Raw genomic sequence first — 72,089 nt, forward strand, 5'->3', positions numbered from 1 at the left:
CTACTATCATCTCATTTACTTTTTTTTGCCCCAGAACTGTAATGTTCTAACAGGTATCTCTCTTTTTAATTTTATCTTCTTCTTCTTTTCCTTCTATTTGTTTTTTCTTTCTTTGATGGTTTGTTCTCTCTCTCTCTCTCTCTCTCTCTCTCTCTCTCTCTCTCTCTCATACTGTTTTTTTCTTGATGTCATTTACTCTCTTTTTTTTCTTTGTTAGCTTATTTGGTATCAATTTGTGTATTATTTTGGGAAAAATGCCCATACACCCCCCTAAACTTTGAAGTAGTGGCCAAAACAACCCCTAAACTTTTATTTTGGCCAATTTACTCTTTCAACTTTATACACTTGCCAAATAAGTACTTCAATTAGTTTGGTGTTAAAAAACAAACGGGAAATATCAAAAAAAAAAAAAAAGGGAAACTCATGTGAGAGGCAACTAACATTACCAAGGGTGAATCGGTTTAGTTGAGAGGGTGAGAGAAAGCTTGGATGAAAAAGAGACGAACCAGAAGTTTAGAACTACCGCAGCAACCTTCTCTCCAGTGCCAGAGTCTTCTCTTCGTTGGTATGCTTTTTTTTTTTGGTAAAATACGATTTTGGTCCTCAAATTTTGTCAAATATTTGTTTTTCGTTTCTAAACTTTAAAAAGTTCTTTTTTCATCCCCAAACTTTGTAAATATTTTCTTCATTTGTTTAGAGACAAAAATAAGGATGAAAAAAGAATTTTTTTCAACAATTTAGGGATGAAAAACAAACTTTTGGTAAAGTTTAAGGACATAAATAAAACATTTTCATTAGTTTAGGGACAAAAGATGGACTTGTTAATAGTATAGGGACGAAATATGAACTTCTTAAAGTTTAAGAATGAAAAACCGAACTTTTAATTAAGTTTAGGGATCAAAATAGTATTTTACCCTTTTTTTTACTTTTTATTTTTCTACTCTGTGTTTTTCCAATCCTCCATCTACAAGTTTCTGTTGCAATGTTTTGGTTAGGTTTAATTTTCGAGCTTTTACACTTACCCAAGTGTTTCAAGGCCGGTGATGGATTGGGTTGAGTTGATTGTCATAAAATTTCCATTCCATGAAAATTGGTTTTGAGTAGCTATACAATTGTTTGGTGAAATGCCGAAGAGAGATATGGGCAGTGTTTTTGGTTGTTTGATATGGGTTTTATTTGGTTGTTTGGCAGGATTTTAGATGGGTTTGCAATTTCTTGACAACAATTTCCATGGTCAGGTTTATGTGGTTTCATGGCATATTTATCTAATTTTGAAAAAAGTGAGACGAACTTGGTGCTGGCATATTTTTAATTGATGGGTTTTGTCAATTCGTAAGTAAAATTTTTTGTTTTTGAATTGGTGGAGCTATTGTGAAGGACATGATCATGATAGTATTTGTTTCAGTCTGTGGGGTTTTTATTGATTTCGTTAATTTTTTTTGGAAGTTTGTTATTGCTTTGTAGTGGCCTAATTTGGTTTATGTCTAGAAACTCAGTTTCCATGATTGCCACTGTGAATAATTTGTATCGTTTTTTGTTTTCTATTTAGAGAATGATTAAATTGTCTAATTGATAGCTGTTAGAGATATCTTGTATATTCATGCTTGATTGCTAAAGGGTTCCAGCACCTAATGGAAGACTTCAGTGTAGAAACCTTCAAATGCTTTGCCATTTGAGTTCTTCCTGATCATCTCCTTCACAAACCCTTTGAGCGTGGCATTGCTAGGAACTATGATTCTCATTGGATTTGCTTATGGGAACCAGATTTAGCCCAGCTAGCCAAGCTTTTTCTGTTGTTTTCTTAACACCACTATTCTTTGCATGTGGCAAATGTCTAATTCATTCATTCATTGTATTTCTTTCCATCCACTTTCACAAACTTGAATTTTGAAGTTTGTGATAGTATTTGTTCTTTGAAACATATTTCTCCACTTAAAATGATTCTATTAGGCCAAATTTTGAAATCTCTAGAGCTACTGGTAGGATTGTGGTACCCTTAGCAAGATGTGGTTACTTAATCGAGCTTTAGTTTTACAATCAACTATTATGGTTTTCCTTTTTTGAGTCATAAGGTGCAAATACCAGGTTTAAGGTGTTCATTTGTTTCATTTTGGTTTCACTTATTTATATTTGGTTTCTCAGTTGTGCATGGTCTAATAATTTTGTTTTTATTTTATTTTATTTTATTTTTGGTTGTGTAGGATCGTAATGTGTGTAACTACTTTGAGTGGCATGCCATTAAATTCACACCAAGGAGCAAAAGTTTTATTAATGGACTATTCGACACTGTTGATGCCCACTTTGGCAAGGAGGCTCAATAATAGGAAGAAGCCCAACAGTATGGGAGGGAATAAAGAAGAAGAATTAGCAAATTGAGAAGAAAATCATTTAAGCCCGACTGGTAGGAATAATGGTTTGTAGGCCTGTAAAATAGCAAAAGGGTCTCAAAGAAAGCAAATCGACCCAAAGGATCCTGAAGAAAGAAGTAGTTAACCCATTGGGCATTATGGGAAATGAAAAGCAAGCAAAAATGGGCCAAAGGAGCCTAAAGGAAGGAACTAAGCAAATGGGGTTCGTGGAAAAGCCTATAAACTCCAAAAGTAAAGGATATGGTAATTTGGGCCAAGGAAGCCCAAAAGACATAGCAAATGCCCATGGGAATTAAGGATTGGAATGGGCCGGATATGCCCAAGGAAATGAAATGGGCCAAGGATGCCTAAAAGAATAAAATGGGCCAAGGAAGCCCCCAAAGCGATGGAATGGGCCAAGGAAGCCCCAAAGCAATGAAGTGGGCCAAGGAAGCCCAAAACAGCGTGAGTACAAACCTAACGATAGTATTGAGCTACTAGAACTGAGCAGAAGGTAAATGTACAGCATGCCCAAAAAAGGCCCAGCAAGCATAAATCAAAAAATAACATGGTAGAAACAACAGGGCGGCATGGCAGGAATGCCAACTGACCCGCAAAGAGGGTAAGGGTTGGATTGAAGTAGGAAAGGCCCATGCCCAAGTAAGACCCAGCCTAGGGAGGAAGCAAGATATAAAGAATGAAAGCCTAGTGACTCATCCACGCCATAAGAGTCCAAGAATGAGTGACAAAATGTACAACAAAGGCCAGACAAGCCACCAGGTCATGGCAAATGCATGAACAACAGACAAGCCATGGACACACATAGAAGTGGAGCACGCACAAGGCTCAGGCACCACCCACTTGTACCCAGCCAATACGAGAGTGGTGGGCTATGGGTCAGAGGTAAGAGAGGGAATGGTTTGGCGATGGGGAGAAGGGAAAAGCCTATTCTGGGGTTCCCACTCAAGCTCTTTTGGGGGAAATGTTCTATTGGGATGACATATCAACCAAATGAGGGAAAAATGAGCTGGAATCACTAGGTGCATTCCGTAGGGGTTAGTAAGAGAGAATGCCCACCCTTATCTGGATGAAAACTGACCTCAAAATTGCCATCCAAACCCATGTTATATGGAGGAGGAGTATTTTGATGTTGAGGAGGAGGACTACAATATCAAAAAGGAGGATGAATGCATTGAAAGAGTTTGTGTAGTAGATTGGGATTCTCCACCAATTTATGATGACTATCTTGAAGATTATAGTCAAGGAGACAAGATTGAGCTTGATGAAAATAAAGTCATAAACATACGAGGTGAGCCCATAACTCACACCATTGATAAGATTTTCAACATTAAAAAACAAGAGGTTATTGATTTTATTGATTACAATCACACGTTGGTACAATTGATTTGTTCAACAATAGATGAGTTCTCTATTGATGAACGAAGTTTCAATCTACTCAAGTTTGACCTTGATCACATTAAACACTATGATTTCATTGGGGTTGATGAGATCCTTAACAAAAAATTTCCTTATTATATATTTAATATTAATTTGGAAAACTTTATTAATCCCTTCTGGGAGGATTTTGTTGAACAAGACTTGATAGAGGTCAACAAGAGGCGTGAACAAGTGATTTTAAGTAATTTTTGTGGAGGAGGCAATATGAAGTTTATGGATGCATGCATGGATTCTTTTTTAGTACTTGCTTCATATATCCCACCACGGCAAAAGAGATCAAGAATAAAAATTTGTACATCAAGGTTTATTATGAGTGAGAAAAGATTGATAAGTAGCGTATTGATTCATCTTGTCTTGCACAGAAGAATAGGATGGAGAGGATTATTCAGGGTTCCAATTGATCGTGGAAGATTGTCACAAAACTCAAGGACGAGTTTTCCCTTACCCCAAGAGAATGATGCATATTGGTTAAGGAAGAATAAAATATTTTAATAGTTTATGTTGTTTTCTTTTTCCTAGTTGAATTAGGATTTTAATTGTTTTTCTTTTCCTAGTTAAATTGTTTTTCCTTTCTCAAGTAGAAGTAGGTTTATTATTTCTTTTCCTAAAAGGAGTAGGAGAAATTATATTCCTATAAATACTCTTTATAGAGAGGTTATTTATGTTATGTGTATTTTTTTTAATAAAAATTTTGTTAGAGAGGTTTTCTCTATTATTATGGCTACTAGCCTAGTGTTCTTGTAGAACTTAGATTTCGTGGAAGAGTTGTAGTAATTGTGTGTTATAAATTCTTCTTCTACACGTCTATGCTACATCAATAATGCATAACCATTATATAAAGTATATGCTCCATCTGCATTATGCACCACCTTATTCAACAAATTTTCATCACTATTTTCAAGTCATACATCAAACATGCAATCCTCTTCAATTTCTTCAGTATCACTTGGTTTGCAAATAACTACAATAAATTTTATGACAGATATAGATATTAGAAACAAAATACTAAGGAAATTACAATATGTTAATTACATCATGTCAAGATTTTTTTTTTCTCAATATGTAGCATGTTTACAATTTTGTATTTGTTCTTAAAGGCCTATGGCACACTTGCTCACAAAACTCTTATGTTTAGGCACAACAACAACGACAACAACAAAGTTTTAATACCAATTTTATTTATTTATTTTGGATTGGCTATGGATAACAACAACGTACAACAACATTATAGTCTTAAATTTTTTGGGTTGATTATGGATACGCAATGAAAAAAATATTACAATAACAAAAAATGAACAATATATATTGTAAAGAGAGAAAAAAAAAATAAAGCATATATATATATATGAAAAAAAATAAAGCAAAATCTTTATGATATTTTTCTTTGGCTAGACTATAAGATTCATATCATGTAAATACAACAAATTCAATACATTTTTATATGGTTTTATTAGAGAGCAAGTACATCATCACAAATTATTAATCATTGTTTCAAAAGCATAAAATTAAATCACAAAAAAAAAAAAAACAAACAAACAAAATATACCTTTATCAACTTCCAAGTCCATTTCTCCCATGCTCTTACAGTCTTACTTGGAACCAAAAAGATAGTATTCTTGTTCGTTCCACCGCTTGTCTTTTGTTTTTTCACACTAAACACTAACCGGAGAGCATTTGTTTTGTTGTCTATAAGGCTTTAAGCTGAGAACCCTAGGATAACTTTAGAATTATCTCACTTATTTTATTTCCCAGTTTTCTTGCTCGTCTTTTGTCCTCTTCCACCTATATGTATAAGGACTAAGGCTGTCCCTCATTAGCTCCTATTCAATCAAAACATGGAAGTGTGGTTCATCATCGTCATCTCTCTCTGTATCTCAGCCCTACTCAAATCCCTCCTTTTCAACAAAGTTTCTGAAAATCAAAATAAGCTACCTCCTGGACCCATATACATCCCAATACTCAGCAACTTCCAATGGATCAACAGACCCTTCTTCTAAACGGTACAAGCCCTCCACAAACTCCACGCCAAGTACGGACCCATCATCACCATTTACATAGGCTTCAGCCCAGTTATCTTCGTTGCCAACCACTCTCTCGCACACAAAGCTCTTATTCAAAACAGTACAGTTTTCGCTGACCACCCAGCTCCTCCACCTACAGCTGTGATCGTATCTAGTAACAAACATAACATCAACTCTGCTTCTTATGGTCCCACATGGCGACTCCTCCATCGTAATCTCACTTCAGAGATTCTCCACCCTTCGCGCATGAAATCTTACTCTCACGCTCGCAAGTGGGTCTTGGATATTCTCCTCAATCGCCTTCGTTCCAAAACTAATTCCGTTGTCATGTTAGAAATTGGGCTGGTTTTGACCCAACTCATAAACCATGGCCCATGAATCGTCCACATGGGTTATCTGATAAGTAAGTTTAAATTTAAACTAACTGATATTAATATGAATTATCAATATCAATAGTGTGTAATTTAAATTTAACAAATATTGATATGAGTTATCAATATCAGTAGTGGGGTAATTTAAATTTAACAGATGAGATCTTTTAGGGATCACATATTTCTGATAGTAAGTGAATCTCTACTAATATTTAAAATACTCCTACATTAGTCAGATTAAAGAGAAAGACACAGTGAGTGAATATATGTGTAGTTTTGAGTGCTCTCTCAAAATAAGCCATCTCTCTGGGACACCATCAATTGTTCCCTAGAATTTGGAGTGTGGAAATTAGGAGAGACTCTAGTAGCCTCTCCTGCGACTTGGAGGTGTTCCATAAAGGAGATCGTGAGGAGTTCGTAAAGCAAGCAAAGGACAAGATCCGAGAATTTGGTAATCTATTCCACCAAAGGTATGTGTCTATATGACCTCTAGTAAAATTTTTTTTTTTTCAACATTAGTATCAGAGCTATTTTATGCTTGTTTTCACTCTTGAATGATGTCATGATCTCTGATATATTTAATCTTATATGCATGCTACAAAAATTAAAAGTTTAAGTAATTTTTTTAATTTTCAAATCGGTAATTTTAGAAGCATGTTATGGCATGTAGAGAGAAAAATAAAAAGTTGTAATTTTTTTTTTTTTTGATTGTTTACATGCTTAATTTAGACTTTGAATGATAAAGTTATGATTAAAATGGAACACCATAAGATTTGTAAGCCACATACTGTTGCTTAATTTGGCTACACAGAGGACCAAGTGAATAACTATGTATTCACTGTTCAAGGGCCAAAAGTTGTTTTGGCTATGAGTCCTGGAGAGCCCCACGTAACCACTAATTGTTTGAGTGGTCATAAAATAAAAATAATAATAAATAATAGAGCCCCCACGTTGATGTAGTGTATTAGGTACACTTGAACACATCTTTTTTCCTTGTTTTTAGTTACACACAAATAAAAGGGCCCACGTTAGTGTATTAGTTCCACTTATGATAAGGATATTGTGCCCCACTTGCATGTGCAAGTGATAAGCCACACGCAAGTGGCTGCGTGGATTTGTAATATTGTTAACAAATGTTGTGTGATTTTGCAACACAGTTTACAATGGAATTGGGTTATAACAATATAGAAAATTAGGGTAATTCTAGCGTACCTTCCTTTTTTCTGGGGTATGGTACTCACTAGTAATTAACCTGCTATATCATATTACCAAAATATCACATTTGATAGTACCATCTTTATATTGTGTAGTACTAATATCACATGTAACTGTACTTTTGTCACATTCGGTAGTTTCCTTATTTTTTCTCACATTTGATAGTACCATCCTCACATTGTGCAGTACCAACATCACATGTGACTGTACTTTTGTCACATTCGATAGTTCCATTTTTTTTCATCTCACATTTGATGGTACTATCCTCACATTGCGCAGTACCATCATCGCATGTGATTATACTTTTGTCACATTCGATGGTTCCTTTATTTTTTCTCACATTTGATGGTACCATTCTCACATTGTGTAGTACCAATATCACATGTGACTGTATTTTTGTTACAATCGATAGTTCCTTTATTTTTTTCTCACATTTGATGGTACTATCTTTAAATTGTGCAGTACCAACATCACATATGACTGTACTTTTGTCACATTCGATGGTTCCCTTATTTTTTTTCTCACATTTTATAGTACCATCCTCACATTGCGCAGTACCAACATTACATGTAACTGTACTTTTGTTACATTCAGTAGTTCCCTTATTTTTTTCCTCACGTTTTATGGTATCATCCTCACATTATGCAGTACCAACATCATATTTGAGTGTACTTTTGTCACATTCGATGGTTCTCTTTTTTTTTTTCTCACATTTTATAGTAACATCCTCACATTATGCAATACTAACATCACATGTGACTGTACTTTTGTCACATTCGTTAGTTCCCTTTTTTTTTCACATTTGATGGTACCATCCTCACATTATGCAGTACCAACATCACATGTGACTATACTTTTGTCACATTTGGTAGTTCCCTTTTTTTTTTTCCCACATTTGATGACTCTATTATCATATTAGGCAATATTAACATCACATTTGACCATACTTTTCTAACATTTGGTAGTACTTTAATTTTTTGTCACATTTGACGATTCCGTTATCACATTAGTCAGTACTAACATCACATATGACTGTACTTTTACCTCATTCAATTATACCCTTATTTCTTTTCTTACAAGTGATAGTTTCATCGTTACATTAGGCAGTGTCAACATCACATGTAACCATACTTTTATCACATTCAATAGTTCCTTCCCCCTCCCCCCCGGTCCCTCACATTTGATGGTCCATTGGGTGATACCAACATCACATGCGACCAAAATACCCTGAAACTCTCACAAATTACTAGGATACCCTTAAAACCAAAAACATGACCAAAATACCCTTAGAACCTATAAAATGACTAAAATGGCCCTAAAACCTAAAAAATGTCCAAGATACCCTTAAAACCTAAAAAATGACCTTAAAACCTAAAAAATGATCGAAATGACTTTGTAACCTAAAAAGTTATTAAAATTCCCTTAGAACCTAAAAAATGACCGTAATACATGTAAAAATGACAGAATTACCCATAGAACCTTAAAAATGACTAAAATACCCTTAGAACCTAGAAAAATGACTGAAATACCCTTAGAATCTTAAAAATGACTGCAATGACCCTAAAACTCAAAAAATGACCAAAATACCATTAGAACCTAAAAAATTACCAAAATGACCAAAATACCCCCTAAAACCCTCTAAAATTACCGAAATATCCTTAAAACCTAGAAAATTATCAAAATACCTTTGGAACCAAAAAATTTACCGAAATACCTTTGAAACCAAAAAAATGACCGAAATACTACTAAAATCTAAAAAATTACCGAAATAACTCTAAAACCTAAAAAGATGGTTGAAAACTGCAAAGTGTGACCTAGATCACACTAACATGCATAATGAAATAGATCACACTAAGTCATATTGATATCCCTGCAAACACTTATTTTCTATTATTAAGGTTGAACATTTGAAATAGATCACATTGACATATATAAAGAAAAGATAGTTGAAAACTACGAAGTGTGACCTACTTTGCAAACATGAATCCCAAATTTCTCATGTACATTCATGCATAAGATTATCCTAAGTTAATTTTGATTGGTGATTAATAAAATATTAATTCAAATTTAATTGTGAGATCTATATATCTTAACTTAGTGGTAAGCATAAGATAATTAACATTCATGCATAGAATTATCTTCATGTATATGTATTTTTAAACATCTTAGAGGCAATAACTTAGTGGTAAAACAAGCGAGTTTTAACAAAGATACCCTGGTTTGAGCCTTCACGTTGATCCCATACCATTAATTTAATTTTTTAAAAAAATAATTAACACTTTAAAACATAACCCTTGCTGGTATCTTTTTCTATTTACCCTAGATTATTTATTTGTATATGATGCAATTTGTTTACTAAGAAGTCACTTTTCCATATTCACATATGAATAGATATAGAATTCACTAGTTTTGTTTGTATATACCATAGATGATCCAAAGAAATCAGACCAACTACTTGCACTTGGAGCTATAAATGAAAATTTTTATCTCATAATATCTATAACTTGATTTGATATGTAACTCACTTTCATGTACTACAAGCAGGTCTCTTGTTGCAAAGTATCGAAGCAAAACAACTACAAAGAAATCCATTTAAAAAGGAAATTTCATTTTAAAAAAAATATCTGCTACAATGTGTTTCATTCACATCTATATCTAAATACCATCATGGTAACAATTGGAAAAGAGACAATCAAAAGCATCTCCATGTCTGGATTTCATTCTTAAATTCTCAAGAGGGCAACTTCTAACTTGTAGGAATTTCTTATTGTCCATTCTGCAACTCCAATGCCAACTGAAATATCTGCATTTAAATGGTATAACTATTAGTGCTTAAAAAAAATTAAAAAAAAAAAAAGATGTTAGTAAGAGCATATCTCTTTGCATAGAGCCTTAGATATTTAGTTATTATTTAAATAACTATAATTACTCAAGAACTTTAGCTTATCTAGCTCAAACTGACAATATCAAGTTCAAAATCATATGTAACAAGTTTATTATAAAAAGAATCAAGCAAACAACAACATGCTAAAAAAAGGGATATAATTAACCTTTGAGAGGTTTCTTACCATCTGAAAGTTGAGTAATAATGTAAATGATTGGGGTGCATATCACTGTTTTAGCTCTGTTTTAGAGCTTGATCTTGTTACATGGACTTCAATTGTACGTGCATATGCATTCTAGATGTTATAAGTGTTTGGACTCATTTACAGAAGCAATACACAACATAATAAGTAAAAAATTTAACTTAATTAATAAACCCATCCATAAATTACATCAAATGTTCCCTAACAGCTTCCAAGAATAATACTTTGCGCAACATAAACATACACAGTGACTCCATTGACACATTTGGCAGTTGGTTCTTTACATGGTCAATTGCTTCGAGCTCCAGAACTGGAGTTTCCATGATTTACAAGATCCATTAAAGGAGGAAGTACATCTTGGAAAACACTGTGATAAAAAATTTCACACTTTTAACCATATTTTGCAGCTAGTTGTTAGCACATCTAACCATATCCTGTATATAAAAGCAATTCAAATTATGAAAGGAAATATCTAAAGTAGTAAAAACCTTAACTTCAACTAAATTAACAATGGATATCAATTTATTTCAATTTTTGGGGGTTGAACTGGATTCTGACTAATATCCAGTGAAAACATTATGTGGAGTTGGTAGTCTTGGGATTCAATTTTTACACATATGGACATGCTTGCACATGGTTGCTTTTAAGTAAACATAGTCCTAAATCCCACCAATTATAGTTTTTATTTTTCTTTATCCAGTGCAATTCCAAAAGTGCAGAGAATAAAGCTACAATAATACACAAAAATAAAGCAAACGGATGGAAATATGCTCAGTAAACATAATTAGAGTACATATACGAAAAAATCCAGAAAATCCTTAATTCCAATGTCAAATAAACCCTCTAATCAAGAGCTCTAATCTGTCTATGAACAAGAGTAGCATCATGATTTAATTTCTCTGGGTCGAGATGGAGAATATTATTCTCTATTGAAACTACGATGTGGCAGCTCCTCTAAGAAGTCAACTAGAGCAACTATGAAACCTTATAAACATTCATAACTACCTAAAAAAGTTGAGAAACAAAGGGTGACACCCATAAATGATAAAGGACATGAACATGTAATGCAATCTACTCTTTCTCCAAGCTTACCTTGTGCCAGATCTCTTACAAACAAACAATTTCATGCACAATACTCTTATTACTAGTAATAAAATGACAAAACAAAACATGTTGTACTAGAAGTATAAACCTGAAATCGATGGAATACACAAAATGCCTCTCTTCGGTGGAGAACACAATCAAAGAAACCTTGATTATGAAGGCAGAGTGTTGAATAAGTAGCATTTGCCACATTTTGAAGTTGGTGACTTCCAAACATGCACATTTTCACATCTAAATAACTCAATGAACTGTGTCATTAACATAATTATAAATTATCCAAAACTTCCAAATGACCAATACTTAAAACTTGAATAATAATAATAATTATTCTTTTATGAATCAATGAAGATATTTTTTTTGGATAATACAGTAAAGAATTTTATTCAAAGTAAGATAAGTATACAGTAGGAGCCCCAAAGACTCTAAACCAACAGTTGAAGTAGTAGAACTCTGCATTACATACCACAATAACAACACAAACACACCATCCAAAGTAGGCAAATTCAACCCTCCTAGGCACGATTATCATGGTAACGGGAAAAGATGACATTACAAAATGCTTAATCATGCATGAAAAAAGTTTCAAATGGTCAATATTTTTGTATTCGTAATTATACATTTTGTTAATTTTGTTTTAATTTTACTTATTAATTTGAGAAGACTTTGGGGGACATCCTGTTTTGGCTGATATAATTTCCGAGCTTGGATCTTTGCCCCCAAATCATCACAGATAACTAGCAATCATATAACCCAAAATACCCAAACCAAATCAAGCTGAAATACCCAAAAAAATTAACCCAAAATCAGCAAGAAAAAGAAAACAATTCTTACACAAGATCTATCTTCTCAATACTAAAATACCTAAATCAAATCTAACCTAAAAGTAATAACCAAATCATATATATATATATATATATATATATATATACATATATACACACACATAAAGCTTCTCCCACAAAAATTCACACCGGTGGCAGTAGCGGATGATCTGACGTTGACAGATGGTGCGCGGCAACTACAGCCGTGGTGGTGGAGGCGGCAGTGGCAATGACACAGAACTTGCCAAGTCTCTCTCTCTCGTTCAGCCTCTTTCGTTCTCTGTTTTCTTTTTCTTTTGGTTATCTTTTTCTTTATATACACTACCTATTCTACCGGTAACAAGTTTAGCAAATAATTTAAATAAATGTTCAGGATTGAAATTTTTAAAATGTACGGCTAAGATTTGAGTGGGTACCATACCCACTGAAAAAAGAGGAGGGTATAGTAGAATGATCCAGAAAATTATATCAAAATCAAATGTATAACATGTACAGTGGGTATTTTTATTATTTATTTTAATTTATAGTAAAACACTATATATTCTCAATTTTGTTTAGACCGCATTTTTTCTAATATGACATATATGTAAATTGTAGTGGCATTTTTGCTGTGATGTTAAAATAGAATTGTGGTAGTATGAGAAAATTGTGAGATTAGTTTTCTAATTTTCCCTATAATTATGGATGGTTTTAATTTTTGAATTAATTTATGATGTCTTTTTAACATATTGTGATATGATTGAATTGATATTATATGAATGCATTGATGAATATGTGTCCAAAGGGTTTATGAGACTTTTTGGCTCATCTCTATAGTTAGAGATTATATTGGTAATTTATGCAACATGTATATTTTTATTTATTGTTATTGTGGACGGATAAGACAATTTTTTGAAATTATTTGGTAACGTGGCATCTCCAATTTTTTAATTACAAATAGAATCTTTGTAGTAGGGTACTTAAATATGTAATTTTTTGGGCCAATGTTTTTTGGCAATTTTTTGGGCCATTGTTTTTGGCAATGTAATTTAAGGCTAAGTAATTTAATTTTGGAAGCCATGTAAGGGAATGTGTTTCACGGTTTACCTATAATTTTCAAATTTTGTCTTAGCATGTTGTCTGAAATTACCAATAGGGCCTATAGTGGAGCTCATGCACAATGTGTTGTGCACAAAAATGTATGGACACATGTTATATGTATAATTTAATATGTGGATGGTGTGGTGTTTTATTCTTCACAAAAATTTATTTAAAAAAAATCAATTAGATGTGTTATTCCAATTTACATAGTGAGAGATGACTATGAGCTTAGCGAAATTTTCGTTGTCACTATGTGGAAAGGAATATCATGGTCTAGTTGGATTTTTGGAAATAAAATTTAAAAATGTATGTGCTAATGTCAACTTGTGTAATGAATGTAGTGAACATGGCCACTAAGAATGTAGTTGCTGATCTAACTAAGGGAGAGAAACTAGATTGAACCAACTATGTGGCATAGAAAAAATCAATACATGCTTAATGAACAAGAGGTCCTTGAAACCCGAACCAATGTGATGATGCGACCTGAAAATGGGAATACTGCCCAACATTACCGTGACTTAGAGGCCTATGAGTCTTGGGTTAAGAAAGATCGTTGTGCAAGCTTCACTATGTTGAGTAGCATGCACAATGATCTTATTGGGGAGTTTGAGGACTACCCAAATGCCCAAGAGATGTGGAACCAGCTTAAAATTGCCTGTGGAGGGACTTCAGCAACTAGGTTGCGAGCTCTTACTTTGAAGTTTGAGAAATATGTTATGGATTCAAAGCATAGCATGGCTAAACATCTAAGGACAATGCCAGCATTGATCCGTGACCTAAAGGCTGCCGGTAATAATCTCTCTGATGAACAATAGGTCACAGCGGTGATACGTTCATTGCCTAAACCTACTTGGGGGCAAATGAAGCTTGTTTTGACACATAGTGAGAATATCAAGACTTTTGCTGATATTTCTCATCATCTCGAGCTTAAGGCAAAGCGCATAGGGGCGCACCAAAACACCCTCCTTGTCGCCTAATTTGGGCAGCAGAAGGCATTCAGGCCTAGACGCAAAGGACAAGGGAGGAATGCCAAAGGAGCTGGTAACCTTAAGCCTAAAGAAGGCAAGATAGCAAAGCGCCAAAAGGGAAAGCGTGCTAAGAAGGACAAGGCAAAGATCAAGTGCTACAACTGTGGTAAGAAAGGTCACTTTGCTCATGAGTGCATTGAGCCAAAGAAGGTATCCTTTCTTAACAACTCTGCTACTACTTATGTTTGTATACATGTTTTTGTTGCTCATACTATTCCTGGGTGGATTGTAGATTCAGAAGCAACCAAACATATAGCCAGAGATAGAGTTGGGTGTGTGGATTACAAAAATATACCAACAGGCACACAATATGTTATTTTGGGTAACGGAGCTCAAGAAGAAGTCCTAGGAGTTGGAACCTACCAGCTCAAATTGCATTTGGGACGTACGTTACTTCTTCATGATGTACTTCATGCACCTGGTGTCCAATGTAATCTACTTTCAGTACTTACTATGCTTAGACTTGGATTTAGTTATCGTTTTGATGGTCCTTAGTTGGAATTTTATTTAAATAAAACCTTGTATGGACATGGTTATTTATCTAATAATTTATTTATGTTGGATTTAATCATTCCTTTTTTCTTTTATTGTTCATAATGATGATGTTTCTGACTCTGTAATGTGGCATGCTAGACTTGGACACATAGGAAAAGATAGATTGGCTAGACTAGCTAAAGAAGGCCTATTGGGGTCTATCACTAATGTAAGCCTACCTATGTGTGAACCTTGTCTAGTTGGAAAGGCATGTAGGAAGCCTTTTGGTAAGGCTCCAAGGGCAACTCATCCTTTGGAATTAGTTCATTCGGACATATGTGGACCTATGAATGTTAAGGCACACCATGGTGCCTCTTATTTTCTCACATTTATAAATGACTATTCACGTTTTAGTTATGTCTATCTGATCTCCCATCGCTTTGAAGCATTAGATTGCTTTAAGCGCTTTGTGGCAGAGGTTGAGAATCAGAAAGAAAGGAACCTAAAGGTTTTTCAAATTGATAGGGGTCATGAAAATTTGTCTAAACAGTTTCAGGAACTGTGTGAGGAAAAAGGGATACGCAGGCAATTGACGATTCCTGGCACTCCACAACAAAATGGTGTTGCAGAGAGAAGGAATCGTACTCTATTAGAGATGGTTAGATCAATGATGGCACAAGCTAACCTTCCAATTTCATTTTGGGGGATGCATTGTTGACTGCTGCCTACATCCTTAACCGTGTGCCTTCTAAGTCAGTTCCCACAACACCATATGAGTTATGGACTAGTGCAAAACCCAATTTAGAAAACTTGCGGCCTTGGGTTTGTGCAGGTTTTGTTCACAGTACTTCCCATAAGTATGGGAAATTAGGCCCTAGAGCAAGTAAGAAAATCTTTATAAGATATTCTGAAAGCTCAAAGGGGTATGTAATGTATGGTGAACATTCTGATAGTGGAATGACTGAGATAGAGTCTCATGATGTCAACTTTATTAAAGATGATTTTCCAAGCATCGGTGAAGCAAAACTAGATCTTCAGCTTTATAAGCTGCAAGAACTTGAAGGTGTCATACCATCTTTGGGCGAGGGTGGGGAATCACAACTTCATCCTGAAATCGCCAAAGATAGTGGGGGTGATTTGGCTCCTAGTGGGAGCAAATCACTAGATAGTGGCACACAAGGATCCAAGGTACGTAGAAGTGAACGTGGAACTATTCCTCGTTGTCATTTTGAGATTGAGGGGGAATTTTCTATATGTGATTCACTGGACCTTGATGAGCCTGCTTCCTACGAGGAAGCATTAGCTTCACCCGCTTCACATGAATGGATAGTTGCTATGAGGGATGAGATGGATTCTATAGCAAAGAATCAAGTATGGGAGTTGGTTGACCTTCCGCCTGGGCACAAGACCATTGGAAACAAGTGGGTCTTAAAAATAAAGCGCAAGGTAGATGGATCAATTGACAAATATAAGCTCATCTCGTGGCAAAAGGTTATACCCAAAGAGAAGGGATAGACTATGAAGAGAGATTTGTCTCTATTTGCCTTATTCTAGCTATTGTTGCACATTTGGATTTGGACCTCTTCCAAATGGATCTGAAGACTACATTTCTCAATGGAGTACTAGACGAGGAGATCTATATGGATCAACCTATTGGTTTTGAGGTCAAGGAACAAGGGCGCAAAGTGTGCCGCCTTAAGCGTTCCATTTATGGCCTAAAGCAAGCTTCTAGACAACGGTATTTCAAATTTCATAAGGCTATTATTTCGATTGGTTTCGAAATTATGGAAGAAGACCATTGTGTGTATGTCAAACGATCTAGAAAGAGTTTACTTATCCTGTCTTTGTATGTGGACGACATTTTGTTGGCTAGAAATGATATGAAGATGATTGTCACCACCAAAAGGTGGTTGTCCTCTATTTTTGAAATGAAGGACATGGGTGAGGCTAATTATGTGCTTGGAGTTAAGATCTTTAGGGATCGCTCAAAGAAGCTTCTTGGTTTTGTGGACACGGCCACGTGACGCCTCTCAGGAAGGGTTTTTAAGAAAAAGAAAGGTTTGATTTTGGGAGTATTTTTTTACTAGAAAAACCATGAGTCTGAAAAAAGTTAAGGAGTCGCCACTTATTTTATTTTATTTTTTTAAGGGAAAAAAAACAAAAAATAAAAACCCTTTCTTTTTTATTTTATTGACTCAATGGTTAAGGAAAACGGTCTACGTCCACCAAGGACAAGTTCGGGGGTCAAATTACGCTATGGGAAGATATAAGGCACCCATGCATGCCCAATATGTCTACCAATCTCTACTAAATAAGTAAGGACTATTTTATATTCAATTAATCATTCAAATGGGCACAATATTATTAATCGAATTCATTACACCAAATCAAGCAAGTAGTTGATTTTATGGCATGGTGGCCTAAAGCTAGATCATAAGAAAAGATAACAACAATAAAAAGAAGCGGCAAGTTAATAACAAAACAAAATGATGACCAAGAAATTAACAAGCATGTTAAGAAATTGATATAACAACTACTATGAAAAACATGTGTAAGCTTAAACTCTTCCAAGATATGATCTGAGTAATATGAGTACATTTCATTTTAAGGAACTAGAGGGATTATAATTTTTTTTTTAAAAGAGGGATTATTACCTTGTGGCTTAGTTTTGATTTGAAGTAAAAGAATAAATTTTATTTTTATTTCTGTTTGTGGAAACCGAAAACATAGACTTATTAAAAAAAATAAAGTGTATTTTTATTCTTATTTGTAGAAACCGAAATCAAGGACTTGCTTTTGACTTGAAGTAAGAAATAAAGTATGTTTTTTTTTTTTTTGTTTGTGAAGACCGAAATTATAGATTTGCTTTTGACTTGAAGTAAAACATAAAGTATATATTTTTTATTTGGTTTGTGGAAGCTGAAATCATGGAAGTTGTTGGGAACAACATGGGTCTAGGCAACTTGATTAGCTATGGTGTTAAAAAAAAAAAGAAAAAAAGAACATGTCTTCATCACAAGCATTGGTCCACCTTTTAAGAAGTCATGATTTAACCCCACTCTTTCACTTTTAGCTTTCTTTTATTACATCCCAGTTTTATTCTTTGTTCAAGAAAGCCAAGATTCAAGCTTTAACATTCAGGCTGAAGAGGAAATACCCAGCAAAGCAACCAAGCTTCAAACAACTGAAACACACAAGGATAAAGAGTGGGAAGGTTGAAAACATACCCAGCACCCTTGGACGAGTTTGATGGTGACTCCACTGAGACGAATGGCGACGACAACGGCGTTCTCTGATGGATGGTCCTCCCACCACGTGACGCTCTACCGGCGATGGTTGACGGAGGTCGGAGAGGTGCTAAATAGCCGTGTACTATGTGGGATTTGTCCCCCCTCAGGACCGGATTTTCCCTCAAGAAATTTCAATCTCTCAATGTTTTTTTTTTTTTTTGTTGTGTTTTTTGAAAGCTTTTTTGAAGATTAGAATGCAAAGAGGTGTAATGAAAATGGTTTTTGGTGATGAGAAAAAGATGAATCCATCCTAGTTCTAGAATCCAGTGGAAAACAAAAATAGTCTTCTTGTTTTCCTTTTCTTCTCTTTTTTCTGTCCTCCCTCTCTCTCTGTTTTTTTCTTCCCCTGATTTTTTCTTTTCCAGGCCTTATATGGTCTCCCCTCTCTGTTTTTTTCCAAAATTCAAAATCCACCCCACCTACTATCCGTTTTTGTTTGCTTATACTCTACTGCCCCGCTGGAACAGTATCTGTCCACTGCCCCGAAAATGTACATCTCACCATTCTGTTTTGTTTTTGTCCTTTTTTTTCTGGACCACTAAAACTAGGCTTACCAATATATTTTAAATAAGATGCAATTTTCTTTAAGTTTCATTAACAAAAGGAGCTACAAAACTTGATTTTTTTTATATAACTTTCAAAAATTGAGGATTTTGTGTGAAAGGGAAAAAAAGACAAGCATGCATGGATTAAAAATGGTTGGTTCAAATGCACTTAAAATAAAATTTGACAGTTAAAAATATGAATAAACAAATAAAGGAGTTAAAATAAATAAATAAAGATGTGTAAAATGAGAGAGAGATTAGGGAGTTATACCTATCATTTAATCAGTTCATCATTGGGGGGGCGCATGCGCAAAAGATATGCATTATAATTGAGGAACGAAATAGGGTGTCTACTAGTTTGTCTCAAGAAACTTACATAAAGATGATCTTAGAGCGATTTTGTATGCATAATGCCAAACCCATAGACACTCTAATTGAGAAGGGACATACATTAAGCCTTGAAAATTGCCCTAAATCATAAAAGGAAAAGAAAGAAATGGCAAGAGTTCCCTATGCAAGTGCAATTGGAAGTCTAATGTATGCTATGTTGTGTACTCGACAAGACGTCTATTTTGCAGCTGGTATGGTTAGTCGTTATCAAAGTAATCCAGGACCTGTTCATTGGCAAGCAGTTAAGAGGATTTTTCGATACCTTCGTGGGACATCAGATCTCATTCTTTGCTATCAGGGTGGAGATTTGAGATTGAGAGTTTATTCTGATGCTGACTGGGCCAGTGATAGAGATGAGCACAAGTCCACTACAGGTTATGCATTTCTACTTAGTAGTGCAGCTATCTCTTGGTGTAGTAAGAAACAGTCTTGCATTTCTTTATCCACAATGGAGTCTGAGTAAGTTGCTTGTTCAGCAGCAGCACAAGAAGTTGTTTGGTTAAAGAAATTTTTTCAAAGCCTAAAGGTGACATCTCTTGCAGATGAAGCTGTAAAGATGTATTGTGATAGTATGGCAGCCTTGGCTCATGCTAAAGATCCCAAGTATCATAGTAAAAGTAAACACATACAGACGCGTTATAACTACATTCGTCTTGCTATTACACAAGGAGAGGTGATCCTCCAACATATCTCCACTAGCAAGATGGTGGCTGATCCACTTACTAAAGCCATTACTAGAGATGCCTTTCAGGCTCATGTTAGGAGTTTGGGACTTTGTAGGATTTGATATGTTTTTGGATACCTTATGGACATTTATGTTTATTCATACTTTATGCAATAATGATGTTATTCATTTTGATTCATCTTGTGATGTGATTGATATTGCATACTGAGAACACATTATTTGAGAATATGTCACCAGGCTTAGATCGGTCTACTCACATAGACGATCACCCTAATGCTTGAGTAGCGAACAGGATGAGACATAGTGATCACTTTGTTTTTCTGTAAATCAAGTCAATGATCATCTTGACGCTTATGGAGGCGTGCAAGATAATATAATGAATGTCCCCTTAGCTAGGCTAAGATGAGACTTATGGGAGCCGCACTTGAAGTGTATCCACAACTTCATGAAGCCTGAATAAAGCCAAATGTGAGATCTTGGACACGAACTTGATGTGTAACTGTGCTGAGAAACACAGGTTGGTTGCCTTTATGGCAATTGGACTAAGATTTGTACGATGATTGAGTGTGACAAGCCCAGTTGAGTGGGAGCTCCATCATAGCATACAAATTATACTGTATGTGCTATAGCCGACCAATTAAAGGAGTGATTGGATAGATCCCTACTCTGTCACTGTGTGAGCCCTAGTCGACCATTATATGGTCCATTCTGTGCCCTTTTTCGACCTTGAACTATGTCATGAAGTGAATGCTTGATGTCACTACTTTAGCATGTCATCTCAGGGTCATGATATATACAGTCTCGCGGAGCATGTCTAGGAAAGCGGTCAAGTGTGAATGAATTGACATGAGTGTCTAGGGAAGATTATTTAGAACACACCATTTATTTTATGGCTCATAGCCCGGGCGATTATGAGGAATTTTTTTTTCAACATAATCATGAGCATATTATATGGTATAGAATCAAGTGTTGCTTTGAGTTTTTTGAACTTATGAGGGATTAAAGAAATTTGATAGGGTGTGATCAAATAATCTGGGGCATAGACAAGATATTATGAGTGATGTACTATGTTAGTTTAGATGGTGACTTAATATAGTACTTCTACCCTACACCTTCTCATCAGGTCGCACACTCAATTTTTCTGTATAAAGAGAGGATTGGACAAGAGATTGAGAGGAGCCATTTTTTACTGTAGTACCCAGTGTGAACGAGGGGGAGATGTTAGAAATTGGGCTGGTTTTGACCCAACCCATAAACCATGGCCCATGGATCATCCACATGGGTTATCTGATAAGTAAGTTTAAAATTAAACGAACTGATATTGATACGAGTTATCAATATCAGTAGTGGAGTAATTTAAATTTAACAGATGAGATCTTTTAGGGATTACATATATCTGATAGTAAGTGAATCTCTACCAGTATTTAAAATACTTCTACATCGGTCAGATTAAAGAGAAAAACACAGTGAGTAAATATATGTATAGTTTTGAGTGCTCTCTCAAAATAAACTATCTCTCTGGAACACCATCAATTGTTTCCTAGAATTTGGAACATGAAAATTAGAAGAAACTCTAGTAGCCTCTCTTGCGACTTGGAAGTGTTCCACAAAGGAGATTGTAAGGAGTTTGTAAAGCAAGCAAAGGACAAGATCCGGAAATTTGGTAATCTATTCCACCATAGTTACGTGTCTATATGGAGTCCAAATCTTCTGTCCCACTTTTCCTGCTCCACTCTGTACTCCACCAATAAAAATTTGACACGTGTTCACCTAATTAATTAAATACTACTATTAATTAATAACGATAGCATTAAATAAGTCAATAATAGTAGTATTTAATTAATTAGGTGAACACGTGATAAGTTTTTATTGGTGGAGTATAGAGTGGAGCAGGAAAAATAGGACAGAAGATTTGGACTAGTCTATATGACCTCTAGTAAAGTTTTTTTTTTTTTTTTTTCTCAACAAATAACATTTCCAATAGTCCATGTTTTGTTTGTTGGTTCTTCTGTGTTTCGGAGACAAACTCGGTGAAACCCAGATTAAGAAAATCGAAGAGGTTCAGCGTTGCTTGCTTTTGAGCTCTAGACGGTTTGCTATACTCAATTTTTTCCCTAGTATTGGAAGGATTTTTTTTCGTAAGCGTTGGGAAGAGTTGTTTCAACTTCGGAGAAACCAAGATGATGTTTTAATTCCTTTGATTAGAGCAAGGAGGAAAGTGAAGCAAGAAAGACAGAGTAAAATGAAAGAAGACAAAGAAATTGACGATGAGTTTGTATGTGGAGTTGTGGACACATTGTTGGATTTGGAGTAAATGGTTAATTTGTGTTCAGAGTTTCTAGACGCGGGTACGGATACTACGTCAACAGCATTGGAGTGGATTATGGCGAATATGGTGAAATACCCACAAATCCAAGAGAGGCTTTTAGTGGAGATTAAAGGGGTTGTTGGTGATGGAGAAAAGGATGTGAAAGAAGAGGATTTGAATAAGATTCCTTATTTGAAAGCAGTGGTTTAGGAGGATTTAAGGAGACACCCACCTGCCCATTTTGTGTTACCACATGCAGTGACAAAGGATGTGGTTTTGGATGGCTATTTGGTACCAAAAAATGCTATTTTGAATTTCATGGTGGCAGAAATGGGGTGGGACTCAATGGTTTGGGAAGATCCTATGGAGTTTAAGCCTGAGAGATTCTTAAGTGGTGGTGATGGTGGAGGAGAAGCGTTTGATATAACTGGAAGCAGAGAAATTAAGATGATGCCATTTGGTGCGGGGAGGAGGATCTGTCCTGCTTCTGGTTTGGCAATACTTCATTTGGAGTATTTTGTGGCCAATTTGGTTTTGAATTTTTAGTGGAAAGTTGTTGATGGTGATGAGGTTGATTTGTCAGAGAAGCATGAGTTCACCATGGTGATGAAGAATCCTCTCAAGGCCCACTTATCTCCAAGGCTTTGAATGGTTAGGTCTTCGAGACCACGACTATGATATTGTTATTTGGAAATAAAGTCTACAGCTGTATTTACTATTTAATAAATTTTCACTAAAAATGTTTCTATGGCATTTTATATATAGTTTGGTAACTAGTTACTAGTACTTCAAACGAAATAGTCGAAATGCAGAAATAGTAATGTATTTATTTATTAGTTTCAAAAAAAAAAATGTATTTATTTATTATTTTGGTGTTATTATTGAGGGGATTTTTTTTTTTTTTTCATTTGATAATCAACTGAGAAAAGACTATAATAAAGCACAAACATAATACAAAAGGAAATTCTAGGCCTTCTGCTCAATAACATTTGCAAAAAACAGAGGGGAAGCACCCAATACAAAACAACCAGAGAAATTGTTATTAGGAGACCAAGCATCAAACACATGAGCAGCTCTATTAGATTCTCTAGGGGTCCACTTAAACTGAAATTTACTGGCTGAGGAAGAAAGTTTTAAGGTATCCTGAGTTAGAACTGTTACCCTCCAAGGATCTGCAATGCTAGGCTTTGTAAGAGCATCCACACATATCATGGAATCACTCTTAATAATAGCGGCATCAGTGTTACGATTCACTACTTGATGAGTCACCCAAGCTATCGCCTCTGCTTCTGCTTGAACTGGGATGGTGGATTTTGACTGTTTAGCAAAGGAAAAATTAGTATCCCTCTCCAAACTTTAGCCACAATCGCGATATAAGACCAGTTGTTACCTATGGCTGCATCACAGTTAACTTCGATGATTCCTTGTGATGGTTTGGTCCAAAGAGTGGACTAGATGTAGCTACTTAGAGCATCTCCAATAGGCTCTCTAAAGCCTTATTTGGAGAGCAAACACAGCAAAATCAAGCTCCAACAAGCTCTCTATCTCTTTTTTTTTTTTTTTTAGAGTTGCTACTCTACCTCCCTTGATGTAGAGAGTACTGTAGCTTTTACTGTAGCAACTCTAAACAATATTTTCGCTTAAAATAATATTCGGTTGAATGAAAAATGACTTTTTTCTATATCCTCCCTTTCTCTTTCTTCATCCCTCTCTCTCTGGCTTCTCATCAGAAAACTCTCTCTCTTCTCATCAGAAAACAAAGGGGAATCAGCTCTCAATCACGAGATCTGCGTAACTCTATCTCACAAAACCGTGGCTTACATCTTTCAACCCCCAAAACAAGGCTTTCAGTCGGAGTTTGGTTCAACCACCTAAGGAAGAACAGAGAATTGATAACATCGGCTCAATCACGGAAATTGGTACCTAAAATTTGATTTAATTGGTTTTGCATCATGTTTGAATTTGTTGGTTTATTCTACAAGTTGATGATTTAGTAGTTTTGCGTGATTTGCAATAGCTACTGTCTAAGATTAGGTCTTGGGTTTTTGGGTTCTTTTTTTTCTATCTTTATAATTTACATTGATGTCTTTCACTTTGTTTTTTTGGGTTCTATTCCAAACCATAGGTTCATCCAACGTGATCATGAGCAAGGCCACCAAAGTCTTTTTCAAGACTATTTTGCGGAATCACCAATATATCCTCCTTAAATATTTCGCAAGAGATTTCAAATGAGTCGTTCTCTTTTTCTACGTATTAAATCTAATCTAGAAGAGAAAGATGAATATTTTGTTCAAAAAAGAAATGCTACCGGAGTGCTTGGTTTGTCTTCCCTTCAGAATATGACTGCCACACTAAGAATGCTTGCGTATGGAGTAGCAGTTGATTTTACAGATGAATATGTAAGAATTGGAGAAAGCACTGCAATAGAGAGTCTCAAAAAAATTGTTGAAGCCATAGTTGATATTTATTCTACAGAGTGCTTGAGGTCACCAAATAGCAATGACATTGCTAGGTTGCTAAGAGTTGGTGAAAGGTGCGGATTTCCAGGGATGCTAGGGAGCATTGATTGCATGCACTGGAAATGGAAGAATTGCCCATCTGGGTGGAAAGGTCAATACACTGGTCATAGTCATGAGCCAACAATTATTTTGGAAGCAATAGCATCATATGATCTTTGGATATGGCATGCATTTTTTGGGTTACCTGGGTCTCATAATGACATCAACGTGCTAGACCATTCTTTTATATTTACCAAGCTCGCTCAAGGTCATGCACCTTCGGTGAATTACTCAATCAATGGTCATAATTATACAATGGGATATTATCTTGCTGATGGTATATATCCTCCATGGTCCACTTTTTAAAGACAATCCTAGTTCCACAAGGTAGAAAGAAAAGTCTTTTTGCTACAACTCAGGAGTCAACAAGGAAGGATGTAAAGCGTGCATTTAGAGTGCTTAAAGAAAAATTTGTAATTGTTCGTGGGCCTGCTCATCTTTGGAGAATAGAGGCTCTTGATTACATTATGAAGGCATGCATAATATTGCATAACATGATAATTGAAGATGAACGCGATACTAATGGAGCAGAAGACTTTAATTATGAACAAGTGCCTGAAAGCATCCCTACAACAGTGTCCCATAAGCCTACAGAAGAATTTCGTCAATTTACGGCGCTCATTGCAGCCCACTAAAAAATTAGAGATAGAGAAATTCATTTTGAACTCCAATTGGATCTCATTGAGCACCTGTGGCAACGATATAGTGATTTAGGATCATTTAATTTTAAGTTTTATGCTCGCAATAATTTTTATGTCTTTAGTCTTTATTGTAATTTGAAATTTCTCTTCATTTATGTTAGTTTTCTACAGGTAAAATTTGATTTAATTTGAAATTTATCATATCCATGTCAATCTTGAAATTTATCAAGTCTTTTTGAAAAGTATGACTAATGAAAAATATTACCATTTGAAAAATATAACCCTTAAAAAAAGGCTATTGAGAAAATATAATTGTTGGAAAATTTGAAAATGTTACCGTTGGGAAATTTAAAAATATAGATGTTAGGAATTTGAAAAATATAGTTGTTGGGAATGAATAAAAAAGATTAAAAAAGAATAAAGAAATATTAAAGAAATAATGAAGAAATAATATTTAAATGGGATAGAAAAATGATAGAGAGTCGCTTGGAAAGTATATTTCAAAAAGTAGATAAGTAAAAGATAAATGTCATTGTTCACTCTCCAAACAATACAAAAATTTAGATAAGCTGCTGGAGATGCTCTTATTAAGAGGAAATTGTTGTCAATCATTTGAAGCTCTTCATTTGATGAGCGGGGTATGTCTAAGTTGGGTCGTCTTTTTTATTTGGTTAAGGGTAAAGTGAGTTTGTGGTTTAAACTCATGTCTTTGTTTGATGATAAAGACTCAAAAGAGTAATTATACGCCATAATTTGAAACAATTTCTAAAATATATATATATATATATATATATATATATATATATATATATATATATATATATTTTATAAAAAGTATAGTTAGAACTTAGAAGATGTATATGCTACATGAGTTCACCAGAGCGATGAAGTATCCTTTGAAGGCCTAGAGGATTTGAATGGTTGGGTCCATTTTTTAGTGTGGCTGAAGACTACACCTTCAATTGATAGACTATATTCCATAATGCACGAAGATTTATTGTTGACTTCGAAATAAAGTCTATAGCAATATCTAATAAATTGATACCTATGCAATTATCTTTTTATTTTTGTGTTGTATATACAAGGATAGAACTAGAACTTGAAGTTAGGAGAATAGCTTTGCTGCTGAGTATCCTTTGAAGGCCTAGAGGATTTGAATGGTTGGGTCCATTTTTTAGAGTGGCTGAAGACTACACCTTCAATTGATTGTCTATATTTCCATAATGCACGAAGATTTATTGTTGACTTCGAAATAAAGTCTATAGCAATATCTAATAAATTGATACCTATGCAATTATCTTTTTACTTTTGTGTTGTATATATAAGGGTGGAGCTAGAACTTGAAGTTAGGGGAATAGCTTTGCTACTAGTTATGTTGGCTTAGCTGTTGAGAGTTTTTTTTTTTTTTTTTTTTTTTGATGCGTGTGTCTACTACTAGGTAAAGATGAAATTATTTTGTTAAAATTTTTTTAAGGGGCCGGATTGTTTGCATTGGGTTAAATTTTTATAGCTTCACAATTAATAATTTTTGTTGTTGGACTAATTTTTTTGAACTTTTTTTTTGAAAAAAAACTTTTTTAGACATATATTTTGTTTTAGATTTTAGATCTATGAATTTTTTTAATAGTCTTTAAAATGAGGAAAATGCTAGAAATTATTTTTTTTATTTTTATTTTTTTACAAATTGCTAATGTGATAAATGGTTATTAGTATGTAAATAAGTAGTGTTAGTGATGGATCCAAACGTGAATTAATAAGAATTTGCTACCTCAACAGTTTGTAAAAATGTTGTAGAAAAGTTTGTGGATATAACATTATTTTTAAAAGAATCAATGATATTGTTAAGGAGGCAAAGTATAATTTTATAGAACAAAATTGCTAAAATTAGTACCTATGTATATAATATATACTAATTGTAGGGACGATAAATCCAATATTACTTGTGTATGTGCTTATTGGGCCAGAAGCCCAATCCGAGGACATTAGATGGTCTGAGGATGGGGAAGTATCGACCCAAGAGGCCGTGTTGGTGAGTAAAGAGGTAAAGTTTGATCAAGATCATCACGGAAGGTGGTCCAAGGAAGAATCCTTTCTTGGCTAAATAAAGCCGAGGTAGGAGAGTGTTGTCCGCCATCCAAAAGCAATGTTCTAAGAAATCTTGTAAGTAAGGGTATGCATGGTGAACGTACAGGATAAGAAGAAGGGCTGTGAAATATCCAAGATAAAGTTGCTACCACCGCATTAAATATTCTGCAGCTGACCCCCTGGCCGCATTAATGAGGAAGTGATGTCTGTGCATCAAGATTCAACCTTACAACTACTTCCAAAGACTTGAGGGAAAGGCTGATGGGACAAGTATCCAAACCAGTGATCTGATTTATACATGGAGGATGTAGAGAGGAAGAAAGATAATATAAAAAGAGGGGGAGACATTCAGGAAGGGTGATCGGAGAGAAATAGAGAAAATACTGTAAACTGGATATTTTTGTAATCTTCCTTTAAGAAGAAAGAAATATAAGAACTAGCTTCTCGGCTTGAGTTCGAGGACAGTTTTTCATCATATAAACCAGTCCATCAATAGTGTTTTGTGATCTTGAGCCACTACCGTTGTTAACTAAGCCCATAAAAAAAACTAGATTTAGAACCCACTCTCTACAAATTTATTGTATTGGGCACTTTGGGTCTATACCCTCTCTACTATTGGGCTTAGGTACAAATTGTAACCTTACAATAATATTTTTATAATAAAAAAATTTGGGGGCAAGTCAAAGACTACCTCAATACATGTGTATGTATGTATACGTAATAAACAAACTATGAAAAATATTATACTCATCCTAACTGATAGCTTTAACAAGGATACAATTTAATTTTGTCATAATCTTTTTCATAATTTGTTAAAGTCGAAAGTGACGAGTCCATTAATTTTTTTTTTCAAAATAGTCATTAAGAAACTTAAATTAAACAATATTTAATATAAAATACTATATATATATATATATATATATATATATATAAAGATTACAAACAAGAAAAAACACATACAAATACATAAAGTTTTACGATTTCCTTCTGCAAGTTTTTATATTTTGAAATCGTTGCATGAAAATTTCATTATCAATACTATCAACTACATCACTTTCAACTTGCACAACGAGAGAATCATTTATCCATTGATCTTCCATTTGATTACCAACATCCTACCTTAGTAGGTAACAACATGGTTATGAGGATTAGTGAGAGGGGTTAGGGAATTAAATTGATGATTGTAAGATTCTACATTGTGATTAGGAAAGAAAAACATGTAATTATAATTCATAATATATGTTTAAAAAAAAGCACTGAAAAAAAGTAATTTTTTATATAAATTACTTATAAAAATACAATAATTATTATGTACCAAATTATAAAAAATACAATCCACCCATTTGGTCGATTCCCAATGTTACCCTATTTTCGTTAACCAATACAAATTTTGGATTATTTTACTTAAGTGCTTATAAAAGATATAAGAGGGGGTTAAAAGTTAAAACAAATAAATTAAAAAATAAGAAGAAGAAGAAGAAGAAGAAGAAGAAAGAAGATAAATTTGTCTAGCTTTAAGATTTGTTTGGTTGGGGTGAAAACAAGGGAGATAGAAAATGGGGGAGAGAACATGGTCTTTTACGTTGTTTGGCTGGGATGGAAAATTGGAAAGATCTTGGTGGGGCCCAAACACTTTCCCCTTGATTTAAAGAAAAAACTCAGTTAATTTTGCTCCTATCATTACAATTACTTTTCTACCCCAGAGTTGTAACATTTTAATTCATCTTTTTCTTTCTTTGTTGATTTGTTTTACTCTCTCTCTCTCTCTCTCTCTCTCTCTCTCTCTTTATTTGTTTGCTTGTTTAGTATCAATCCATGTGCTATTTCTTTCCCATTGTTTTACCCAAAAAAATGTTATAAATATGATAACAAAAAAAAGTGAAATAAAATCCCATGTATAATGTTTTAATTTTTATAAAATATTGTTTTATTAATTTTAATCAATGATAAGTAATATTTTTTTACAAATAAATTACTTCTTATATATAATGTATAAAGGATATAAGAGTAAATTTTTATAAATTACTTCTTCCATTCTCTCAATTTTCTTCTTAACAAAAAAAAAATAAATAAATAAAAATTTATACTTCAACTTTTTTACCCCATCCAAACACTAAAAAGTCTTATTTTTCCCTCTTCCAAAAAGTCCTCAAATTATATTAGTAAATTGTACTAAAAAGTCCTCAAAACAATTTCTCTACATATTGGACTGTGTAGTAACTTGAAACAAGTAAACTTCAATTCCCAGTACCATGATAGCTTTTATCTATACTACTATTTAAGGGGCTTCCCCTGTTTAGATTCCTCATTTTTTAGTTCAAAAATGCCCCTACACCCCTATATTTAAGTAGAGACAAAATTAAAGGATAATTCGGTAAAAATGCAATTCTAACTCCCACTAAAACATTGCCTAAAAAACAGGACCACTTTCTTGTAAATTTTCAAATTACTTTATCCACTTATAAATTAGATTTTCAAAAAAAAATTATATATAAAATAAAATAAAAAACACAATTTTTTTTCTACAAAATAAGACCACTAAAAAAAGCTTCATCTCCTGTTAATTTTCAAATTACTTTATCCATTAAATTGCACGCGCTTTGCTCATGTGATGAAGCTATATATATATATATATATATATATATATATATATATATATATATATATATATATATATATATAAATTAGATAAATTAGCTATATAAATTAGATTCTCAAAATAAAAATTATATATATCTATACTACTATTTAAGGAGCTTCCCCTATTTGGACTTGATTTTTTTTTGTTCCAAAATACCCCTACACCCCTAAGTTTAAGTAGAGACAAAATAGAAACATTATTCTACTAACCCACTTCTTTAAAGTAACTACGTTTATTATTATTTTTTTAAAATAAAAAAATAAGTTAAACAACCCACACGGTCACACTGTTTTTTTCCTTAAAAAAAAACTCATGTTTATCCAAAAGCAAAATTAAATACAAAAAAATAAATAAATTAAATAAATATATAAAAAGTAGATACATTTTTAACTCCCACTAAAATGTTACCTAAAAAAATTATAATAAATTTAAATTATTAATTTTACAAAAATAAAAATAAATGCCCAATAACTCTTATATTAAAATTGGGTCCCACCTAGAATGATGAAAATAAAACTGGTACACCAACTCTGCCGCCACAAAGATGTGCCTGTTTTCTAGGTGTACAAGTTTAAAGTGATGTAATTATATTAGTTGTATTTAAAATAAATGAATAAATAATCGGCCTACTATGGTTATGTTCAGTGGCGGCGCCACGTTATGGTCAGGGTGTTCCCAGGAACACCCTGACTTGAAATTTATATATACAATTTTTTTTTTTACCCTTAAAATATAAAATAGGAACACCCTCAATTAAAATTAGGAACACCCTCACATTAAAAAAAATATATATATTTGTTCTACTTTCAAGCCAAAAAAAAAAAAGCCCAAAAAAAAATTTCAACTAAAATCTGAAAAAAATAATAATAATAATAATTTGTAACAGAGAAAAAAAAATTGTAAGAGCAAAATATCGGACGGATCACAGCAAGCCCAACATCAAGCCCACTGCCCACGGCAAGCCCAACAGATGACAGAGGCAAACCCACGATTTCTCAACCAAAAAAAAAAAAAAAAATTACAGACCCATCAGAAACCTCAAATTAGTTATCAAAGTTCAGTACATCATCACTAAAACTTTTCTCAAAAAAATTAAAAAAATCAGTAAAGCTAAGCAAACCTAAAAAGCAAACACAGAGCAATGGCGCTCCCCTTCGAAGTTAGATCGATCCACGGTTCCAATCGCTCATCGGACATCGGAGATCGCCAGATCGGTCCAGCTCCAGTCACTCATCGGAGATTGGACTCGTCGCCCTCGTCGCATCGGAGACGGAGATCGGTCCGCAACTTCGCATCGTCCCAGTCGCAGCGCTCATCGTCGCCATCGCCGTCGCACATTGACATCGCCGTCGCCAGGTATTTCTCTCTCTTTTTCTCTCTGACTCTCTCTCGGTCTCTCACTCTCTCTATACTCTCTCAAATCTGAAATGAACAAGATGAAATAATGAATAACTTAGTGGTGTGTGCCTTTATTTATGACTCTCTCTCTCTCTCTTTAGTCATTATTAAATTTATGACTTTGTCTCATTGTTTGTCTCATTGTTGAACTGGTGATCCGTGATTGGCTGGAGCTTTGTTTGTTTGTTTGTTTTTTTTGTTTTTTTTTCCTTTAAAGAAACAAGCAGTGATCCGTGATTGGCTGGCTGAAGGCTAAAGCACTCAGCTTTTTTTTTTTTTTTTTTTTTTAAGAAACCAGCAGTGATCCGTGATTGGCTGGCTGAAGGCTGAAGCACTCAGCTTTTTTTTTTTTTTTTTTTAAAGAAACAAGCAGTCAGTTTAATGCTTTAACTTTTTTTTTTTTTTTTACTTTTTGAATTTGGCATTTTGCTTTTGGCTTTATCTTATGATTGAATCTTATCCGTTGATTGGTGTGTAAATTGTAATGTGTTGGTGTTGGTGTTGCCGTGTTGGACTGTTGGTGTGTATTGGTATTGGACTCAACTCAAAGACATTAATTGTCATTTAGCGTTATTGTGATTTATAAAATTGTGATTGTGAAATTTTCTGATTGGTAGCTAGTTCTTGTGAAATTTTCTGATTGTCTTTTAGCGTTAACAATTTAATTAATCAATACATTATAAAAGACAAAAAATAAATAATTATGTTAGGCTAAACAACAATTAATAATCTTATAATTAATGAAACAATAATATAACAAATTATAATTTATAAAAGACAAACAAATTAATGAAACAACTAAACAATAATAATTAATAATTTATTGATATTTCAAATAAACTTATAATTTATTGTTTATTCTTTTGCTAGAATTATGGACAAATACTTGATAAAAAAACCACGTACCCAAGATTCATCTCTTGTGCAAGATTCATCTCCTGTGCAAGATTCATCTCCATCTTCTAAGCGAAGTCGTGTTGACTTTAACTTACAAGATCTTCCTTCAGATCCTGGGCTACGACAAAAGATATCATCTTATCATCCTAATAATCATGATGAAATAAGAAGACATTATTTAGGAAAAGGCCCTTGTCGACCTCCTCATGATTACCGGTATCATATTTTTCTGGAAAACCCCGTCGATTTAAAGTTGAATGGTATGAAACTAGAAATTGGTTAGAATATAGTATAGCCAAAGATGCAGCATTTTGTTTTTATTGCTACCTATTTGGGAAAGATGTTGGTAAGCAAGGAGGAGGTGACACTTTTGTAACGAAGGGATTCAGACTTTGGAATCAACTTTGGAAGTTAGATTCCCATGTTGGAGGAGTTAATAGTGCTCATAACCAAGCTGTCAAGAAGAGTGAAGATTTACAGAAGGAAAAGCAACACATTCAAAGTGTCTTGGTTAAGCAATCAAATCAAGATAAAGCTGAATATCAGATTCAATTAAATGCAATAGTTGATTGCGTAAGATTCCTTTTATTCCGAGGATTAGCTTTTCGTGGTCACGATGAATCTCAAGGTTCAAGTGATAAAGGAAATTTCCTTGAGCTTCTACAATTTTTGGGGGATCACAATGAATCTATCAATGAAGTGATGCAAAATACTTGGAAAAATTGCAAGCTTACCCATCATGATATTCAAAAAGACATGGTGAATGCAATTGCACATGAAACATCCAAAGCCATCATCGAGGATCTTGGCAATGGGTTCTTTTCAATATTAGTTGATGAGTCACGTGATATCTCAGTGAAAGAACAAATGGCACTCGTTCTTCGTTATGTGAACAAACAAGGGATTATTATAGAGCGGTTCCTTGGTATTGTACATGTAGCAAGTACCACCGCTTTGTCACTCAAATGTGTTATTGAAGGTTTACTTTGTAAACATAATTTGAGTTTATTGAGACTACGTGGGCAAGGTTATGACGGAGCTAGTAATATGCAAGGTGATATCAATGGTCTCAAAACTTTAATTTTGAAAGAGAATAAGTCAGCATTTTATGTCCATTGTTTTGCTCATCAACTTCAATTGACACTTGTTGCCGTTGCTAAAAATCACATTAACATTGCTGATTTTTTCTATGTGGTTAGTAATTTAGTAACTGTTGTTGGAGGCTCTTGTAAGAGACGAGATGCTCTTCGAGATGCTCAATTTGCCAAAATTAAAGAAGATTTAGAGAATGGTGTACGAAGAAGTGGACAAGGTTTGAATCAAGAGACAAATCTTAAACGTCCTGGTGATACACGTTGGGATCATATTATGGGACTATTCTCAACTTGATTTTGATGTTCTCTGCTGTTGCTGATGTACTTGAGATTATTGAAGAAGATGGGATCTCTGACCAAAAAGTTGAAGCTCGATCTATTATGAGGTCAATTCTATCTTTTGAATTTGTTTTTGCTCTACACTTGATGAAAAACATTTTAGGGATCACAAATGAGTTGTCAATAGCATTGCAAAAAAAAAATCAAGATATAGTAAATGCTATGGATCTTGTTAAAGTGTCTAAGCAACGATTGCAAGTGATGAGAGATGATGAATGGACATCTTTATTGACTGAAGTGTCTTCATTTTGTGCCACACATGAAATTCCTATCTTGAACATGGATGAAATATTTGTAGTTAGTGGGAGGCCGCGACGCAACACCCAACAAAATACAAATTTACATCATTATCGTGTTGAGCTATTCTACACAGTCATAGATATGCAACTTCAAGAGCTAAACAATCGTTTTTCAGAGGTGAATACTGATTTGCTAATTTGTATGGCTTGCTTGAATCCAAGTAATTCATTTGTGGCTTTTGATAAGGAAAAGTTAATACATCTAGCAAAGTTCTATCCATATGATTTTCCTGGGACAGATATCTTGGCACTTGACTCTCAGCTTCAGAATTTCATTTGTGATATGCGCAACAATGACTTGTTTTTAGAGCTTCAAGGAGTTAGTGAACTTGGTGAAAAGTTAGTGAGCACGAGGAAGCATGAGACTTATCCATTAGTCTATTTGCTTGTGAAGTTAGCTTTGACCCTTTCTGTTGCTACTGCAACCGTAGAAAGAAGTTTTTCAGCAATGAAATATATAAAGAATGAATTGCGCAATCGAATGGGAGATCAGTAGATGAATGATTGCTTGGTTGTGTATATTGAAAAAGATATAGCTTGTAACATTGATAATGAGACTATCATGCAATGATTTCAAAAAATGAAAAATCGTAGAAGGTAATTGTAAATTTTATGTATTTACATGTTTTTTAATTGTTGTTGTCAATATATAAAATTTTCTTTTTATTAAATCGTGTAATTTATACTTATTGAGGAACACCCTGAAAAAAATTCCTGGAGCCGCCACTGGTTATGTTATGGTCAATAGTCAATACATTCCAAAAAGAAAGAAAGAAAGTTATTCAGCCAAAAAAAAAGTTATACCGGCAAAGTTATATTGAAAAAGAAAGCGGAAGACATCACTAGTTGGGATTTTATAGCTGAGATCATTAACTCAGCCTCTTGGTTTGATCAGTTCTCTTCTGGTCAATCTCGCTTGAAGTAGCTTGTAAACTTTTTATAACAAAATAGATATTTTCTTGTAGGAAAGTCAAAGATAAGGTTTCCTTGCTCCTCTTCTGTCCTCTTCCACTTATAAATATAAGGACTAATAAGGTTGTCTATTTCTAGCTCCTATTCAATCAAAACATGGAAGTCTGGTTCATCATCGTCGTCTCTCTCTGTATCTCAGCGTTCCTCAAATCACTCCTTTTCAACAAAGTTTCTGAAAATCACAGTAAGCTACCTCCAGGACCCTTACACGTCCCAATACTCAGCAACTTCCTATGGCTCCGCAAACCCTTCTTCGAAACGGTACAAGCCCTCCGCAAAATCCATGCCAAGTACGGACCCATCATCACCATTTACATAGGCTTCAGCCCAGCTATCTTCGTTGCCAACCACTCTCTCGCACACAAAGCTCTTATTCAAAACAGTGCAGTTTTCGCTGACCGCCCAGCTCCTCCACCTACAGCCATGATCGTATTTAGTAACAAACACAGCATCAACTCTGCGTCTTATGGTCCCACATGGCGACTCTTTCGTCGTAATCTCACTTCAGAGATTCTCCACCCTTCGCGCATGAAATCTTACTCTCACGCGCGCAAGTGGGTCTTGGATATTCTCCTCAATCGCCTTCGTTCCAACACTGAATCCGTTGTTAAAGACCATTTCCAATACTCCATGTTTTGTTTGTTGGTTCTTATGTGTTTCGGAGACAAACTCGGTGAAACCCAGATTAAGAAAATCGAAGAGGTTCAGCGTTGCTTGCTTTTGAGCTCTAGACGGTTTGCTATACTCAATTTTCTCCCTAGTATTGGAAGGATTTTTCTTCGTAAGCGTTGGGAAGAGTTGTTTCAACTTCGGAGAAACCAAGATGATGTTTTAATTCCTTTGATTAAAGCAAGGAGGAAAGTGAAGCAAGAAAGACGGAGTGAAATGAAAGAAGACAAAGAAATTGACGATGAGTTTGTTGTGTCGTATGTGGACACGTTGTTGGATTTGGAGTTGCCAGAGGAAAAAAGGAAGCTTGAAGATAAGGAAATGGTTAATTTGTGTTCAGAGTTTCTAGACGCGGGTACGGATACTACGTCAACAGCATTGGAGTGGATTATGGCGAATATGGTGAAATCCCCACAAATCCAAGAGAGGCTTTTTGTGGAGATTAAAGGGGTTGTTGGTGATGGAGAAAAGGAAGTGAAAGAAGAGGATTTGAATAAGATTCCTTATTTGAAAGCAGTGGTTTTGGAGGGTTTAAGGAGACACCCACCTGCCCATTTTGTGTTACCACATGCAGTGACAAAGGATGTGGTTTTGGATGGCTATTTGGTACCAAAGTATGCTACTATGAATTTTATGGTAGCAGAAATGGGGTGGGACTCGAAGGTTTGGGAAGATCCTATGGCGTTTAAGCCTAAGAGATTTCTGAGTGATGGAGGAGAAGCGTTTGATATAACTGGAAGCAGAGAGATTAAGATGATGCCATTTGGTGCGGGGAGGAGGATTTGTCCTGCTTCTGGTTTGGCAATACTTCATTTGGAGTATTTTGTGGCCAATTTGGTTTTGAATTTTGAGTGGAACGCTGTTGATGGTGATGAGGTTGATTTATCAGAGAAGTCGGAGTTTACTATAGTGATGAAGAATCCTCTCAAGGCTCATTTATCTCCAAGGCTTTGAATGATTAGGAGCTCGTTTGGCAGGAGATATGCAGTATAGTTGTTTAAAATGATGTAAAAAATGTGGTTTAAAAAGTATCACATATTTATAGTATTCATAAAGAAAAAATGTCTTTGGTACTATGTTTTAAATAAGGCAAAAATGAAAAATTGACCCCTAACTTTTAGTTTTGTTCATTTCAGTCTTCTAACTTTCAGTTTTGTCATTTCAATCATCTAACTTTCAACTGTTGTCAATTTGGTACTCCCTTAAATTTCAATTATGTCCTTTTGTAATTTAACCAAAACGATGTTGGTTTTTTTTTAATAAATTTCGGAATTTAAAGAAAATTAAAAAAAATTAATATGAAAAAAAAAAAAAACATTTAGGGGTTCGTCATTCTCCTTACCTGAAATCAAACCGAGGAATCACTCCACACCCAAATCCCTAACTTAGAGAAATTGGGGAAACGATTAAGCAAACCCAGTTTAGTTCTCAAAAACTTTCACTAATTAGCTCAAACATTCATAAACTTATACTCGAATTATCAAATTCAGTGACCAAAACATACATATATATTCAATGACTTTCACCATAGAAATCCAAGAGAGAAATAACAAAATGAAACAAAACCTAGATTGCATTGCCGAAGTCCAGTGAACGCCGAGCCAGAGCTTAACGAAACCATTGACGGCCCGGAATGCTGCTTCATCATATCGGCCTGGATTTCGGCCTCCGACATCTTCGACAAATCATAAGGCCAGAGATCAGAGTGGCCAGAGGGTGTGGATTTCTTGCCCCACTCCTTCCAGGCCTCGTCCTCCTCATCGTCAACGACATCGTCAAGATCGTGCATTATGTGGATGCTTCGCTTCGCCACCGCTTCGGCTTCTTGGACCGGTTTAAGGTTTTGAGAAAGGAGGAGGAAGAGGAGAATGGTTATGTATTTTGCATACTCGGTCTCTCTCTCTCAATGTTTCTTTGGTTTGATTTCAGGGGAAGGGGGATGATGACGTCATTCCCCTTAAATGTTTTCTTTCTTTTTTTTTCTTTTTTTTTTTACATATTTTTCTTTTTTCTTTTAATTCTGAAATTTAAAAATTAAAAAAAAATTAAAATTTTTTTTTTAAAAAAAAGCGTCATTTCAGTTACATTAACGTCAGCCGTTTAACGGAATCCTCCATTAGCAAAAATTGAAAGTTAGAGGACTGAATTGACAAAACTTAAAGTTAGAGGACTAAAATGAAAAAAACTGAAAGTTAGAGGGTCAGTTTTACATTTTTATCTTTAAATAACATGCTTTAGTATGTGAAAAAATATAATTGTGTGTATGGTATGTGTGCGTGTGTTTTTTTTTTTAAAGTTGACAAGTGGACCCCTTGTTGGAATTGAAGAAGGAACCTTTATGTGTTGTCTAATCAAGTGAGCCCCATGTTTTTCAAAATATTTACAAAAGTTTCATTGAGTAATGTTGTTTGAAATCTGAAAACTGGTAAATAGAGTTTTCCAAATTCAGTGTTTAAACACCCTAAAATAAGCAACATAACTCAAACACTCCTAAAAAATACCCTTACCGAATATGTTTTTTTTTAGAACCTTTTTTTAACTTCACGTGTGTCTACCATAAGGCCCACTCCTCATGTGAGATGAGAGAGGTAGAGAGCAATACTCTCAGGGTGTTTAAGTATTACCCCATTTACTATGTTCTTCTTCATGAAGGAAATGGAGTGGTAAATTGGTTAAGCATGCCTAGTTTTTATTTTTCAAGTCACCATCAAGTATGGTCAAAAGAACGTGTCGCCGTTGTTAACTAAGGCTTTAGATAAAGATGGTCACAAGCCCTGGATTGTATATTTTTTATTTCTTCTTATAAATAAAGTATTTATTCCAAAAAAAAAAAAAAAAAAAACCCCCGAAAGATCAAGTGTAGAAGAACGTGCCTGTTTTCTTCTATAGTTGTTTTTCAAAAGAAAAAACATTGGGTCAAGAGCTGGCGTAAAAGGTGTGTTTTACGCCAGCCAATCCTGACCTACCACGTCACCAACTTTTTTTTTTTTTTTTTCAACTAAAAAGATTAAGCTCTCTTATCTTCTCGCCCCCCCTAATCTCTTCATCTCTGAATCAAACCCATGACCTCCATGGCCGGAGCTTCAAAGCTCAACACAAGCCACCAACACCACTGCCATGGCCAAAACTCCATGGTTCAACCAATAGCTGCCGCCGCTCCCGTTACCGCTTTCTGCGAATGCAAATGCAATACACATAGATGAAAAAAAAAAAAACATAGCCACCAACATCCCAACGCAAAAGCATAGCCACACCCAAGCCAAAAATCCAAAAGCCAAAAATTCAAAAATCTTTTCTCTCTTACACCCCCAAACCCAAATCAAAATCCCTTCTTTTTCCAAATCATTAAACCCCAAAAAGAAACCAAATCCCCAGGCCCATAAACAGGTAGGCATTAAAAAGAGAAATTTTCAGCTATAAATCAAAGAATAACAACAGAAAAATATAAAGAGAAATAGAAATAGAGATAGAGATAAAGAGAGAAGCCGAGGGAAAATGGGGCTACCCCAGTGGTGGCTAGATTGGGTTTGTCATCGCTGCTGCCGCCAATATGGGTTTGTGTGGTTGAGATCTCTAGGTTTGCTGAGTTGTGTGGTTATCTGTTTGTCGAAGTTGTGGCACTAGTTGTGCATTGTGGGCTGCGATGGTTGTGTGGATTTTAATGGGTTTGCGGTGACTTTTTGATTTCAACGGTGGCTGGTGTTTTTCTTTTTCTTTTCTTGGCTAATGCAGTTGTGGATTTGAGTTTATGATTTGGTTGTGATTTTGGTGGTTGGAGTTGTGGTTGTTGAGTGGGTTACTAGCTAGTGGATTATGGTTGGTGGGTAGCTAGTTTTTTTTTTTTTTTTTTAGAGTCGGTGGCTTGCAGTGTGGGTTTGCTGGGTAGAGAAGAAAGGGAGTTGAGTTTAGTGGTGGCTCGCAGCGGCAACTATTGGTTGAACCATGGAGTTTTGGCCATGGCAGTGGTGCTGGTGGCTTGTGTTGAGCTTTGAAGCTCCGGCCATGGAGGTCGTGGGTTTGATTTAGAGAGAGATCAGGGGAGGAGAGAAGAGAAGAGAGCTTAATCTTTTTTGCTGAAAAAAAAAAAAAAAAAGTTAGTGACGTGGCAGGTCAGGATTGGCTGGCGTAAAACACACCCTTTACGCCAGATCCTGACCCAATGTTTTCTCTTTTCAAAAGATGTGCTAGTTTAGAGTGATGTAATTGTATTCTTACTATTTATAATTTTTTTAAAAAATAAATAAATCAGCTTGCTATGATCAATGGTCTATACATTTCAGAAGTTAGCACAGGACAATAATTCTTATCAATATACTTTGCTTGCTTAATGGCAAAGTTATATTAAAAAAAAAAAAATTTAAAGAAGACATCACTTCCTTCTCTCAAAAGGCTGCAAAATGTGACTTTAGAGATGCATGGTTTTCCACTAGTTGAGAACTAGTTGGTACTTAGGATTTTCTAGCAAGAAAATCTAGTACCATAACTTTGCCACAAATGTGATGTTGCAAACTGGGAGTGCCACAAATGTAATGTTGCAAACTGTGAGTGAAGGGGAAAAATTAGTTGTAAACAAAAAAAGTTGTGGTCCTATAATCACTCTTTCCTAGATGAGGTCTTCAACTCAACCTCTTCGTTTGATCTTGTGAAAGTTCTGGTCAATCTCAGCTGAAGCGGTGTGTCTTAAACTAAGCTAGTTCCTAGCTGCGCTCCTAAGTTGAAGAAGCCCAAGCAATCTGTACAAGACAATTTAGCTTGAGTAGTGAATTATAGGGCAAATGGGCTATTTTGAACAAGTCTCATGGTCAGTTTGCCTTACGTGTGGAGTCTTCAAGGTCAAGGCCATATAGGCTGTTTTAATTCTTGCGTTGGTTCAAGCGTTGGTTCAATATATACCCAATGTTTAGTCAAAATAAATAAAACAATTGCAAGAAAAGATTTATCAATATTTCTATATGTTAAGGCCACTGGAAGTTCTTCTAATCAAATAACTTGTCAATCGACAGTAATATGTTACAATCACCTGAAGTTGGCATTGTCTTTGTGGACCGCCAAAAGCTGTTCCATTGAAACCAATTTTAGCTGCAAAGCAATAGGCAATTGCAGTTTGCTACGTATTTGTGAGCCTGCTGCTACCTTTTGTCCTCAGGGAGAGTCGAGAATGTACACCTCTTGTTCCAAACAAAGGAACAGGAGGCTAACAAAATTGCAGTATATGAATAGCCCAACCCACAAACAAATAAATATCCAATCCTCCACACTCCTCACATCACCGTGTGCCACCAACTTTGAACCTCATCAAAAGCTCCAACAAACAAATACCCAATCCCCCACACTCCTCACATCACCGTGTTCCACCAACGCCGAACACCATCAAAAGCTCCATACTCCACTCCTATCCACACCAAATGAAATACTACCTCCATCAAACCCGCTGAAGAGGAAAGTTAGGGAAAAAGAGTTTGAGGTCTTTGCTAAACGTCTCAGAGTTGCTGTAAGGGGACCAGAGCCAGTCTACTTTGACCCAGAGACAGTAGCTCTTATTCCGCAATCGAGCTTGGAGTACTTCATAATCAAAGAAAGCCAGAAAGCAGAAGATGAAGCACACAATCGTAAGTCCTTCTATCACACTCTGTCTGAAATCTGTTCACACTCCAACACGTCCAACTTGTCTACCTATACGGCCGAGGATGTGGGCCTTATCATGCCCCCACCATCCCCATGAAGCTACTCAGTTGGAACTGTCGGGGCATCTGCAACACCTCGACAGTTCGAGCCTTAAAGGCTCAAATAAAAGGAGCTAGGCTTGAGTTAATTTTTTTGTCTGAAACTAAAGCCTCTGTTAATAGAATGGAGTCTGTTAGAATTTCTTTTAAGTTTGATCATTTGTTAGTTGTTGAAGCAAAAGGTAAAGCAAGAGGACTCTGTATTTTATGGAAAGACGGGTTGTCTGTTAAGGAGGTGGAATACAATAAAAATCTCATTGCTATTAAAATTAGCGATCTAGCATGTGAATGGCTCATGGTTGGTTTCTATGGCCCACCATACCCATCAAAAAAGAAGAAAGCATGGGAAAATCTCATGGCTTTACTTGAATCCCATCAAGGGCCTTGGATATGCTTCGGGGACTTCAATTTTATGCTCAATGAAAATGAAACAGTAGGAAGTAAAAAAGGCAGTCCCTCCACTAACTATCTCAAGGACTTCATGTTTGAGGTCGAGGCCATTGACTTAGGTTTCTCTGGTGGCAAATACACTTGGGAGAAAGGTAAATGGGGAAATGTTGCAATTAAAAGAAGAATGGACCGAGGAATTGCCAATATCGCGTGGAGGCTTGCATACTTGAAAGCTACAATATCCCATCTCGGTGCCATAAGTTCTAATCACTCCCCTATTGTTCTTGACACGAACCTTTAGGCTTGTTTTGCGCACCGACCATTCAGATTTGAGGTTGCCTGGCTTAGGGACGACCGTTGTGGCTTGGTCATTGACAGTGCTCGGAGTGATGAACACACTGGATTAGACTTCATTAAATTGTGTAAAAAGCAAGCAACCACTAGGGAAGCCCTCAAAAAGTGGAATAAGAAAGTGTTTGGTATGTGCCAGGACAGAATAAACTCCCTTATGCAACGCATCAAGGACATTTAGAGATAGCCCACTACAAGCCAAGCTGGGGATTTAGAAGCTGCCCTTCAAGCCGAGCTAATGGAATGGCTACTTCGAAGCGAAGCTCTATGGCGCCAGAATCTAAGGAGCTTTGGCTAAAATTAGGGGACAAAAATTCCAAATTCTTCCATCTTTCCACGATTATCAGAAGAAAAAGGAATTGTATAGATGCTAGACATGATGGAAAGGGCTCATGGATTACTAAGGGTAACTCAAGTAGGAAGACATTCCTCGATCATTTCAAGAATCTGTTTCAGCAGAATGAAGCAGATTTTCCTCCTCACTTTGAACATCTCATCCTTCCGTGCATCACAGAGGATGAAAATGTTAAGCTATGTAGAATTCCCTCTCATGATGAGATAAAATCCACGCTTTTCAGTATGCAAGACCTCAAAGCCCCAGGTCTAGACGGTTTCCCGCCATATTCCATAAGAAATTCTAGAATACCATCGGCAACACCGTCATAAATGCAGTCACATCCTTTTTCATCAAAGGGACCTTGCCTAGGGGGGTAAATAGCTCACTCATTGTCCTTATTCCCAAAATATCTAACCCCACTACTGTAAATCATTTCAGGCCTATAAGCCTCTGCAACATAGTTTACAAAATCATATCCAAGCTCTTGGTGACAAAGCTCATACCTCATCTTGAAAAAATTATTTCTCCAACACAATCCGCATTCATCCCCAACAAATGGATTGCCGAGAATCAAGTAATTGTTCTTCAAATCTTGAAAAACTAGTCCAGGTCTAATGGCTATTAAGCTTGATCTCCAAAAGGCATACGATAGGGTCAATTGGGACTTTCTTCACTCTGTTCTCCTCCACCTCGGCTTCAATGAAATTTTCGCAAACTGGATTCTCAACTGCATGTCTTCAGTATCCTTTGAAGTCCTTGTAAACGGGGTAAATCCGAGAGCTTCAAACCGAGTAGAGGGCTTAGGCAAGGGGGCCCGCTCTCCTTTTACCTTTTTATTTTGGGGCAAGAAATACTGTCTAGGATGTTGGACAAAGAACTGAGACAAAGAAACATTTGTGGAATTAGAACAAGCAGAAGTGGTCCCATAATCACACATGTGATGTATGCAGATGATATAATTTTGTTCTCCAAAGCTTCTAAAAAAGATGCAACCACAATCAACCCCATCGTAAACAAGTACTGTAGCTGGTCCGGTCAGCAAGTAAATAGGGAGAAGTCGGGCATTCTTTTCTCAAAGCACACTCAAAGTAACACTCGCAAATCTTTGAAGAGTATTCTCCAGATAAAGTCCCTTAAAAAAGATACAATAGACTTAGGTGTGCCTCTCCTCTTGTCCAGAGCACCTTCAAAGGATTTCTCCTACCTACAATCCAAGTTTAAATCAAAACTCACGGGTTGGAGGACCAAGTGCCTTTTGTGGGCTGGAAGAAGAACTCTCATATGCTCAGTTGCCTAATCCATTCCAAATTACAGCATGTCTACCTTCAACATTCCGAAAAAAGTGTGCGAGAATCTTGACTCCCTTTCCAGGAGATTCTGGTGGAACCCGAAGAAATCAGAGGGTAAGTTTCTAGCTTGGAGATCGTGGGATAAGCTATGCTACCCAAAGAGTCAAGGTGGACTCAAATTCAAAAAGGCAAAGGACATCAATAATGCTCTTCTTGACAAGCTTGCTTGGATGATTTCCTCCAAAAGGGACAACCTTGACATGAACATTCTGAGGTCTAAATACAGAGTTTCGGAGGACTGGTTGCAGTCTAAGCCACCTAAGAGAGCCTCACCCATCTGGAAAGCTATTGAGTTGGCAAAGAAAATCATTGTCAAAGGAGCATGCTATACTATTGGCACCTGGACATCCATTAATGTCTGGACGAACCCTTGGGTTCCCTGGATAGAAGGTTTCATCCCAACCCCAAAAGAAGAGGTGTATTCCCAACATCCTATTCTTGTTAGCCATCTGATTGACCCCAATCTTCACTGCTGGAAGCATAACTTAGTAAAAGAGCTATTTAACCCTCCTTCGGCACAAGCTATCCTATCCATCCCCATTCCATCTAGACCTCTTCCTGACAAATTCATATGGACACCGGACCCAAAAGGCAACTTCTCAGTGAAATCTACCTACCACACATCCCGCTCCCACCTACCCTCCTTACCCCATGGTGGAATTTGCTGAAATTAGCTCTGGAAGTTGAACCTGCCCGAGAGACTAAAAATGCTCCTATGGAGGATTGGAGTCAACTCTATTCCCACTAAGGAAAATCTCCACACCCGACTCCATGTTAGTTATACCAATTGCCTTTTTTGCAAGGCTAGCATTGAATCCTTAAGCCACCTCTTCTTTAACTGCCCTGCCTCCAGATCGCTTTGGTTTGCTATTTGTTGGGGCCTCAGAACAGAGAACTTAACTATTTCCCAACCGGAGGACATTATTAATTTCGTCTTGAATCCTCCAAATTTCCCTAGTGAAACTATTGACTATGGCCAAATCTCCCTACAGATGGCGTTTACAATTGAAGAAATTTGGAGGGCAAGAAATCGCTCCCTCCATCAGAATTGTGTTTGGGATGTTTCCTCTTCTATTAGGCTAGTCCATACTAGATGTCATGAATTCTCCACAATCATTACCCCCCCTGCAGCTCACAGTCTTCCTCTACCTGTCAGCGTATGGTCCCCTCCATCCGCTGACTGCATCAAGATCAACATAGATGTTGCCATCTCTGATACGAATGATGCTATTGCTGTGGTGGCTCGTGATCACTGTGGAGTGCCAATCAAAATCTGGGCTAGGTTGATTAAGGAGACAACCCCATTCCAAGCTGAAACAACAGCTCTGCTTTGGGCTGTTCAACTTGCTAAAATGGAGAATTGGAGCCGGGATATCTTCGAAGGAGATACTAAGATTTGTTTTGATGCCATCAATGCTCCTAACCAACCTTTTTCTTGGTGCATTCGGACCCAGCTGCTTAATATCATTGCTGCTGCAGAGTTTTTCTTTTCTTGTTCGTTTGTTTGATTAGTAGGACTGGTAATGGTGTTGCACACCAAGTAGCTAGATTTTTTTTACTTTCCCGCTTAGGTTTTGTGTTTTTGTTGGATAATCTGCCCCTGCCTTGCTGGCACTTTGTAAGGCAAATTACCCCCCTTGTTCCGTTTTTTTCTAGTAATGCATTGCAGATTATCACCAAAAAAAAAATCACAGGCCTTGAAAAGTATCAAAGATATTACACCTACTTATTCATCATACAAATACAAATTATCTTATTAGTTCTTATGGGAAACGGAAAATTAATATATGGTTTCTTATTGGGGAAAAGAACCACATTATGGTTTCTTTATTAAGGCGCTGTTTAGTAACAATGTTTAAACAACGAAAATTGTTGTTTAAACACTACAACCCGTATTTTCACACATTTTTTTATCCACGTGTATTTTCACAAAACTTAAACAATGTTAAGAATCTATTACCAAACAGGGCCTTATTTAGATGTTTAGCCTCCTAGTCTTGCAACAAGAATGAAAGGCAGTATCTCTCTGAAGAACAATGCCAGCAGGTCAAACTCAGAAATTACGTACTTTATCCTTTATAAATAGCTTCCTTCAGTTACACATGAGATGCAGTAATAACACTGTCCATGGTTAATAATAAGTCAAGGAAGAGTACTTCACCATTCCACCAATGCAGAAAATCAAACAATTACCAACTCCAACTTCCATAATACTTCACCAATACAATGAAAGGTACAGCCATAAGCAAAAGAAGGGCTAAGACCCAAACTAAAACAGGATACAAAAGCAGAGATAGTCATGGCCAGGCTATTCTAGAAAAGATTTCGAAGCTCTTTTCTCACTATCTTAGATTCCAGCTGGAACGGCTTGTCAATTTGTTAGCAAAGAACTGGCACATACTGCCAAGACAATGAAGGCCCTTCAACAATGCAACCTCTTTCCAGTGATTGACTTTATTTTTCAATGGTTGCTTGCAGAACAGCTCGCTACTAGTCTAATTTAAGATCTTCAAATCTCTCTTTACCAGTATGTAAAGAGATATTTGAAGATCTATAGAAAATACCAGTGTAAGTGAAGACCCTATTAAAAAGGATGATGTCTAAATTTGCAGGTGTTTTAGGGGAGCTTTTTTTTTTTTTGGGAATCAAAGCAATAAAAGTGAAATTGAATTCCTGTAAGAGAAAACCAGGAGTGAAGAAATGAGAGAGTGACAGAGAGTAAAGAGCTATCTGTGGTGCGTGGCATTCTCTGATAAAGGATGGCAGAAAAAAGCCATTTGGCCCCGGTGATTTGAGAGGATTCATTTGAAAGAGGACCAGCAAACTCAGCATCAAAGCAGTTCCTCTGCAACTGATTAAGCAGTGGATGATTGTTGTAAAATATTATTAACTGTGTATCTGAAAACTACAGGACACACATCACTGCTCGCTCTTTAACAACTCTCCTTTTCTAGGAAGCAAAGTCATTCTCGCACAGTTTCCACCTTCATACATAGTTACACAGTTTCCACCATCATATATAGTTACATGGAACATTTCCAGTGTAGCTTTGCAACTTTTGATCATAATCTGCAAATCTAGCCATAATTATTTTCTTTGATAAGTAACATCTAACCATAATAAAATAATACAAAATGTCTAAATAATCCCACTATGATTTTTTTTTTTATTATTATAAGAAATAACCCCACCATGCTAAAAACCCATTCCAAAAGCTTACAGAGGACAACTTCTTAATATTTCACTCCATGAAAATGACAATAACCAGTTAATGCCAACTTATACTTCAGAGTCACTGGTGACTGCTACGAGGATCTGGATACATGGTCTGCAATTGAAATTCAAATGATCAATTGTTGCCCCACAACATCTACATAATGCAGCAGTCAAAAGGCCTGAAAAAACATTAAACAGTTAGCCATCCCTAATATAAAGATAGGGGGGAGGAGACAGGTTCTCTCCTTCCAATTATTTCTCTTGTAAATTGATTAAGTAATAATATATGCATCACTTATAAATTGAAAATTATCTTGCTACTAATGCTCATATGGATTATAGTATTAATTTTTCGTACTCCTTAACGTTGAGCAATTACTTTAGATAGCAATCATCTGATGGATCTGAGATGAGAAAAGTTTTGTAGCATAATCCTAACAACTAATAAGTGAGCAATCATTTATGGTAAGCTACACATGTAAATGTTGAGTCTTGAACCGAAAACCTCACTCTTGAACTTACTCTAACAAGGGGAGTAATGCCATTTGAGCTAGAGCTCATTAACAAGTTCTTTTTTATGATTTCTACCCTACTATTTTTTTGGTCAAGCTTTTATAATATCACAACACACACGCACACGCACGCGGGCGCGCGCGCGTGCACACACACACATATATATATCTCATTTGCAAACTATATTAATTAAAAAATAAAGAAAAATGGCGTATTTAATGCTAGATCCATAAACAACCCTCTTTATATGTCTTCAAGAAAATTTTTGTGAATCTTCTATTTCTCTAAGTTAAGGCGTAGAATTCATTCTCTGGGGCTGTTTTAGTTTTCCTAATACTCAAAATAACACAGGACTTCAGAAGCTAATGAAAATGTCAAGTAACCAATGCGAAAACCTTATTTATATGCAAAAACAATCTCAATTAATGATTAATTTAGCTGATTGAATGCCTATATACTTAGAGACAAGGCAAGACTCTTACAGCTTGAGATAGCTGACCTATACGGCGAAGACCTCATTGCCATGATAAACACCAGTTCAAGTGACAATAAAATCTTTAAAAGTAAATATACATATAAATTGAATAACACCCCTCGGCAGGTTTCCCTTTTTATTTGGACAGCGGTGTGGGAGAAGATACTCACTGGTGACAATTTGAGGTAAGGTTATTAACTTATTATATTGTGGACTGGTATTGCATGTGCCGATGTTATGAGGAAATGGTGGATCATTTATCGATTCACTGTGATGGGGCTTATCAGTTGGGAAGCTTTGTTTTTAGATATTTTGGTGTTAGTGCTAGATCTGTTGATTGGGTGGATGAATTGGTTGGGAAACACTTGTTTGACATTTGGAATTTGATTCCTTTGTGTCTGGTGTGGTGCATTTGGAGGAAGCGCAACATTTGCACATTCAAGGATGTGGAGAGCTCAGGTGATCAGCTCCTTGCATTGTTTGTAGGCACTTCATATGATTGATCTCAGAATTGGGGACTCACTTCTAGTGACTTTCTCCCTATTTTTAGAGATTCATTTTTTTTTTGTACATAGTTTTTGGAACTTGTTTTACTTTTCTGGCTGCTGTGTTTCTGTTTGCATGAAGTAGTCTTTACAAAACAAAAACATGCATTTAAACTATCAATAATGGAAACATCAATAATATAATTCTATAGTATTACAGACAATAATACAACACCACTATATATACAGCCCTGCACAACAGAAGACTACAAGAAGCCATATATGCACATGGTCGAAGCACATAAGCCCATAAAACTAGTCTATTTCCATTTATCTATCAACAAGTTAATACCTTCCAGGGTATGGTTTTATCAAGCTTGTTACAGAGGAATCAATATTTATATGTGAAAAATATGCAGTAAAGGGGATGACCCTTCCACTTCAACTTGAACAACTCAACAAACCTGAGCAAACCCAAACCTGCTTTTAGACCTCAAAGCCCAAACGAAGACTGCGCACAACTGACAGCCCTTAGAGTGAGGGTTGGGTCACCCTTCAACCTGACCCAAACTGCCCAAGCAGAAGCCCCACTTTGTTCAACACCAAAACCTCCTAGTTAGATAGTCCTAGCCATAGGACCTAGTCTATTCTTTTGCCTCAGCGTTGGACATAGTTTTATTGCAGGCAAGTCAAAGAAAGCAGATGCAACCGCTGCTTTTTTTATTGTTAATTTACACACTGACTCAGTGGGTTTTGAACCCATAACCCCATCATCCATCCTATTATTGTGGAATGAGAAAGTGTCATTTGAGCTACAGCTCATTGGCCAAGTACAACCAATGGTTGCAGAGAGAACTTGACCAAACATATTCAGTTGTCGATCTTAACCAGTGGCCAGTGCACTACTTGTTCATTATCAGATATGATTTTTCACATGAACCACAAGCAAAAAGGAATACAGAAAAGTGAAGCTTACATGTATTCAGCACCTCAGAGTGTAGCCATGATGTAACTGACAAAGTTCTGAACCTTAAGATCACCACTGTGTCTCCCCATTTGTTATCTATCATACCGATCCTATATAAAGGGAAATATATCTGTCCTGTCGTAGTAATATCAAGGACTGTACTTCTGCATTCTCTTTCAATAAAGAGATCTGATTATATCTTGATTAACAGAATTTCTGCCTCCGCTAGCAATGTATTTTCTTCTCTATTGTGCAGGTGACAATTCCTGTGAAAATTTATTTCAATTACTCCAACAACTCATGTAAACAATATTCCAATCACTTGTTATTGAACCCCATCTGCTTAAGCCACAAAAGTTCAAAGACCCAAAATGTGGACATTCAAATGCATCAGTTTTGCAGTTTTCCATAAATTTCACGCATCAACAAGTTGGAGTCATTAACAACGCGCCTGCTTTCATAAACAATATAACTGCATAATTCATGTCTTGGTGCTGGCCTGTGTGTTCGTAATTGATACAGGGGATCCGTGATCACAGATTTACTACACAACTCCCTGGCTGGCTGGACATGATTCCACCAAAAATCAGAGAGTGCTATTTTTAACACATGCCAGTACCCTATATCTCTGTATAATCGGAATAGACTACTCCCTTTAGGAGTCCAAACATAGAAATCCATCCAATCCCTGTCCATTATTTCCATTAAACCCTGAGCTTGTGGAATGCAGTAAAGGGGGACTCGTGACCAGGGGACAGCTTTGCTCATATCTCCATTGAAAAATGGACACTTTATCTCCAGCACTCCTCGTGAAGGCAGCCCATAAACTAGCCTCTCAACTACGCCATCTGGTGAACCTGCTAGCCAATCATCTTTTGGGTCCCTCTCACCATAAACCTGAAATTCAGGAAACAAAACAGTGTTTCCCGTTATAAGCTTGTATCTTTCAAGTGCTTCCTCTTCTTTAATATTGCTCCAACAGGTAGCCAGGTTGCCTGAAAATGGCTCGATTGCCCCAATTTTCTCTAACCATAGTTGGGCTCTTCGTTGAGGCCAAAAACCAATAGCCCCAGCAAAAGTGCTCGCCGTCAATTTATGTTTCCTGTGTTCTTGCCAATTTTTGAACCAGTGCTGAAGACCACTTGATCGAAGAATAGAATTGGTTTCACCAGTTGCAAATTTTTGAGGGCGACCAGATTGACTCAAAATTTTTCCATAGAAATGATTAGGAATTTGTACACTGTAGTTCCTACAATTGCTAGTATATCTAAAGAGCACACCAATGCTGTGGCTACTCTTGTGCTTGTGATATGACAGCAGGACAAGAGGGAAGCAAGAAGCAAGTTCTTCACTGCCCAAGAAAAAAAAAATGTCAGTGGAAGAAAATAGAATAGAGTGGATACATTTTTTAAACAAGGGGCAATGATCTAGATGGTAAAATGTTTGCAGCTCATGAACATGTAGAATTGAACTGGGTATTTACTTATATAATATGCTGGTCAACATAACACCAACACCATGACAAAAGCTCAACTCAGAGATCATTGAGCAATAACTACACTGCAAATGATCCCTTTCCCCCTCAGAGATAATGTATATATATTCAGTCAATAACTATATACCTCTAAATCAACGGGTATTAAAGAAAAATGTTCTAGAAATATGAAAATACTAACTTTTGCAGTTACTATGATTCATCAGTCATCACACTATAATAATAACAATAAACCATGGATACATGACCCACTAGCCAGAGCCGTGAATCATGTAATCCAGGGGAATTCCTAGTGGGGATCGTCTTTCATTTCATTATACATGATTTCTGTACTTCATTCTGAAAATTATAACTTTTGCTGTTATCATCACAAAATTTACGAAAATGGGGGGAAAAAATCAAGTTGTTTTATTAAAAAAACACAATCAGCAGTAGCAACTAACAATAACAAGTGGTTATAACAGAACACCAGTAAAACTTTGCCCCTAGTTACAGCAATAACTCTTGATTTCTCTAACCTGTTGGTTTCAATAAGTGCTGTTTGTAACCAAAAAAAGAAAAAAGAAAGCAAATATTTCTAGCTAGCTTGAAGAGTGGAAGAATAGGAACACGGAGATAGAGGGTAGTGACTAACCGAGCAAGATTGTGAGGAGTCCGAAGCATAGGAACTCCGATTAAGCCCCTTTTAATTTAGTTTAATGCACTCTTTTATTCACCATCGTCTCTCTCTCTCTCCCTCTCTCACAAACCCTACTTGGCTTGTACAGCAACCTGTGTGTTTTGACAGCCACATGTATTGCGAAATATGTGAGGGTTTAGAGAGGGTTTTACTGTCCAATTCAAAGCCCGGATTTTTTTTTTTTTTTTTTTGATAGGACAAAGCCCGGAATTAAGTTTTAGGCTTTAGCTACAACCCCGTTATAAACTTCTTTTTTTTTTTTTTTTTTTTTTGAGAAGATATAAACTTTAACTCGTGTATATCCGTATTATCTTCATATTTTGTTCATACTTACAAAATTTTAAAGTGATCAAAGATTAATAATTATGTCATCAATCAATTATTTAAATTCAAGTTTTTGTAGTCTAAAATAATATATAAAAAATAAGTTTATGGAGCGAATGGTAAATAATATCCAATTGATATGAAAATTAGCATGAATGTTAAGAATATATAGAGCATCCAATCAATGGTGAGATTTTTAAAATATGAATTTTATAACAAGTTATTGGATAGTATAATACTACTTAGAGTTACACTAGGTGTAATTTGAGCATAACCTCTATATATATATATATATATATATATATATATATATATATATATATATATATATATATATGAATACATTGTTCCTTAAGTTCTCCTTTTAAAATTTAGTCATGTGGCTACTTAACTAAAACATACACTTCTATCTCATAAGAAAAAATCTGCATGGCTGAATCTCAAGAAGAGAACCTAAGAAACAGCACACAAGTACTATACCTAAATCTTGTTCTATATATATACTCCTTTAAGAACTTTTTTGGACAAAATTTAGTCACAAAATTAGTTGTAGCATAAGACTACAACCTTACTCAATATCATTAACATTACTACATATTTCGAAAATCTAACCGTTGGATGGAATGTTCTTTATGCTCTTAATATACATGTCAAATTTTGTGCCAATTGAATATTATTTACTATATGATCTATAAGATTATATTTCATGCATAATTTTAAACTAAAAAAATTTGCAATTTAAACAATTTATTGATGACATAGATATTAATCTTTAATTTTCTAGAAATTTTGTAAGTATAGAGTATATAAAAAGAAAATGTAATCAAATAGTATATTTGTCAAAATTCACCTTCAATAAAAAAAAAATATTAAGTAAGGTTGTAGCCTTAAACTATGTCCAATTTTGCAACTAAATTTGGTCTAACTTAAAAAAAAAAAAAAAAAAAAAAAAATTGAAATAAACCCCATTATAAAATTGGACAAGTGTCCCGCCATGGTCACATGATAACTATCAAAGTTTAAACCAAAAAAAAATTATTTTCTTTTAATTAGATGATAAAAAACACTCATCATAAAATGAACACTAAATAAGTTTGCTTTTAGCTTAAAAATTATGTTTTTACCTCAATATAAGTTTATAATCTCATGCTCTAACATGAAATTGGATCAAAGGTTAGAAATCAATAATTGGGACGCGTAATAGTTTTATTACTCAAAAATTAAAATGCAATCATGTTTGTCCATATTAATAAGAATATATTTAGAACTGTAAATAAATTAAGTTGATTTTGAAAAGCTTGAACTTTATCGAGGAAAATGTTTGTTTATGTTCGACTTAGGGATGTACATGTGTCGAATAGGGTCAGGTTTGTGACCAACCCGCAACTGTCCCGATGACATTGAGTTTTCAACACAAAGACCAGTAGTCGATTGTGAAAATTTATGAGTCGAGTCAGATCGAACTTAGTTGGATAACGGTTAGGTCAATTGAAGTTGATAAATATGCTAGCAAATGTTTTTCTCAACAACGATCTGCATTTTTATTTTTTGTCAGATCTTCGCTGGATTTAAGCAAAAACCATCGAATCGTAGTTAGATTTGAACATAAACAAAGAAATCTAGCCAGAAACATGAGATCTTAATCAGATCTAACTGAAAACCACATTTTTGTCACTGGATTGTAACTGGATTTAACTGAAATTTGACCACAAACTACCAGATCTTCACTAAATCTCATCGAAAACCACCTTTTATTTGCTGAATCTGAATGGATCTTGGTAGATCCGACCTTCTTTCAAGGTTTGGTCAATTAGATTAGGTTGCTCGAGTTTTAAGAGAAGGAGACCTGCCACTTGACCCACTAGTGTTAGTTGTTGAAGTTTGAGACCCACTGCCGATTGGCTCTCTACTTAGATCAAACGATTTTAATTTGGGTGGCTTTGGGTCGAATGGTTTTGTTGGATCTCAATTGGGGATGGATAGCCCTGATGTTCATTTATTTAGCAAACAAGCTAGACTCAAACCCACGTTTAAGCTGAAACCACTAAACTTTTCTAAATAACGCTCTGTTTGTTTCAGCATCAACGTTTTCTAGAAAATAGTTCATTTTTCAAAGAGCATTTTTTAGAAAACTATATCATTTTTCAGTGTCTGGTAACGACCTTGAAAATGAGTTTGAGAATGTTTTCTAGTATTTGGTATGCAAATTTTTATTTTTATTTTTTTATATCTCTTGTGTAATTTAAAACATGCGTATTATATAAACTAACTAATGTAATCAATATTATAAAAAAAAACCAAGAATGTATTTGGTTTTCATACTAAAATTTTGACAATAGATACAATAAAAATTAGCTGTCAAATTTTCATGATCTCTACCACTCATTTTGCTCATATATATGGACAGGAACGTCCACACACACACACACACATACATACATACATACATACATACATATATATATATATATATATCAACCTTTTGTCTATATACATAAAATTGATAGGGGAATACATCTTTAATAAGTACAAAATAACAATAATTTTTCATTGTCTACACTCTTTTTGCTGGTACACTAATTGTCTACTATGGCCAACCAGAAGTCTTTAATATTACTCAAAATTATATATTTATATAATGTATTTACATAATATCATCACTACATAGTATCTGTATAATGTATCTATTAACAAAAAAGATTGTCCTATGTAAAAGCAATTTAGAGCCATATATGCACTATGTTTAAAATTTTCATTTTTTACTTCATTCATTCATTCATTCTTTCTTTTTTTATATTTTTATTTTTTTAGTACTTTTATGTGCAAAAAAAACTTATACATGGAATCCATCAAACCAAAAGTTTCTTAGAGAAAAAAAATAAAATAAAGTTTGAAATTCAAAGTAAAGAATTGAGATTTTGGTAGAGATGAATGAATAATTACCGCTCCAAATATGTTCTCTTTTGCAAGTTAGTAGAGAGGAATGAAATAATTACTGAGTAACGAGGGAAAAAATCTACTCAAAGAACTGTGTTATAAAGGGAAAGAGAAATATGGAGAGAGAGTGAGGGAGAGAGATCTATGGAAGAAGAGAGACCAGAGTGAGTGACAGTGAGGGTGCGAGTAAAGAAAAAGAAAAGGAAAAAGAGAAAGAGTGAGAGTGAGAGAGTGTACTGTGAGAGAGAGATTGTTTTCCAAAAAATTTTTTTGGAAAACAAGCCTTATTTTTATTAGGATTTTCCATTGACTAAAGATAATTTTTCGTTGACCAGTTTTTTTTTGTGCTACCAAACACTGAAAAATGTGGAAAACTATCTTTACAGAAAGTTTTCCAGCAAAACAAACAGAGCGTACAAATGACTTATTGGATAACTCATTTGATAAAGAATAAAAACATATAAGAAATTTACAATCTTAAAAATTAATTTTATAATCTATTATCAATTATGGTTGACACTCTATTTCAATTTGAGATATACATTAAAATTTGATTCTTACTTATTTATACATGGTCTCTTTTATGAATATCATATCATTGTTAAGCAACACACACTCTAGGAAATATCATAATTTATTTTAAAAAACCGTTTATTTTGGACATAAATTGTTAAAAAATAAGTCTAAGCATTCATAATTTATACTAATTTGATACTTTGACTTCACTATTTTTACACTTGTGAACGTTTCTCACATATGTCTACAATTTTAAATCTATATTTTTAACTCTACTGTAACCATATTATCTTGCCATGTACTTTGTTATTTGATATCTAAAAATCTTTACTCATTACAGAATACTCAACCATTTATCTTTAAATTAATTTGCATATGTAAATGTATCAATTGTTTCCTTAAGGCTCACAATAAACAATTAAACTACTATTACCTTAATTTTACTTTTTTTTTTATAAAAAAAAAAAAAAGGTTTTAAAAAAGTGATTCGGGTTCCGATTGGGTCGTGGGTCGGGTCAGGTTGACCTGCAAAAAACTCGAAAAACTCGGGTTGAGTCACGGGTCAACCCGTTTTTGCTTCGGGTAAAAAAAATCGGGTTCGGGTCGAGTATTTTTCGGGTCGGATTGGGTCGGTTCAAAAAATTTTGACCCGTTTTGCTATGTCTAATTCTGTTGGGGAACCTGGGCTGTTGAGGTTAATAACACCAAAATAGTAAATAAGTACTTTACCATTTCTGCATTTCAACCATTTCTTTTGATGTACTAGTTACCAACTAGTACAAATATAAGAGGGAAATACTTAGGTGCCATAGAAACATTTATAGTTTAAATTTATTAAATACAGCCATAGACTTTATTTACAAATAACACCATCATAGTCGTAGTCTCGGTCCTCGGATACCTAACCATTCAAAGCCTTGGACATAACTTGGCCTTGAGTGGATTCTTCATCATCACAATGAACTCCTGCTGCTCTGACAAATCAACCTCATCACCCTCCACAGCTTTCCAATCAAAATTCCAAACCAAATTGGCCACAAAATACTCCAAATGCAGTATTGCCACACCAGAAGCAGGACAAATCCTCCTCCCTGCACCAAATGGCATCATCTTAATCTCTCTGCTTCCTGTTATATCAAACGCTTCTCCTCCAACATTCAAGAATCTCTCGGGCTTAAACGCCATGGGATCCTCCCAAACCTTCGGGTCCCGCCCCATTTCTGCCACATTGAAATGCGAAGTACCATTCTTTGGTACTAAATAGCCATCCAAAACCACATCCTTAGTCACTGCATGTGGTATCACAAAATGGGCAGGTGGGTGTCTCCTTAAACCCTCCAAAACCACTGCCTTCAAATAAGGCATCTTGTTCAAATCTTCCTCCTTTACCTCTTCCTCTCCATCACCAACAACCCCTTTCATCTCCATTAAAAGCCTCTCTTGGATTTGTGGGTATTTTACCATATTCGCCATAATCCACTCTAATGCTATTGACGTAGAATCCGTACCCGCGACGAGAAATTCTGAACACAAACTAACCATTTCCTCCTCGGAAAGCTTCCTCTTCTCCTCTGGTAGCTCCAAATCCAACAATGTATCCACATATGACACAACAAACTCATCTTCATTTTCTTTGATTTCTTTCATTTTACTCTGTCTTTCTTGCCTCACTTTCTGCCTTGCTTTAATAAAAGGAATTAACAGATCATCTTGGTTTCTCCGAAGTTGAAACAACTCTTCCCAACGCTTACGAAATAAAACCCTTCCAATACGAGGGAAAGAATTGAGTATAGCAAACCGACCAGAGCTCAAAATCAAGCGACGGCCACCCTCTTCGATTTTCTTAATCTGGGTTTCACCGAGTTGGTCTCCGAAACACATAAGTACCAACAAACAAAACATGGAGTATTTGAAATGGTCTTTAACAACGGATTCAGTGTTGGAACGAAGGCGATTGAGGAGAATATCCAAGACCCACTTGCGTGCGTGAGAGTAAGATTTCATGTGCGAAGGGTGGAGAATCTTTGAAGTGAGATTGCGACGAAAGAGTCGCCATGTGGGACCATAAGAGGAAGTGTTGATGCTGTGTTTATTACTAGATAAGATCAAGTCTGTAGGTAGAGTAGCTGGTCGGTCAGCGAAAACAGCACTGTTTTGAATAAGAGCTTTGTGTGCGAGAGAATGGTTGGCAATGATGATATCTGGGACGAAGCCTATGAAAATGGTGATGATGGGTCCGTACATGGCATGGAATTTGCGGAGGGTCAGGGTGAGTTCCAATTCTAAGGGTTTGCGGTGCAATAGGAAATAGCTGAGTATTTGGATGTGTGAGGGTCCTGGAGGTAGCTTATTTTGATTTTCAGAGACTTTGTTGAAAAGGAGGGATTTGAGGAGTGCTGTGATACAGAGTGCAATGACGATGATGAACCACACTTCCATGTTTGATTGAATAGGAGCTAAGAAAGGCCAACCTTAGTCCCATATATATAGGTGGAAGAGGACAAAAAATAAGCAAAAAAATGGGGAATTCTTACTTGCTCAGCAATTCGAAAGCAATGCTCCCTCCTTTCAAAGAGGAGAGAGCATTACTCTTGCCACTTAAGTTTTTCTTAAGAAAAATTTATGTGATGTTTTTTAGTAAAGTCAAGTACATAAAAGTTCTTTTTTAATAAAAACTTAAGTGTTCTACGGGCAATGCTCTTTTATCTTACATGAGAGTTAAGTTTTTCTTAAGAAAACTTTGTGCTTGATTTTGCTACAAAATCATGGAGCCCACCTTTGAGCACTTAAGAAAGCTTGATGTGTTTGACTTTGCTACAAAATAAGTGGGAAAATACTTGGGTGCTCGGGAGCAATGGTCCAGGTGGGCCCCACATGTAGTTGCGGGGGCATTTAAGAATTTCCCAAGGAAAATATCAATTTTGTTATAAAAAGTTTACAAGCGGCTTAAGTTGAGATTGAACAAAACTTTCACAAGATCAAACTAAGAGGCTGAGTCCAGTAAGAAAATTTCAACCAGTTGGAATAGACACTTTTTAAAATTTTCTTATATATTTTTTTTATTGAATGTGAAGTTTAAAAATATAATCATTGGATTGTATGTTTTTAATATATCCTTTATACTAGCAAAATTTCAAGAAAATCAAAGATCCATAGCAATGTTATCAATCAATTGTTTAAATTTCAAATTTTTGTGGTGTAAATTTATGTATAAAATATAAGTTTATTCATCAAATATTAACTAACATCTAATTTGGCCAAAATTTAACATGCATGTTAAAAACATGAAATCTAACTATTAAATTTTCAAAAGTTACATCCAATCAAAAAATATATAAAGAGTTTGGTCCGTGGAGAAATCTTTACCTTTACAATATAACTTTCTTTTTACCATCCTGTGCTAACTTGTAGAACGTGTATACCATAACTATAGAAGGCTGATTATTTTTTTATTTATTTTAAATAGAACTAATATAATAATTATGTTACTTTAAACTTTACATCTAGGGCTGTCCACAGGTCATGGAAAGTACGCATGAGAGCTTTTTTGCAGTCTCTAAATAAGAAGATGTGGCAAGCTATAGAGATTGGCTGGACCAAGCCAAAGGAAGCGCTGGCCGATTGGGATGAGGCTAAGATCAAGGCGGCAAACTTCAACAGCAGGGCATTGAATGCATTGTTCAGTGCAATCACGAATGAGAAGTTTAAGAAGATATCCTCACTGAAACTGCAAAGGAAGCATGAACCATCCTCTAGACAACTTATAAGGGAACAAAGACTGTCAAGGATTCGAAGCTACAGAGGCTCACTACAAGTTTTGAAGAGATAAAGATCGAGGAGGATGAGTCATTTGATGAATTCTATACCAAACTCAAAGACATAGTGAACTCTGCCTTTAATCTTGGAGAAACTATCCCAGAACCCAAGATTGTGAGAAAGGTGCTCAAATCTCTACCCGAAAGATTCCATGCCAAGATCACTGCGATTGAGGAATCAAAGATTACTGATAAAATTCCTTTGATAGAGCTAGTTGGAAATCTACTGACCTATGAGTTGGGTTTGTCTAGAATTGGAAAGTCTAGCAAGAGCAAGAGTATGGCACTGAAGGCCAAGGGCAATGAGACGGAAGAGTCTTCAGATGATGAAGATTCTAAGATGAAGTCTTACATCACCAGGCAATTCAAGAAGTTTATGAAGAATGCCAATGGAAAAGGCTTCAACAAGGACCGTAGGTAATCCAGTTCTTCTCAGTTCAAGGGCCAAGACAAAGGGAAGAAGGATGCTAGGGATGGTAGTCAGTACACTGTTCCTACAGGACCTAAGTGCTTTGGGTGTCAAAGCTTCGGACACATGAAATAGGAGTGCCCAACATATCTCAAGAAAATTGGGAAAAGCAAGGCACTTGTTGTTACGCTAAGCGACACCGAGCCTGAAGATGATTCCGACAATGAGGATGACTGAATCTTGAATGCCTTCACTGCCACAGTTAATCCTACTGAGGGGATTATTGAAGATGTGGATGAAGAAGAGGAATTGGTGGAATCCAAGTTTGAGAAGATGGATGATCAAGGTGACATTCACACAACCTATGCTAAGTTATACAAGGTCTTAGAAAAGCACGAAAAGCTGTATAGGTTGACCACCAAGAAGCTTAGTAATGTGGAGCTTGAACGTGAAGAGCTTTCCACAAAGTTTGATGAAGCAAATCAAACTATTGGAGCACTGAGGTTTGAAAATAACTTCTTAGCTGAGAAGACTAAGAAGCTTGAGGTAGAACTATTCAAAGTCAGAGCTCAGTTGGAAAGGACTTCAAGTGCTAAGCTCGATGATGCTCAGTTTTTAGAAATCTGCTTTAGATCGAACAGGTTTAGGGTATGATTTTTTTTCCTCAAATATTAATTCTTCTAGTACTACTGTTTTGGTTCCTCCTAGCAATAATGTTGAAATTGAGAACACTAATGTTAAAACTAATGTTTTGTTCCACGACACTGCCTCGACAGCTTTATCTATCAATGCCTGTGTTCTGGACACTTATCTCGACACCTGTCTCGATACCTCTCGATACCTCTATCTGTTGAGATTTACTGAGGTTCTATATATATATTTTTCAGTGCGATCTGATCTTCATTCTCTAGATCTCTCTCGATCTATCCGCACCTGTTCATCTCTCAATCATTCTCTTCTTTCTCAAAACCTTCAACCCACGTGATTTTCGGCCTTTCTTGCTTCAAATCACTTGGTATGATCTCTTTTTCTCTCATTCTTCATGATCTTTTCATGCATTCACCTCTAGGTTTTGAGTTTTTGAAAAAATATTTTTGGGGTTTTTCAAAATTGTTGAGTTTTTGTGAAATTTTTAGGATGGGCTTTTGCTTAACTGAGTTTCAAATCTCATACATTACATTCCATGAGCATTATAACTGTATTATCATGCATTTAGATGTGTGTAGTTTGATTGTGTGCTGGTAGGATTGGATTAGGCTAAGCCCATGATGTCTTTTATATTGCATGTTACATGTTCATGCATTTCTCATGCATACGTTCTCTCCTTTCAATATACTTGTTATATTTGAAATGTGTTGGGACTTTTATGAGTGTTTCTTTCTCCCCCCCCCCCCTCTCTCTCTCTCTCTAGTTTGCGTTAGTGCGTTAATGGCACTGAAACATAAGTCTGCTCCGTCTCAGAACCCTCTTCGTTCTAGGGCCTCTTCGTCCTTTGATCCTACTCCTTATGTTCAGTTCCGTGATGAGAAAGCCCAAAAGGACTTCTCGAAGAACTTTTTTAAACGAGGTGTTCATTCGGAACACCAAGTTATTTTGTCGGATTTCGCTGACCTTCCCAATGTCATTCACAGTCGGGAATGGGAGTCACTATGTAATGTCCCGGTCACTTGTTCTTCCGTGCTTATCCAAAAGTTCTACTCCAACATGCATGGAACTGTTTCTTCAGCACCTCTCTTTCATACTCGCATTCGAGGTACGCGCATAGTAGTCACACCGGAGTTGGTATCCAATGTGCTTTATGTTCCGAGGGTTGCGCATCCTGACTACCCCGGTTGTGAGCATCTATAGACTGTGTCCAAAGACGAGATGATTTCTACTTTCTGTGAGCGCCCAGCTAATTGGGGTGAGCATCAGTTTACATCATGTCGACCTTTTGCTAAAGGTCCTAAATTCTTGAACATGGTGATAACTTTTGTGTTGTATCCTCTCTCTCACTACAACTCTATTACAGAGTCTCGTTCTCATTTTCAGTTATCCCTTCTTGAGGATCTTTCTATAGATTTTCCTTCACACTTCATTATTTCTATCATAGATGTGTATAGGGATACGGCGACCCGTGATAAGCTCATCTTTCCTTCTACTATCACGCTGATTTTATGCCATTTTTCTATTCCTTTTCCCTCATCCGACCACTTCCCCGTTATGTGTGCCATTGACTACGCTACCGTTAAACGGAGCGAGGCACAGTTTCTTTCGAGGCAGTCTGGTTCAGTAGCTCCTCCCACTCCTTCAGCTCCTTCTACCTCCACTCCTTCTTCTTCAGTGGGAGGTGTGACTTTGGATGCGATCATGGAGCAGCTCAAGGCATGGATGCTCGCCTTGATACACTTTCTATTGAGTTGTATCAGGTGAACACCCGTGTTGGCCGTATTGCTAGACGGCAGGCTCGCCTTGGTGGTTTTGTAGAGTCTTTCTCTCCTCCTCCCGAGGCATCCGAGACACCTGATGATGGTTCCGGCGATGATGATGTCCAAATTGCTCTGGTGAAACATCAGCACCAGCCTCAATGAACATGACACCTTCACCTGTACATTCTACCACAAGCTTCCCACCAGGCCCTTCCTTAAGCCTACCTGCAAAAGGGTAGTAGAATGCAAGCGTTTGTGACAATGCCTCTCTGTTGATCTTCACTGGATCTCTCCCTTGCATTGAGAGATTGTGTCTATAGAATTGTATATGCATTGCCATAATACCCTCTTGGTAATGGAGGGTTCAATATGGCTTGCATATTATTCATAAATATCAATCGCACTTGATCTTCTAGGTTTGGTGAAAGTGCTATGGTACGGCATCGCCACAAGAATGCAGTTAGTACCTCAAATGTGGAAAATTTACCCTAGTAGTGAGGAATGTTTTACGAATAGTAGATACTTAGGTTGATCCAAAGAAGAAAGAGCAACAAGCTAGTTCATGAAGAGAGTTGATGATCAAGCTCTGAGGCTTAACAAATTCATCACATTCATGATGTGTGCATGTCACCTGTGGTGGGTTCTTAGCGTTGAGAAATTCCCTTTGCCACACAAGTGGGATTGAAGGTGCACATACTCCTCGTGCCATCTCACCCATGGCATTCATGTCATGAATTGAACTATGCTGGGAGCATCACTCATGAGATGGTTGAGGCGTAGGGCAAAGATAAATCCGTCACACCAATTAGAAAAGCATGTGTGTTTTTACAACTATTAGGAACATTTCTTGTGTGTGTGTGTGTCTATATATATATATATATATATATATATATATTTATATTGTGATAATTACAATAGTTGCTAAACCTGCAGTTCGAACTTTTTTCTGCGAGATCCTAAGCATTTTGTGCATATAGAGGTGCCAATTTAACTAATAATAATACTTTGGATGTCTTAGACTTGTTATTGTAGTTTCACATATATGACTAACCCGATTAAATAACAAGGTGGAATGCATATGCTAATGATATTATAACTCTTAAGAGTAGCGCTAAAGATACAATTTTTTTTATAAATTGTTGATGTGGTGAGTGACTATTAGTAAATGAAAAAGTGATGTTAATGGTGGATTTAGATTGAAACCAATAAAAAGTTGGTCACATCAACATTTTGAAAAAATGTTGTAAAATAGTTTGTGACCATAACATTACTCAACTCTTAAATAATATATCCGACGTTAAAAAAATTGTAATAAATCTCTCAACATTGGACAAGTCACTATTATAAAAAAAAAAAAAAAAAAAAAAAAAAAAAAGAAGGTATAATGGTAGTAAAAAACAGCTCCAAACCTCTAGTTTTTGCTTTATGATATAGAGACTCTATTTAAATGAAAGAGAAGTCTTTGGACACCACAAAAAAAGTTTTTCTATATTTAAAAAAATTTAAGTAAAATATATTTTATGGGGAGGGGAGAGAATTATTTTAAATATGGGTTGCATCATGCATGTAACAAACATCTCCTAGTTATTTTAAATATGGGTTGCCCCGCTTTCTCTTGCTAATGATGTTGAAGTTTATCCCCCCACAAAAAACAAAAAAAAAAAAGTCTACCAGTTACTAGCATGAATCACACAATGTGGTTGATATTGTATGATGCCGGTTTGGACCGTTCCAAATACTAATTAATACTGGAATATACCAAATAATGTAATGGGGTGTAGGGACAGTTCGATCGGAAATTAACAATCGAATCAATCAGACTAATAAAAAACACAAAAAAAAAAAATCCTCAAAGTCATCGAACCATCCAATAGAACCTTCTCCCTTGTGTAAGATGAGTATGATATATATATATATATATATATATATATATATATATATATATATATATATATATCTTAATGATATAAAAAAATTTAAAAAAATGCCAATTCTATAGTGCACGTTAATGTCATTGGTCCTCATTCTAGATGTGCGCTCCTATAAACTGTTGTAAAACTATGTTTTGAACTTAAAATGAGTATTTGTAAAAAAAATTACCAAAAATTGTAGTTACAAAATAAAATTTTGGGTTTTAAAAACACTATTTTAATCTCTTAAAATGCCAAACCAAACATACTCTTTGTCAACTTATCATTTTTATTTCTTTTTCTTTGTTTTGTGTGCCTAAGATGTTTTGTCACTTTTGCAACTATTGAACCTTAATTCATGTATTAGTCAAAAAAAAAAACTTAATACATGTTTACCAATAATATGTACTACCGCTTTGCTTTTATATCTTTTTGGCATATTTGGTGAGATATGAGTTTATAATTTTAAAGACTCTTATACATGTTTAAATATTAAACATATAAATAAATAAATAATTATATGAACATAACTATAAGTGCACAATTTGTACCTGGTCCAATCCCTAGATGGACTCAGGCCCAAAGAGTCTTATATAATAAAATTTGTAGAGTATGGATTTGAAACCTAGGCTAGGGATATTGGAGAGTTAATAAACAGGCTAGAATGCTGCGATCTATGCAAATAATAGATAAATATGACAAAAAACTCTCCTCGGACGTAAGCCGAGGACCACTTGTATTGCATTTCTTTCTTTAAGCAAAAGATTATAATTTTAGTTTCAAAAAAGGTCCCCCCCTCTTCATACCTCTCTCGTCTTCTTATATCCCTCTTCTTCTTTCCTTTTTCTTCCATGTGTAGCACAGATTTTCTAAATAGATACTTGTCCCATCAACCACCTTCTTGAAGTCTTCAAATAATAGCTGGAAGGTTGAATATTACTGTTCAGAGGTCATTCCTCCATTAATGCGGTCAATGAAGTAGGTGCAGGGCTTTTAATGCGGTGGTAGCAGCTTTTTTCTCTTCTGATATTTCTCACACGTTCTTCCTTCTAACCACTGCGTAGATCACGTCTTTACCCAATAGATCTTCCAAAATCCTGTCTCTAAATCCCTTGGTACATCCCATGACCTTTACTGGGCCCGTCCGAGGAGGTACCCTTCCTCGAACGACTTCTTCACCTCTCGTAATATGAACTGACCTGTGGGCCTCAAAGATTCTACTTGGATAGACTTACACCAACAAACCAGGCCGAAGGCCCAAATACGCATTTTATTTATTTCACCCCCACAATAACGATAATAATATCAATAATAAATAAATAACTAGTCGTTAACCCGTACTATGTACGAAGACTTATCTATTTGTGATGTAGACTAAAATAATTTTATAAAATCTTAAATTGATTAAGAAACTACACCATTGCATGATTTGCTCTTGTATGACTTCAATTTGTGTTACAATTTGATAGATAATCCATTGCTTGATGAACATGCAACAACTTACAAAATTTTTGTCAGACAATTCTAGATATTGAAAAAAAAAACGTAAAAATTCAGATATTAAAACTTTTGAAAGATCTAAGATATTAAAGAATCAAATGATTCACTACTTTAAAATTAATGAAACAAAACAAAATATATATGACTAAATAATAGAGAAATATAAGAAAAAGATTAGGTTTCATTCAAAAGAATATCCATGGCTATAACTATTAAAAGGAATCAAAATATTCAAAGCCTACAAATTATAGATAATATATATATATATATATATATATATATATATATATATATATATATATATATATATATTTGTGTGTATGTGTATGTGACTACACAATAGAGAAATATAAGAGAAAGATTTGTTACCATCAAAATAATAACTCAGATGTTAAAACTCTTGAAAGGCCAAAAAATATTGAAGAATCATTTCTCAAAAAAAAAAATTTATTTTTTATAAATTTTTGAAACAAAACAAAATATATATGATTACACAATAGAGAAATACAAAAGAAAAATTGATTACCTTCAAAAGAATAATACACAGTATAGTCATTGAAATCTACTAAATATGTTCAAATATTGCAAAAACTAACACAAATTCAGATGTTAAAACTTTGAAAATACCAAAAAAAAAGATATATAATTAAATAATAAGTTATTAAAACAATTCAAAAAATATATGACTATTCAAAAGAGAAATATAAGAAAAAGAAAAAAGTGCACAAACCCCATAAAGTAATAAGTTTTAAATTTTAACAGGTTTAAACTTTAAACGATGAAAAAAATCATAAACCGTCACTTAGGGTTTGGTGATTCATGTACAAAAATCACTTTTAAAAAAATACATGAAAAACAATAAAATAATTTTTTTTTTTTAACAAAGTAGAGGGGAAGAAAATAACAGAAGAATAGCTCATACCTAATATTGAGGTTTGCACTGCTTTTATAGTATTCATGATTATTAACATTTGGGTTTGAGTTTAAATTGGATTTGTTAGAGAGATAGGGTTTCACTCTTTGTTAAATTTGGAGATAAATTATCAACATTTTAGTTTGAATTTATGTTGGACTTGTTAGAGAGATAGAGTTTCACTCCTTATTTAAGTGTTTCACTTAATATAGGTTGCAAGTCTACCATGCCATGATCTCTCTTCTTGCACAGTTTTTCAAGAGTTCGTAGTAGGGTTAGACTTATGTACTTTTGTTACTTATGGGACAATTGTGTTAGATTTATCTCATAATTGTTGTTTATGGTTTTTTCATGGATTGCCAATGGGAGAGATTGTTAGGGTCATATTTTTTGTAATTGGCTAATCTTTTGACAGAATGCATTTTATTTGTAATTGAGGAGATCTAAGATGGTTTTAGTACTTCAAGAAACATGTTGTTTAAGTCAAGTATTAAATACATGAAGATTGATCTAAGAAACAAGTGAATAAAAGTTGTTCATTAAGTCTCGACAGATAGCTCAACAGATGCCTGCTATCGAGACTTAATGTGAAGATCGATAAATAGCTCAATAGTAGCTCGATCTATCGAGAACTACGGTTTTCAGTTTTCAAGATTTGAATTTCAGCCCAGGCTTTTGGATTTGTTTAGGATTTCTTTTCTTACAACTTTAAACATATATAAGGTTTATTTTAAAAAACCGTTACACACGGATATAAAGATCAAGAGATTTATTTTCCCTGTGAGAAGTTACTACGTTTGTACGCTATAGAGTTTTGTAATCAAGTGCTTCTAGATCTTTATTAGTGATGAAGTGAAGAACTTTGCAGCTAATAGCATCTGTTTAGGTTGCTAAAGTTAGTTATGTATTGAGATCTGTGCAAAGGGTTAATCACAAATTAAAGGTTTGTGCATCAAGGGAAAGAAGACTACTACAAGATCAAGTTCAATTGGGTATTGAAGCGAAGATTCAACCAAAGGTTATATTTCGAGATAGGCCAAGGTAGTTGGTAAGATTCCGTATACTTGTAATCGCTTGATTGTTGATTAATGGATTCTTAAGAGTAGTGACCTTAAAATCACCTAGTGGAGATTTTGCCTTGCGAGGTTTTTCCTATTTGTTAACAAATCATCGTGTTAAATTTATTTCCCGCTGCATTTAGTATTTTTGGTGGTTTTTTAGTGCCTCCATGATTTGCATGCAATTGAATCTAATTAATTAACTTAGGTAATTGAATTAATTAACCGAGGTCAAGCTATCTTATCCCAACACACTCATTTCTTGTTTTTTTTTAGATCTTTTTTAATTCTTAGTAGCTTAATATATATATATATATATATATATTGTATAAATAATTTTCTCTAGATAAATCTAAATAATGAATAAAAAATTAGAATATTACTCGCATATGAACAAGAAATTCTTTAAAAAATACAATTTTTGTTACACCTAATAAATTAAAAGAATAGAGTTAATTAAAAAGGATTACTTAATTAAAGTTAAATATATTAAATGTCTCAATTTAAATATCACTTTAACCCCAAAATCCCTTCCTTCAATTCGTCAACTTCTTTGCTGTTTCTTTATTCGTTTTCTCAGCCGGCCTAAACCTTGGTTATGGCTATCTGTCCTCTAATTTTTTTATTACTTCGTTTTTATTTATTTTTTGGGCAAATTGTAGGGGGCTTCTTAATTGGTGTGCATATTGTGGGGGGTAAAAAGATCCTGATGGGAATGTGGGCCTTTTGGGCCGTGCTAAGGAAGGCCGACCTGCTCATGGGTTTGGAATCTGTTAGTACTACGGGTCGGCCCATATGCCGAGGATCCGAGGATCCAGCCGAGGGTGAACTTCCCCTCGGACGGACATCGGAGAACCTGGGACTTCATGGTAAAGGTTAGGGAATGACACGGTCAAGACCAATGGTTAAAAGGGGTGAACCCCTGAACGTCTTGGAAGCACCGATGTTAGAGAAATACCAAAGATAAAGGCTGCCACCTCCACATTAAAGACCCTGCACCTACCACCCTGGCCGCATTAATGGGGAAGTGACACCTGAACAGTGGAAGGGAAACTTCTAGTCACTATTCAAAGGCACTGAGAAAAGAAATATCTAGACTAAGGGGGAGTTGGGGCAACACGTGTACAGAGTATCAAAGAGAGGAGTATTTAAGGAGCAACCTAGAACAGGAATAGGGGCCCCCTTTTTTGTAATCTAAAAAGAAAGAAAAAAGAAGAAAGAGAAGGAGATAATATAAGAATAGCTCTTGGCTTACGTCCGAGGGGGTTGTTTACAATATTCCTTATTGTTTTCAAGTGTTAGCAATCTTTGACTTGTCATTTAATCCTTAGACACTTTTAACCTGGGTTTCAAGCCCACACTCTACAAATTCATATTGTTTAAGGCTCATTGGGCCTGAGCCCGTAACTATTTTTGGGGCCAAGTGCAATTGTGCACTTACACATATCACGTTAACTTTGACTTTTCAAAAGCTGAGAATAATGAAGAAAAAATAGCGAATTTATTCCTCCACTGAAGTACAATCATTTGAAAACTCCTATTCATTTTTTTGGCAAACTGATTGTATGTTTTTTATATAATATTATCTTGTGTAGCTAGCCACCCACTCACAAGCTTTAGTATTACTATTGAAATGATACTGTACTTAAAGAAAGGAAATAATTGTCATACATGAGTTGTTGCGCATGGTTTTTCTTGTTTTTATGAGTGTCCATACTTGGTGTGTAATACTAATACTTATATTGTGTGTGATAATATTTTCCCTATTTTGAAGGATATTTCTATTTCTAGATTATGTCATCTCTGGCTATAAATTCGTTTTCATCGTAAGTCATAACACACACTACAACCTGTAAGCTTGCCCAAGTTTCTTAGTCTCATATTAAAACCATTTTCTTGGCATGGCACTGGCACTGGCACTGGCACCACCTGCCTCTCTAGCGTTCAAAGTACAAAGGTGCAAACCAGAACTGGTTGCTCCAGCAAAGCCCACACCCTATGAATTCAAACAACTTTCCGATATTGATGACCAAGAGGGTCTTCGATTTCAAATCCCAATCATACATTTCTATAAACATGATCCCTCAATATTGCAAGAGACCAGAGACCCAGTGAAAGTCGTCAAAGAAGCACTTGCACAAACACTAGTGTTTTACTACCCATTTGCTGGTAGGCTTAGGGAAGGACCTGGCCGAAAGCTTGTAGTAGAATGTATCGGTAAGGGTGTCATATTTATTGAGGCCAACGCTGATATTACGCTTGAACAGTTTGGTGACGTACTTCATCCTCCATTCCCATGCTTAGAGGAGCTCCTTTTTGATGTTCCTGGCTCTGGGGGCATCCTTAATTGCCCATTATTGCTTATTCAGGTTCATATACTGCGCCTCTAAAACTCACTAATATAAAACTCATTAATATATATATATATATATGTGTGTGTGTGTGTGAGTGTGTGCACGCACGCGCGCGCATGCACGCGCATCTAAATTGATGTATCATTGGATGATTAAAGTAAGAAAATAAATACTACAACCTGTTAACTTTGCGTTTTCTAGGTCGTGATAAACTTTCGAAAACTTTTATGATGAGAAACTTCACTTATACGTAAATATGAATTATGGGATAGAAAATTATTGATACCATCTTCTTTTGTAAATGGAAAATATGAAGGTCAACGTTATTTTAATGTAATTGGTGACATATCTAAATGTTATGTAGTAAATTTATAAGTAATGCTACTTTTACCATATTTTTATAATAATTTTGTAACAACTCTTAGATAATAAAAAGTAATGCTACTTTTACAATATTTTTATAATATTTTACAGCAAATCTTAGATAAGTTATTATTGTTAAGTAAAAAAATGACATTAGTGGTTCGCCAAATTAAAACCAATAACGATTTGTCACTTAAGTTTTTTGTGAAATTATTATAGAAATGTTATGAAAATATTGTGATATAGCATTACTCAAAAAAAAATATATATATATATTTATATATATATATAGCATCACTCTTTATTATCAAATAAACTAATAATCATTTTGCTTGGTGGAGATTGGCAGGTGACGCGTCTCAAGTGTGGTGGTTTCATTTTTACCGTTCGCCTAAACCACACCATGAGTGACGCCGTTGGATTGGTGCAATTCATGATGGCCATGTGCGAGATGGCATGTGGTGCATGTACCCCCTCCATCTTACCCGTGTGGCAGAGACATCTTCTTCAAGCAAGAGATCCAACTCTGGTGACATGCACGCACCTCGAGTACGATGACATGGCCTCCACCGTTGTTGTCCCAATCTCACTCAAGGATGACATGGCCCATCGTACCATTTTCTTCGGTTCCACAAAGGTCACCGCCCTCCGGAGATTCATGCCACACCACCTAAAACAATGCTCCACCTTCGAGTTGCTCACTGTATGCCTTTGGTGTTGTCATACCAAAGCTCTCTAAACCCCCAAGAAGAGGTTCGTGTATTGTGCATTGTCAATGCACGTGAAAAATTCAACCCTCCTTTACCCATCGGTTATTACGGTAACGTTTTTGCGTTCTCTGTGGCACTCACAACAGTAGGGAAACTTTGTAAGAATCCATTGGGTTACGCTGTGGAATTGCTAAAGAAGACAAAGAATAACGTGACAGAGGAGTACTTGCGGACGGTGATTGATCTTATGATGATTAAGGGTCGGCCCCACTTCTATGGGGTGGGGTCATATGTTGTGTCGAATGTGACACATGTCAGATTTGGCGAGGTGGACTTTGGGTGGGGTAAACCTTTTTATGGTGGGCCTGCCAAAGGTGAGGTGGGGGTCATACCCGGAGTGTGTGGCTTCTATATTCCTATTAAGAATAGTAAAGGAGAGAATGGGATAGTAGTGCCAATTTCCCTGCCAGTCCAAGCCATGGAAAGATTTGAAAACCAGTTGGATATATTGCTTCCTAAAGGACCAACTAGTCACTTATAAGAATTCCATTCTACTCAAGCTTTTGAACCAAATTTACTGAGAATAAATTGAAGGAAAAATTCTGGTTTTGTATCTCATACAAACCCACAGCGGAAGCAACAAATAAAGATCTATTTCATTCATAATTGATAACGTGCACAAAGTAAATTTCAGAATTTAAGAACAAGATAGCGTACCTTGGTGTGGAGAAATTCAAAACAAAGATTAGAAGCACTTGGGAACACTTTTAATCTTCACTCCAATTCCACTTTACGCCCAAGACGTGTGGTCTCTCAATCAGTTTTTCAAAGGGAGAATGAAAGTGTGTCTCACACTCTCTCACACACCGTTTCTTATTTTTTACTTTTTCTCTTCTAATAAAAATTCTGTATGTTTCTCCCTTTATAACTAACTAATTATCTAATTGGGTTGGCCTATTGGGCCTTTCCAATTGGGCTTTAGTGTGTGGCTTGAAGTGGGACCAAAAGGGACCAATAAGACACTAGCTCCAATGGGCCTTGAGCTTTTTCGTCAACTCTTGACAAGTCCAAAGTT

The 72,089-nt window shown here is 35.4% G+C and overlaps 6 protein-coding genes and 3 pseudogenes across 9 annotated transcripts; 7 read left to right on the plus strand and 2 right to left on the minus strand.

The window, feature by feature from the left end:
• Positions 1-5,641: 5,641 nt before the first annotated feature.
• On the plus strand, positions 5,642-22,872 carry LOC142618203 (cytochrome P450 89A2-like; annotated as a pseudogene).
• Positions 22,873-23,616: 744 nt separating this feature from the next.
• On the plus strand, positions 23,617-25,417 carry LOC142620305 (uncharacterized; annotated as a pseudogene).
• Positions 25,418-31,290: 5,873 nt separating this feature from the next.
• Positions 31,291-34,672, plus strand: LOC142620306 (uncharacterized). The gene is made up of 4 exons (XM_075793697.1): positions 31,291-31,505; positions 32,735-33,498; positions 33,652-33,789; positions 34,176-34,672. Exons 1-4 carry the CDS (start codon positions 31,291-31,293, stop codon positions 34,670-34,672), a joined length of 1,614 nt encoding a protein of 537 aa, XP_075649812.1.
• Positions 34,673-35,230: 558 nt separating this feature from the next.
• On the plus strand, positions 35,231-36,913 carry LOC142619190 (cytochrome P450 89A2-like). The gene has a single exon (XM_075792266.1). The coding sequence runs from the start codon at positions 35,245-35,247 to the stop codon at positions 36,769-36,771; it is 1,527 nt and encodes a 508-aa protein (XP_075648381.1). The 5' UTR covers positions 35,231-35,244; the 3' UTR covers positions 36,772-36,913.
• A 7,020-nt stretch (positions 36,914-43,933) lies between these two features.
• Positions 43,934-44,635, plus strand: LOC142620307 (putative mitochondrial protein AtMg00310). The gene has a single exon (XM_075793698.1). The coding sequence runs from the start codon at positions 43,934-43,936 to the stop codon at positions 44,633-44,635; it is 702 nt and encodes a 233-aa protein (XP_075649813.1).
• A 324-nt stretch (positions 44,636-44,959) lies between these two features.
• LOC142620308 (uncharacterized) lies at positions 44,960-45,475 on the plus strand. The gene has a single exon (XM_075793700.1). The coding sequence runs from the start codon at positions 44,960-44,962 to the stop codon at positions 45,473-45,475; it is 516 nt and encodes a 171-aa protein (XP_075649815.1).
• A 542-nt stretch (positions 45,476-46,017) lies between these two features.
• On the minus strand, positions 46,018-52,009 carry LOC142618795 (uncharacterized). 4 transcript variants are annotated; one of them, XR_012841355.1, is made up of 4 exons: positions 51,753-51,963; positions 49,633-50,974; positions 46,251-47,362; positions 46,018-46,088 (listed from the first exon to the last, which is right to left on the minus strand). XR_012841355.1 is itself a non-coding variant. In XM_075791817.1 (2 exons), exons 1-2 carry the CDS (start codon positions 51,779-51,781, stop codon positions 50,014-50,016), a joined length of 990 nt encoding a protein of 329 aa, XP_075647932.1. In that variant the 5' UTR covers positions 51,782-51,963; the 3' UTR covers positions 48,961-50,013. The 4 variants fall into 4 exon arrangements, 1 of the variants encoding a protein (XP_075647932.1); XR_012841356.1 differs by having other exon boundaries at positions 46,018-47,295; positions 51,753-52,009; XR_012841354.1 differs by having other exon boundaries at positions 46,018-47,362.
• Positions 52,010-56,432: 4,423 nt separating this feature from the next.
• On the minus strand, positions 56,433-58,013 carry LOC142621310 (cytochrome P450 89A2-like). Its single transcript, XM_075794629.1, has one exon. It carries the CDS (start codon positions 58,011-58,013, stop codon positions 56,484-56,486), a length of 1,530 nt encoding a protein of 509 aa, XP_075650744.1. The 3' UTR covers positions 56,433-56,483.
• Positions 58,014-69,488: 11,475 nt separating this feature from the next.
• LOC142620309 (benzyl alcohol O-benzoyltransferase-like) lies at positions 69,489-71,555 on the plus strand (annotated as a pseudogene).
• Positions 71,556-72,089: the final 534 nt, after the last annotated feature.

The sequence above is a fragment of the Castanea sativa genome, chromosome 12 (genome assembly GCF_040712315.1).
Source record: "Castanea sativa cultivar Marrone di Chiusa Pesio chromosome 12, ASM4071231v1".
Classification (NCBI taxonomy): Eukaryota; Viridiplantae; Streptophyta; class Magnoliopsida; order Fagales; family Fagaceae; genus Castanea; species Castanea sativa.

Excerpts from the sequence above, each read along its gene's own strand:
- LOC142618795 (XM_075791817.1), bottom strand. The coding sequence starts at position 51,781 with ATGCTTCGGACTCCTCACAATCTTGCTCG. Across the intron at positions 50,975-51,752 it reads ACTCCTCACAATCTTGCTCG|TGAAGAACTTGCTTCTTGCT; the intron begins GTTAGTCACTAC and ends TTTCTTGGGCAG.
- LOC142619190 (XM_075792266.1), top strand. The coding sequence starts at position 35,245 with ATGGAAGTCTGGTTCATCATCGTCGTCTCTCTCTGTATCTCAGCGTTC.
- LOC142620308 (XM_075793700.1), top strand. The coding sequence starts at position 44,960 with ATGGCGTTTACAATTGAAGAAATTTGGAGGGCAAGAAATCGCTCCCTC.
- LOC142620306 (XM_075793697.1), top strand. The coding sequence starts at position 31,291 with ATGGCGCTCCCCTTCGAAGTTAGATCGATCCACGGTTCCAATCGCTCA. Across the intron at positions 31,506-32,734 it reads ATTGACATCGCCGTCGCCAG|TATAGCCAAAGATGCAGCAT; the intron begins GTATTTCTCTCT and ends GTTAGAATATAG. Across the intron at positions 33,499-33,651 it reads CGGAGCTAGTAATATGCAAG|TAACTGTTGTTGGAGGCTCT; the intron begins GTGATATCAATG and ends TTAGTAATTTAG.
- LOC142620307 (XM_075793698.1), top strand. The coding sequence starts at position 43,934 with ATGTCTACCTTCAACATTCCGAAAAAAGTGTGCGAGAATCTTGACTCC.
- LOC142621310 (XM_075794629.1), bottom strand. The coding sequence starts at position 58,013 with ATGGAAGTGTGGTTCATCATCGTCATTGCACTCTGTATCACAGCACTC.